Raw genomic sequence first — 69665 nt, forward strand, 5'->3', positions numbered from 1 at the left:
GTTCTTCAGTTCAAGTCTGTGATATTATCACAGTCTTAATTCAAAGGACTTCTAATGCCTGATAAGTAATTCAAGCTTATTATACTACACTGAGTCTCTCAAGCATTGTACCCACGGTTCTCATAGTAGTCAAAAAGCTGCTGAAAATCCAGCTGAATGTCGATGCTCCTTGGAGCTGGGCTGAAACTTGGCCCCAGAAATGGGAGTCCAGCTGAAATGCTGTACAAACTGAATTAGTAGGAGCTTTGCCATTCACTTCAGTAGAGAGATTCTGGCACCAGCTTTAGATTTCACTTCCAGCAATTGTACAATACACTAACTTTCAAGCAAAAACGAGAATAGTCTGCTTCTTTATCTCTTACATATTGTGTGAATCATCTGAGGCCTGAAACTACCCTAATGTGATCAGACATGAAGGTTGCACATCAAGGGGAAAATATGGCAGACATGCAGAAATTGTCTTTGTACTGACAATGTTTCTGAAGAGATCTACATCCTCTTGTTTTCTAGCAGAATTACGACCAGTTGTGGCAACCTATCTCTTGCTTCAGTCTAAGAAGGCTCGTGGCAAGCACATTCCCTTGAGAATTCATCCCAAACAGGACGTGCCAGTACCACACAGTCAGGAAGCCTGGGGGTAAGTTTTAGAGTTCAGCACAAGGTTCTGGTCAAAATGCCTCTGTGTGCTGAAGCTCTGCCCGGGTAAACAGTCTGGTGGCCTAAACATCGGTGAGGGAGCATGTGTGCAACCAGTCTTGGTCATCAAATCTTGTTCTATGATAAGGCCACCGACTCAGTGTATGAAGGAAAAGGATGTAATCTTTCTAGATTTCAGGGAGGCCTTTGATCCTGTCCCTTTGGCTGCATGTTCCCAACCTTCCATCAGGAAGCCAGGAGTACTGTTCTGTGTCATGAAAAGGCAGCCAGTGGTTTGACTATCACATGTTTATGTGTTCTGATGTTTCACAGTGGGTCTTAAGTAAAAGGAACTCAGGTTTTGGTTGCCTGCAGGACAGATGTTCTTTTGGGTTCAATATGTTTGCATAGTGACTTGCAACCATGGGACTGGTGTTCAAGGACCCTCTTGGTTCCTTCAGTTCCTAGGTTCTTTCTTGCCTAGATTTGACACTTTGTTTCAACAGAAGAGCTGATATTCGCTTTGGGAACACTAAGCAGCTGTTTATGTGGCTTAGAGGAAGACTGTCTGTCTTCTACACTGTGGGCATGGAACAGCCACAGTTCCCCCTGGAACAACATCAATGACCCACACCACTAATTGGATTCTCCTTTTTAATGTAGTGGTAGTGAGGTGAAAATGTGGCTGTGGAATATTTTTGACTAAGGAACTTCTATATAGATTTTGTTCATCTTTGCATGCCTCATCACCTGATCTGTGTCAGTGAGCAGAAGCTGAAAGCAGGCATGGGATGTTCTGAAGAGCAGAGAAAGAGATAAGGAGGAAGGTGATTAAGACAATCCTCTCTGCTGCTGTGTGTCCCAGAACTGCCCAGTTCTGTAGCAAAGTGTTGTACAAGATGAATGGCCAAGAGATTGGGAGTAGAATGAATAGAAAATATGCCTTACTTAGGCCATACTCATCGTATTAATACTTCTCAGTTAGTTTTAGAATTCTAGAAGTGAAAGGTAAGGAGGTAGAAGCCTGCAAGTTGTGTCCTTTTTTACAGCTGCTCTTTTCTTATGGGAGGATGAAGTGAAGAAGATTGGTCTATTCTACAAGCTGTTCCAACCTTTACGCTTGAATTGCTGTTGCAGCTGCTGTAGCATCCCCAGCATAGACCAGAAAAGACCTTCTTGCCTCCAGAGATCCAAGTTTGTCCTCTGCTGGCCACTTGAGAGCTCAGGGACTATGATGGGTTCTTTTCTGGTGTTTGCTTTTCACTGTCATCACCCAGTTTCTATCTCTTCCTAAAGCAGTTGGTAGGTTGTGTTCAGAGCCTCAGCTCTTCCTGACTCTGCTAAGCATGTCAGAGCTGATGAGGAGGATGTAGAATGGGGTTTGTGTCCCTTCAGATACCCACACTGGAGAAATCTGCAGCTGGCATGCACCCCACCAGCTCCCTTTGGCTGTTACTGCATGGGAGTGGTTGCTAGCAGGTCATGTCAACAGGTTGAATGTGTCACATTCCCAGATCTCTGATTCCATTGGCTGTGTCTCCAGTGACATGAAATACAACTGTGGCTGCTGGGGTTCTTCCATCTGTACAGATTTTTAATGGTAGTCAGGCAAATTAGACTCTGATGCTAAAAAACAGAACAATAAAAGCAGCAACAAGAGACAATCCCAACCAACCGACAATAGCAGCAAAAAACCACCACACATCTCATTAGGTAGAAGATTAGAGACACTGGAAGGTAGTCTTTAAGTCTCTTTAAGGCGCTGTTCTTACATTGCAGAAGTAGAATGATAATATAATTCCATGCTGATAATATCTCCAGATTTCTATCTTTTGGATTTCTTTCAGCCTGCCATGATCCCCGAGTGTGTCTGTTCATGGGGTTTTTCATTTGGTTTTGTAGAACACGTTTGTTAACTTGTGCATTCTCATAGTTCTTTTCTTTCCTCTGCATCTTAGAAATCCCAGTGAAGTTCACCAAGAAGCTCGAAGCTGTTAATGCTGAGATTGGAGGCAGTGTCACTTTAAGCTGTGAAGTGAGCCATGCCAAAGGGAAGGTGGTGTGGCGCAGGAATGCAGTTGAGATCAAACCCAGCAAACGTTTCCAGATTGATGAGGAAGGGGTCAGAAGAACCCTGACAATAAGAGGGATCCGGGCTGAGGATGAGGGAGAGTACTTGTGTGAGTCCAGAGATGACAAGAGCAGCATTACCATCACCCCCAAAGGTATGTCTCTGGAAATGAAGGCTGACAGTGTGGAAGGATCCTTGGCTTCCCTCATCAGCCATTACAACACTGCAAAGCTGAGTTCATTTGTGTGTTTATGCTGTTCTTTGTGTTAACAACCAAGTACAAAACCTGTCTTTCTCTCTAAATAACTGTGGAACAACTGCTTCTGAAGAGCACAGCTGTTAAGTGGGCAAATCAGCGTTCAAGGCTGGAATTAAGCATCCCAAATGTAAGATGGGATTTATTTTACCCCTTCTTTGCCTCTTTTCTTCTTGCATCTTTGTAGATGCAAGGAGGATCTCCTCTACACGCAGGAGATGTGAGTGTGAGTTATGGTGATCACTTACTGCGAGTCATAAAATCTGATGCTTCCAATGAAATCATTGACTCTGTTGGCTCTTTGAAGGTGCTCATACATAATATGATAGCAGGCTTTGAGTATATAAAAGGCTTTTAGAAAGTGGAAGCAAACAATCTGTTCTCTGTGCAGAAATAAGGGACTTCAATTGCAATGACAAAGATGCAAGTTCTACAACAGAAAAGCTTTTTAATGGTTGGATGACTGGATATGTCATTTGGAGGGGCTTTGAAGCCTTCACGGTGGGATTCAGAAAAGGTTAGTGAAATATCTGTGTCACAAAGAGCTGAGCATGTCCTGGAGCAATGGAGAAGGGCTGGATGATTTTTGTGGGTATTTTCAGCCATAGAATTTTGTGTTCTGGTGGTGTCAGTACATTCTTTTGTACAACATGGACGGGTTGGTTTGTTGCATTGGTTCAGACTTTTGTACTAGGAGCTCAGCAGTGGTTAAAGCTCACACTTCTGCAAAGTAAACAAGCTCCTGCAATTCGTCTCTACTCTGTTTTAGCTGTGGATTAGCTTGACAGTTCCCTTCCATAAGCTTTATGGTTCCCTTCTGTAAGTCTACTTACATAGAGTGAGTTGCTTAACTTTAAGTCTAGCTACAGGATTTTAAGCATATTATTAGCAAAAAATATCACAAATAATTTCACCAACAATTCTCCCCACCCATCTGTAGCTTTCTTTTTTTTCACTGGAAGGTTTTACACTGGCAGATAGGGTGGGCATGTAGAAACAACCCCATTAATTCTGACGAAGCTCTGATGTCTCTGACTGGCCTTTGTTTTGTGATTCTGCATGCATGCCCTGTAGCTAAAGCCTGGATGTCTTCCCCAACACCTTCAGTCTCCCATCCTTACTTAAGTTACTCCATTGTAAATCTCTCTGCTAGTCCAAGAGAGTTTTTATTTTACCCCTTCTGTGAGGCAGCAGCTGGATGGGAAGGATGAGATGAGGACTAGGTTGTTTGGGTGGCTTTTTTTTTTTTTTTGCCTAAGAGCCAACTGGGAATCAAAGATCCCAAAAATTGAAGACAAACTGTGTCATACCGAGCAGGGTTTGTCAAATCACTGGCATGCACTGTTAGGACAACTTCATCATCAACATATTCTGGGCTGACAGTTGTCACAAAATTCTGCTTCTGTGTCCCAAAATGTGCACTTATCACTTCTATTGGCAGTTGCTCATCTTTTCTCCAAACTGAATAGTTGTAGGAAATAAAACAGACAAGCAAACAAACCAAACAACCCGCAGATATTAACTTGCAGCTGATTGTCAGTGCTGATCGTTGGGCCATGTCCATCACTTCACATACTTCTGCGGCCAACAGACATTGGAAAATACAAAGACCTTCAGAGACTACTTGAATTTCTAGATGCACTGAATTACCCTCTAGGGTGTATTTCTGAATATATAAGGAACCACGGGTGACTATGATCCTGATTTATATCTAGGTTCAGGCTTACTGTTTCAGTTAGGTTAGATGAATAATAGTTCCAGAGAAGATAGGGAAATACAGCACTTCATTGATACCACATGTCGGAAGAATGCAGCTCAGTGCTGGGCAGTTTGCTGCTTCATTCCCTCTTACAAGTTGCACCCAAGGCTGGAAAAGACCACTGAGATAGCTGAGCCCAACCCAGCCCACCCTCACTGTACTTACTAACCACGTCCCCAGTGCCACATACCCGTGGCTCTTGAGCACCTCCAGTGACTGCAGTATATCAGCGTGGTTGCTTCAGCTGTGTGAGTTTTCACCACTGGATGTTGTTCTAGCGAGGCAAAAAACCCAAACTGATGGAACAGTGTCTATACAGGAAGCAACTGGCTGTCTGATGGCTGCCAACAGTTTTGCACAAGGTGTGTCATGCAAGCTTGCATGAGTCTGGTTTAAAAACTTGCAGTTCTGATGGAAGGAGAGGATGTTGGTGCAGGATAACTGCGGGATTTGTGCTTTCCCGACATCCAGTTGCAATCCCAGTTTATTGTTGCTATAGAAAACAGCTTCTCTGTAGACAAACTGAGTTAGTACCATTAAGTGGCTGAATCCCTAAGTGATCCAAGGTGAAGCATGATCCAAACTGGAATTTAGCTAATTGTAGTTGGGAATCCAAGCCTTAATGAGCTGAGTTATTTAAAGTATGAGTCTTCCATCTAAAACAGCATTGAACTGTTACCCTGGCTGATGATAGAAATGAGAGTTTAACAGCAGAAGTCTGAAGTTATGCTCCATATTTCTCATCACTCAAGAGAATATTTGAATATGTGAATTCCTTTGGCTATGTTAGAGCTCATAATGAGGTCAGCTGATGTTCTTTAAATGCTCGGAGTCTAGCAATGTGGGGAAGTGGACTGCTATTTGCTGTTGAGCTTTAGGCTAAGAAGCCTGATTTTAGAGGACAGTGGACTTCCCCTTTCCCTTCCCCTCTCCTCCCCTTCTCCCTGGACTGATCCCGCATGGTTTGTGAATGAGTTCAGAGCAAGGTAAATGAGGAATAGCCATGTGAAAACCTGTTGTTTTACTGCACTGTAAAAGACACTTAGTCAAAAGACAAGTGTGTGTTACAAGCTTATGATTGCAGGAGATCCTAGAAACAACCCAGCTACTCAAACCTGTAGTCTGGCTGAATATTTTATTGTCAGTTTTGGTCAGGAGGAGATGCTTGAGTAAGACAAATAAAAGGTCATGGGTAAGTTGGTCCTTCTTGTGATATACTTCTAGGCTTTCGTCAGGGAAAAGCTTAATTAGTCCAAATAATTATAGCAGAAACCACACCAAGAACATGAGAGTGAAATTTCAACTTTCTTGACGTGACGGTAAATTTTACCCCATTCTGCCATTCCCCAAATGTTTGTTTCCTTATGTTGTGGTTTTTCAATTTGGTTGGTGTTGGTATTCCACATCAGAACACCATGCCTAATAATGGGAGTAAAGGGGACAAGTTTTTTTTTTCTCTGTGAACTGCCTCAAATGTTCATGTGGGGTGGGGCACCGGAAGGGAACTGAGGAAGGGGACAGCGTTGCTGGCGCGGCTCCCTGCGAGGAGACAACGTGGTCAGAGCTTCCTGCCTTCCAAAGCTCCACCGGTGAGATTGGGGACTTGGTATTCTCTTTGTTGATACTCTCTTGTTGTTTGTTTAGCATTATTAGGTTATTAAACTGCCATTCGTTCTCAGATCACCTTTTTTTCTCCCTCATTTTTTGTTAGACCTAATCGTAATCTCCCTTCCCTTCCCCGTCTCCCTAAACGCACGTGGCCGGGCCGGGCCGGGCCACGCCGCACTGCCGCTAGAGAAAAGGGGGGGGGGCTTTTGTTCCTGCTGCCCCGGGTTTGTGCCCACTGTCCCGGAGTGAGCTCTAGAGAGAACTCCGTGACACCTACAACAGCAAAAATAACTTCTAGTTCTAATTTTCAATCTTTAAAAGTTGCCTTGGCGTTTATAAAAAGGCATTCCCATTAGCTTTGGACTGTTCACCTGAAAGAAGTGATTGCTTTTTCCTCAATTCAGTCTCAGACTAAATATGTGCTACACTTTTTGGCATTTCTGGGATCGCTTTTGTGAAGGGATCTTGAAAACTATCCTAGTCAGTTACACTCCCTACTGGGTTTGTTTGTGTAAACACACACAAAAAAGCTTTCTCTGTCTGGTGTTCTGCCCTGATGTTGTGTGCTGGGCGCTGCACTGAGATGAGGCAATTGAGCTTTTTCCTATAGACTGAAGCCAAAGGTGTCTGTGATCTCTTTGATATTTCAGATGCTTTAGTTTTTATTTACGCACTTTGTCACTCCGACAGGAAATTCTCCAATGACTCAAACAGTTAAATACCATTAGAAGGATTTACAGCTTTAAACAAAATCTTTCCATCTGACTGGGAGCTAACTCAGGCCCAAGCTACTGAGATTTCAGAATGTTTTTAAATTGTGGCATAATAAATATCCAAAGACATTTCTCATTTCCCAAGATGGTCATGTTTTACAAATGTTCAGATTCATCTTGATTTGCACAGAAATGTTAAGGTCCTAGTTTTTCAATTTTAATTCTGCAGTTTTATAGGGTTTAAGTCTGAAATTCCATTCATTTAAGGAGGGTCCACAAAAGGAAAGATTCAGAATATAATTTTCTACAGGTATTCAGTTGGTTGTTTCCCAGGAAAACACTCAGCTAGCAGAGTGCTGTAGGTAACAGAAGAGTCCTACTATCTTTGTACTTCCATCTTATTCACTCTATATTACCATGTGAATTAATACGTATTTAGCAGTGTTTTGCTTTAGGTGGTGTGGTGCTGTACATGCAGAAAAGGATAAAGGGTATGGCTTACTCTCCTCTTTGTACTTTATGAGAAATATGGCTGCAGGAAAAGCCCACTTAAAGAGGTTAAGTACAGCTTCATGTTCCTTTATGCTGTTACAGAGTGTTTTTGTGTGCAGTTAAGCAGTTGCGATGTCCCACCCCAAGAATCCTACTTCATTTCACTGAATGAAAATTCATCAGGATAACAGAGGCCAGGTCAGGGTAGAAGCACTTAGCTGCACTGGCATACGTGCTGTGCCTTGGAAGTGTTCACCCAAATGTTCACATGCTGTGGACATGACTCTGTATACAAGCCTCAAGACAAAGTCTTGGCTAAATATCAGATATTTTTCTCATTGTGAAGACAGGAAATCCTGGGAACTAAAATCATATTCTCCTATGACATTTGTAAACACAATGGTAATTTTGAAGGTTGGCGTGGATGATTTTCAGCTTTCAGCTCTGGATCATTTCATGCATTTTTGATTTTTTAAGGAGCACTTCATTGCACAGATTCATGGCAGGCATTTGCTGCTTCTTCGCTCTGAAGAAGTTATGACTCTTTAACTAGGAATATAAATGTAGCATAATGCATATTGAGAGACCCAAGTGAAATGTACTGGGAGGAAAAAAAGGGTAACAGCATATTAAATCAAATTTTCCGTCTGTCTTGGGATATTTAGTGGAGAGCAGATTTAAACTGTTTTGACTCTTTTGACCTTTTTACTCTTATACTCAAATAGTACTGTAACTCCCTTTATATTTGTTTTTATATCTTTGTATAGTACACTTGTTTTTTTCAACAGATGTTGATACAGTTTTGAAAGGTGATGCTCAGTGAAGATCCTCGTGTTAAAGTGTAACTCTCTACTTGTGAAGTGTAATTATCTTCTAAAGGGATAGCTGCATATGATTCATTATCTTAGTGCTTTTTATTGAATGAACTACCCACAGGTAGGTGTAGATACTCTGTTCCCTGCCAAACATTTTGCCTTTGATAGTAAAATGGCATAGATCCTAATGGTTGGCTTTAACAGGTCACTATCTGTGATTAAGTCTGACATTTGTTGCTGTTTAAGTCTTGGATATACAAGAAATCTGAAGGAGGAAAAAAGAAAAAGCTGTTTATACCTCCAACTTTCAAGGCAGGTTTACGTTCTGCCATCACTGTGAACATTGGTTGTAGTTTGTAGCTTGGCTGCATTGCAGCGTGCAGGGCCCTCCCTCAGCTGGCAGACTTGCATTCACTTGCAGTTGCATGAGTTCAACTGATTTTAGCACAATTAGAGAAGAAGTGATTTTCGTATGTACGTTAAAAGTTAGCACATTCCTAGGCTCGATGTCAGCGTCACGTTGGATGATGCTGATGCTTTTAGCTTGCTTACAGTGCAGGTATCTCAGGGAAATGCAACAAACTCACACCCTAAAGCATCACACATTTAAACTTACACCGGGGATTTCTTCTGGTTTTGATGTGCCTGTGGGCAGAGCAGTAGGAAAAAATGAAGCCAAGTGAGTAAGAAACTGCAGTGAAAGGCTCAAATGATTTTAAGGTGAAAAGCACAAATAATGTTTTTTTAAAAGCTGAGTGGTAGGTGGAAGTTGTGCCCAGAATGGAACAGCTGGTTTCATAGAGCTTTCAGATGAGCTCTGTGGCAGGATTATGATGCTGTATTTCTAATAATCAGGCAGCTGTCTGAAAATATGAAATAATGACTTTCTGAGCAGACACCTTTTTCATTTTACACTTAAATTGGAATAGTATTTATGTTCTGGATGCACCTACCATCATTTTGTAGATCAAGAAGCCACTTTTATAAATCTCTTAATGCAAAGTACAGCATGACACGTACAAAAAAGAGTTAGAGACCTTATTTATACCTTATTTTGTTTACTCCTGTAAGTCCTGGTGCTTTATGAACCTCAAAGGAAATCATTGCTGACTTGTTTGTGGATTTTGCATTTCTGCAATTTGACGCGTTGCTGTTAATGCAAGCAGCAAGGCCAGGCTTCCAAGGAAGATTTGTAATATGTGAGATTTCTATGTTTTTGATCTACATTTTTGCAGTAGAGCACTGTAATGTGTGCTGTCTGTTGGGCTACCAGAGGGGCCGATCCTTCTGGATTTCCTGGAGCCTGGACAACTCCTGACTGCTGCATCGCAGTGCCAACAGAGCTGAAGGCTCCAACTTCCAGTTGTTTGCCTGAGGACTCTGTGATTTATTTATTTAAGTGCATAAACTGTCCCTGTCAGGAACAGATTGTAGGTTATAGCTGCTCTAAATGTGAAATGTTTTAAGCTGGACAAACTTCTTTTCAGTTTTGAGGAGCTGCAGTCAACGGGGGGTTCTTGCCTGGGATCTCTTGCAGAACAGGGTGTGCTTCCATCCTCCTCTTTCCTTCTGTGACCAGGGAATTGTTGGTTGTTTTTTGCAGCAACATGAACCGTGAAGACCGAAATGTGCTGCGTATGAAAGAAAGGGAAAGGCGAAATCAAGAAATCCAGCAGGGTGAAGAAGCCTTTCCACCCAACTCTCCTCTCTTTGCTGAACCGTACAAAGTTGTGAGTTTCTGCCATTTGTACAAATGTGTTTTTTTATTTTGTAGTGGAAATTGTAGGGAAATATGTGCTACAAATCTGTTTATATCTGAAATCTTTTCAGGTCCCAGTTGTCACCTTAACCAGCATTTAAGCAAGTATTGAAACTAAGGATGGACAGTTAGTTACTAATCATCTCCATAGGCAGATTTATGCTAATACTTATGAAGCAGGGACTATTTTCAAGGGAGGAAAGGGATAATGAGACAAGATAATTTATTTTTTGAAAAAACCTTTTTTCTGCTTCTGCTGCAGTGGTCATTAAGTGGTACCATTGAAGGTTTTCATTATACAGTTCAAAACTCACTTTGAAAACAAAGCCATTCCCTTATCTCTGTTTTGTTTGCGGGAGGTCAAACATTGCAGCTGAAGACTTTTCTCCCTCAGGAGGGAAGTTGTGAGTTTTTTGATTCCTGTCTTCCCTTCTGTTTGCTGTGCCTGATAACTAAAACCTACAAGTATGAAGCTAACTAAAGCTGGTTGGGATACAGTAAAACTGATTTGAAGGGCAAAAAAGAAACAACAGAAAAAACCCCAACTGGTTTTTCAGGAAAGAACCCCTATAACTGTGTTGGCAACAAGTTATTCCAGTATAAATACCAATTAAAAATTACATAACTGAGTGGTGAGGTTGAGCTGATGTTATTTTACTGCTAAGTAAAGCGTTGTCTGACCAATACATTATAGACTTTAAGGTGACAATGTCTACAGTTCTTAAAGTCTTCCATGCAGCTCACCTATACATTCTTTGAAGCACTGGTTAGTGTTTCAACTATTCTTGGTCAATTTAAGTGGTGCTGTACAGAAGTACTACTTAAAATCCCTGTTGAAACTTGGCTGAAGGCCTAGAATTTGGCTGCAGATTAAATAAATCCACTTTCTTTGCCCAGAATGAGAATTGGAATATAAGAAAATAACAGAACTGAGTTGGTGAAGTGATTGATCCATTTATTTGAAGTCAGCTGTAATTCATCTGCCTCTCAGGGGAAAGAGGAAATTTGAGGGAGAAAAAGATGAGCAGAGGGAGGGAAAGAACTGCATTACTGTGGTTGGTTGGGGAGAATTGGGTCACTGTGACTCTTTATAGGGGTTTAAGATACAGGGATCTTCAGGCCATTTAATTAGTATTTTTCACTTGTGTGGCTGCTTGCCTGTTTCCTTCACCTTCTAATGCATGGGACTAAAAACTCTATTGACTGTGTAGATTTTAACAACGGCTTCATTTTTTAGAGAATAAGCATGGATTGGGCATCAATAGACACTTTTCATTTGGCTTTCTTTCTATCAAAATAAGTGTAAACTGTCAAAATAAGTATGAAGTATTGCAAAGTATTTTGGTCTTTTTCCTTCTCTTCTCTGCCTGTAGGGATTTAGTCATTATTTTCTATGAACAGGTGTCTTCTCAGCCTCTGCTAAGACAGTGGTAATCTCCTCTGTATAGGAAATCCTATTTGACGTGCAATCAAGAGGGCAGTTTTAAAGGGGCCTGTATGCAGAAGAACACATAGAAGCGGTTTTTTATTTGCTAATGGCAGTTCTTTCATTCAGCCCTTGGTAGTCTTTGATAAATAGATATGGCTGACATTTTAGTTTGCTTCCTTTCACCTGCCTCCCTAAAAAGCAATGCTTTAAATAATGCTTTTCTTAGAGTTCTGTGTCCTGGGTGTTTTTGTGTCTTCCCAGGCTGAAGGATAAATCTTCTTCACAGATACTTTGTTGGCCATATGAAATAAAATGAGAAAATGATAACTGGGCAAAGTTGCATTTAAATTTGATCAAAGATTTTAATAGAGTTGTTAGTTACTTCTTTGTTTGAAGCACACAGACAGACTACTTTTTAAGTTATCCAGCTTTTCAACATTTAAGAATTCAGAGCAGTGTGTGAATGGAGCTTTCCAAAAGGCTCCGACTACAACTCATGGTTGCTTTTTGGCCAAATGTTCCAGGCTGTGTGTTGGAAGTGCACATCCACCAAAGTGCCACAGGCTGACAGAAGGTTGGATGGTCCTGGTACTGTCACTGCCTGGGTAGCCCAGAGCTATGGGCAGCTTTGGTGTCAGCAGCCTGTGTTGCCTACGTTCTTCTCTCAGTGGCTGTTTGATTCAGGGGGGGAAAGAAAGTGTGCAGAAATACAAAGGCCTTTGTGCTGCAGATAGGAACTGCATAATATTGCACAGCCTTGTTGACGTCTGAACACAAAAGGGAGGCTGTGTTTTTCTTTCTGAATCTGTCAACCTTGGATTCTGTTTCTTCACAAAGTTTGCGAAAAAATTCCATGTATGGCTGCCCTGAGCCTTTCAACTTTCTGCCAGCCTATTTATTTTGTGTGCGTACATCTTAGCCATGGAACTTTGTCAAATTCTCTGTTTCCAAAGTCTGTAATTTCCTCTGCCTTCTCCCCTCTGTCATTCTTGGCAGTGGGATTTCTCCAAATTCCAGCAAGTTAGTGAGCCGTAGGCTTGTACAGCCTAGACCCGGAACAGAATTCAGAAGGCTGAACACAGCGCTGGTTTACTTGAATCAAGCCACACTGTTCTAGAAAATCTTATTCTCCTTAACTTTCTATTTATTTACAAGTTATATGCTGCAGCATCTCACAGCATTTCTCTTGTGTGCAGAAGTCTGGTACACTTTGCCTACATGTAGAAAATGAGGCTCGTTTTGGTGGATGGGTGGATTTTATGTCTAAGATTGCTGGCATAAGATCATTTTCCCTGTGTGCAGCAAGTGTTTGCAGGGACCCAAAATCCTGACTGGGGCCTGTCTGCATTACTATAAATATATCTTATAATTATCAGGAAGTCTTTGAATCAGAAGATAAAACTTCATGAAAATAGGTCATAAAAAGTTTTATGGGTGCTGTGAAAAACAGATTCCTGACTCTTGATAAAAATGTTATCCCATCACCTAACGCTCTGTAATTTCATCCTGTGTAAGTCTTTAAAGCCAGGGGTTCACAGTCAAAAAATGCAGAGCAGGAGGACTGGTGTGTTTGTAAAATATATTCAGAAATGCAGCTGTTTCTTATTGGATGGAATCTTTCCATCATAGAACAGGGAGTGTGATGTCACTGACAGCTGTTCTGTCTGTGTACCTGAGCGGTGACCTGCAGACATCTCTGAAGAGGTGCACTGGTCTCTGGGTTTGCTCAGTGTCCCGTGCTGTAGTAGTTGTGAAGGCAGCAGTCAGTTGCGTCGATCCCTTGTGATCCAGAAACTTTATTCTGAGAATTAAAAGTGAGGTCTGACCTGGGTTGTCAGATATTAAATGGAAATGGATCCTATTCACCACAGCCAAACCAAAAATGGACAGGTAAGAATTATGTACCTGACTACCATTCTAATCACCATTTTGTGTCAGAGTCCAAGCAATGGTTTCTTACCTGTTGAAGTGTCTTCCACTTAACTTCAGCAATCTGCTGTGCTTTTGTGAAAAGCATTTCCATCCTTCAAAATGTTCTTAATTTCTTCTTTCTCAAGAAATTGGACTTGAAAAAATATATATTTCTGTTTATTTCTTTATTAATCTTTGAGTTTCTGAGAGACGTGTATTCAGAGGCAAAATAGATGGTGAGTTATTTGGAAGAAGTTGCACATTTAAGCATAACACCTCGTTAAAGTGCCCTTAACTGGAATACTGCCTTAGAAATAGGAAGCTGGCTGAGGTAAGCACTGAGGCAGACACTTTCTGTAGAATTTATGGTATGTACATTGATGAGAACAGTCCCAGTTACTCATCTTGTGCTCAGCACAGCGCAGTCGTTCTGCATATGTGGTATTTTGATTACTGTAGGGTCTTTTTTTTGGTTTTACCTACATTTTATCAGGTACTTTTATCAAGTATTTACCTACTTGTCTTAGTTGACAGGAAAAAGGAAACTGAGGAATCATGCTTGTACTCATTGAACCTGTGTGAAAGATAAGAATCAGTTTGTATTCTGAAGAGAGTACGGCTTTTGCTCTCTGTTGAAGTAAGAAGACTTCTGCAACTTGATCTTGACTTTGCAGTTTAACCATAGGTTGATTTTAATGTCTCTTCTTTCAGTCAGTAAAGATGAAGGGCATTGGGAACATCTTAAAGTTCCCTAAGAGGTTTTGTTTTTGAGAAAATTGCACTCTTTCTCCATTCCACTGACAATACTCATTCAAGTCATGATTTCAACTGCTGCCACTTTTGAAATAAAAATGTTAAAGGAAGTCAGATATATGTAAGTATGCCTTGCCATGTAGAGCTTTTGTGTGTTTATGAAGTTACAATTGGAAACTGCATTTATAAATTGCATCACGTCACTGAGCTGGCTGTTTGTGAAGACTGCTGTACAGCTGTGCCCCAAACCCCTGCAATTCACTGTCACAGAGTACATCTATCAGCTTGGTGAATTGACTCAAACATTCTCTGTTTTTATGCGTAAGGTCAGCAGTTGTCCTCATTTTAAAAGGAGGTCAGGAAGGTCCTATTTTAAAATGGCACACTAGCTTAGAAGTAGGTTTTCAGTAACACAATACTCTCTGATTATTTGTTTATTTATTTATTTTTTAACATTTCAAGTGTTTGATAACGTACTGTGTTTCAGGAGGCAGAATTGGGTTTTCTGGAACAGGAATACAGAGATCTTACCAGTGCTAGAATTGGCGAGGCTCTGTCTTTCAAGGCTAGTTTCATAGACAGCAAATCCACTGTATATCGAGGCAGGTATTTATCACTGTCTGTTGGCTTTTATACAGCCAGGTTGCTCAGTTGCATGAGGATTTGGATGAAGGTGAGAAAGGGAAGATAGGGTTTGCAGAAGTTGCACAGTTTCTGGAGATTCAGGTACTGTGTATGACAACTGCACGTGGCCCATCTTCCAAGCAAGCAAGCAGGGACAGATGGGTCAGTGGGACAGATGAGCTAAGGATGCTCTTCCCATGTACTCGCTGCTCTGTCACTGCTGGGGAAGGCAGCTTGGGCCCAGGAAAGGGCTCCCTGTTTCTGTTTGGTTGTTACCACTGGGTTTTGTTTTTAGCATGTTGGTTTTCTTTGGGAGTAGGTGTTGGTTTTGTTTTGTTGTTGTTTTTTAAAGGATATGTGCCATCCTTTAAAGTCAGAACAATAGCTTGATTATGGCATGATTTTTGAGATGTTAAAATTCCCTTTGAAAAAACTCCTGTGATCTTTTGTTCCCTTAGGAGTCTCAACAGTCCAGTTTTGGCACTGGAGAACAGAGTAAGTACATTAAACTTCCTTTCCGATGTGCAGTGTTTTTGTTACAACTGAGTATTCTTAGTACCCCTTAAGAAGTCAGGCCATTAGATCATGAGACCTCTCCAGGCTGGTAATGGAATGGGTTGCACGTAAAAATTGTCCGTATTTTCTCAAGACTTATGAAATAAACACTTGATTTTATTTGTGGCTTCTTGCTGAGAACTGGAAAGTTAATAACTGTTGTGTAACTCACTCATAACTTCTAGAAAAGGGGAAAAAAATAAAATTGTTTCTTTAAATTGTTGTTATTTTTTTAATTCTCGAAAAATAGGCTTCCTTGGTTGATATGATTGAAAATAGCTGAGTGTGAAAACACCCACAGAGAAAACCCCTGGGTATGCTGGAAAGCAACGAAGTTCATATTTTAATAGAAAAAGCACAATGCATTTTCTTCCTTTTTCTTGTCCACTTTCGCATTATGGATATGAAAATTGAAGAGAACTGCTCAAGAATTGTTAATATTCTTGAGTGTATTATCCCAGAATGTATTTCCAAAGTCTAGACAAATGCACCTTTTATTCCTATTTGACTGTGTCTTCATTTTGAATATTACTGAAATGAAGCATTTAACCAGGTAACATATCTGGCAAAAATGAATTAGATTTGTGCTGTTGCCTTCCAACAGTCTTACCAGTCCCTGTCAAAGTGATTAAACAGATTAAATAGTAAAAGCGGAATGGTTTATTCTTAGGTATTCACAAGCAGCTTAATCTAAACTCCTAATACAGTGGGGAATTAAGGAAACAAATTAAAACTTAATTCCATAAGGCTAGCCAATAGGTTACATTCTGGAAACAGCTGATCTTCAGGTATGTCATCAGGGAGGCCAAATAGATAAAAACACAGAACCATTTCTCAGCTCCATTTTCAGTTTTCTGTGACACTTCCAACAACCTCAGATATTGTTTCTGTTGTGCTATGTTTAGTAATTTACTAGAACTAAAGAACAGGGAAGGAAAAAGAAGACAAACCAAAAAGCAGATTATATCACAGTGTTCTAACTGTAGGGTTTGGTTTATGAGTTTGCTTTTTGGATTTAAAGACTTTTCATTCACTAAAAAGCTGCGTAGGAATGCTGAAACAGATTAAAAACTTGATTTAATTGATCTCCTCAGCATGTAGAGGGTAATAGAATAATTTTCATGGGAGGGTTTGGGCTCTAAGGTCCCTTAGATGCCATCCAGTTCCAAGCTTCCCCCCAGACCAAGCTGCCCAGGTCCCACCCAGCCTGGCTTCAGGGATGGAGCACCCACAGCTCTCTGGCAGCAGTGCCAGGGCTTCCCCACACTCTGACTAAAGAATTTCTTCCTAATATCTAAGCTAGACCTATCCTCTTTTACTTAAGGATTGTCACTTGTATCCTACCTTGATAGAAGCAGAAGTTTTTCACACCTTCAGAAACATATTAAGTGTGTGTTGGTTTAGACAGCAACAATTTAAAAAAGCCTTCTAGATTTTCTTGATTAAGGTCATTGCTTCTCTTGGCAGTCTGTCTCTGCTCCTCTCTCACTTGGTCAATGTGTGAGAGGCTGCACCTGACGTCAGCTGGTCCCTCTTTCTCCTGTTCACTCCGCCATTCTTGAGTTTGTTTGGCTAAGCCTGTTTAGTTCTGTCCACTTTGCAGTGACTGTTTTGCTGTCTGTGTTCAAAAGAGTACAGCGTTATTTCTTTTTCCTTCTAGAACGATATAATCCTTCATCAAAAACATCCAATGGCCATCAATCCAAATCGTAAGTAGCAGTTGAGAAAACATTTCTCACGTAACAGTCAACTTTTAAAAGATTCTGGAAGTAGCTGTTTCTTTACCAGAATGTGTCAGTTCTTGCACACTCTTTGTCATGCTTTACACTTACCTGACAGGAGAGGGAAAAAAAAGTTGATTTCAACCTATTTTCAGGAACAGTAGGGCAAATAATGGCACACCGGTGTAACAGGTGCGCTGTGCCTTCCTTCCATCCCCCTGCTTTCTTCTCAGCTGTAGGATACTGAGCAGGAGTTTGGCCCTAGGAATTGGCTGGTGAGCTGGAAGTGTATCAGTGTGTGAGAATGGGCACGATGGGACAGGATTTACTAAACGTGCATTGCTAAGCTGTCAGCTGGAATCAGCTTGTTGCAGTTGCACAAATAGGATGAGGAACTGTTCTGTTATTAGAGGAGACAGTAAATTAAGTTTGAGATCTAGTTAAGTTTGTACGAGTAGTTACTCATTCTCTTAAGTGACTGATAGGCATTTTTATTAGTTGCGTACACAGACCTAACATTATGCTTCATTAATCAGACATCAGAAAGAAAAAATAAAAAAGCAGCAGGAAGAATCTAACTGTCTTTAGCCCTATTCATACCTGAAAATTGATTACATTCTGTTTAAATACAATTTCCAAACAAAAAATGCCCATTCCACCTGATGGAATGTTTACTGAAAGCAACTGCAGATTCTGAAGGTATTCTAAGTTAGTATTTGCTGTGATGCAGTTACGAAATGAAGTTTAGTTTTTCTGTTTACATTTTTAGTATTAATAAGATTAAAAAACAAATCAACTGTGAGAAAGAAATGGGAAATAATTGAAGAGTGGCTTGTTCATTTATTTATTTATTATAGACTATGTCAGTTCCTTAAAACATGAGGTTTCAGATGTTTATACACAGCCACTTCAATAAGTGGTAGCAGTAGGAGTTCATCATTTGGCTTTTCTTTTGTTATAGCAGTGTAGTCCTTTATGAAAGGGCTGTGCTGGTTCCAGAATGGGAGGGTGTAGGAAGGTGCAAGAACCGGAGTTAGCACTTCACATTAGTTAAAGTGAGGTGCATGGGAAGAGGGGTGAGGAGATGTTTGCTGTGTCAATAGAATTTCCGATAAAGCGATTGTGCTCTGTTAAGAAAGCGTTAAAAAGTGAGATAAATGCATCTTTTGATAAGGGTAGCAGCTGAAAATAGATGTCTAAGTAGATTCTCGAGGTTGCTGTTTCTTTTCAGATTATAAGTAGAACAGCTGTACTGTGAAATTGGGAAGTATTCTAATCCTTTCTTATCTTCTTTCTCCAGATGTGAATCGAACCAGACAGAGTAAGACGTTTTATTTTTGTAACGAAGGTGTTTTTAAATAAGCACAAATACCCCACTATGTTTTCTTTGTGTTCCTGTACTTTCAGTGTCATGAAATAGTATGTGTATGTATGACTACCCTAAATAGGAGCAATTATACCTTTGAAGAATAGTAGAAAATTTATGATGTCGAACAGTTGGGATTTTGCCACTAGACATGAAGCAATCACATTTCTTAATTCAATGGGAAACAGTATTCTTGTCCGTGGTGTGTAAGAGGTTGAACGCAGATGTTTTAGCTCCACCTGCATTAGTAAAACGTGTCAGAATTCCTTTCTAAACTTTAAAGAACGAACAAAGGAATCAAAGCACTACAGCCCGTAGTTTTCTTTAAAGAATGACTTAACTTGCCATTCTTAGACATTAAATGTTTTAAATGGTAACTTGTGGATTTCACCCACACACCCAGCTCTGTAGCATAAACAGTAACTTGTTGGAATATAGAAGAGTGCTTTGAATGTAATTAAATTACATGGAAAAACTTGTCTCACTTTCTCCCTTTTACTTACTTAGTATGTTGAAAGATGACTTAAAACTTAGCAGTAGCGAAGACAGCGATGGAGAGCAGGTATGTTCACAAGATACCAAAGATTCAGTAGAATAAACCAAGTGTATTGATGGTTTGTTACATCAGCAATGTTCAGTAGTCCAACAGCAAACTGAACAGCTGAAGGAGAATTTGCAATTGAGGTACGAAAAACAATTAGCAAGTTTTCAAACAAACTTCAGGTACTCTAAAATGCAAATGTGAGGAAAATGATCTGGTTTTGTGAGAACAGTACTTTTTTTTTTTACCTAGGGACTCATGCTTTGATGATTTCAAATGGGCTTTCTCTAAATGTGGAATGGAAACAGAGTCAGTTTCCTAACACACACAATGGGCTGCCACCTAAGGGAGAGCCCCTCATGTTCTGTGCTGGCTAAAGAGTGCATGGCACACAGATGTCCATGCAGCAACTGTTCGGGATAAGAGCTGCTGTGTGTGTCTTTTACTCCCAGGTTGTTTCTGTAACTATAAGTCTAGCAGCTCCTTTATTTTTATCGTATCTTTTGCTCCTTGGCAATATTAACTCTGTGCATCTCCAGCCAGAGATGGTGTTCAGCCTGCTGAATTAAACATACCTCTTGAGTCTGTGCTACCCAGCAGAAGTCCATGCTGCTTTTTTTGCTGTTCTCAGTTCCGCTGTTTGTTATTTTTTCACATGGAAAACTTGAAGATGGTGCATTTAGTTGTTTAATTACTGGGGCATGGAACATTTCTGGAATAGCACAGTAAAAATTTGTATCATCTGGTTCTAAAACATGGCATGGGGGAGTGGAGAAAATAGGAAATCTCAGAACTACTGTCAGAATATGGAGGGTTCTGAGATGACACGTTTGTGGTAAAAGCTTGGATAAAAGAACTGTGATTTATTTTTCCTTTTGTACAAGCCAAAGGCAGGCAAATTTAAACCTCTGTATTTCTGAATTAGAGCACTCTTCAGGCTAAGTATTTAGAATCTTTAAGACTTGATATCAATACTTTGCAATGTAATTGCATATGCTTCTAGAAGCCTCATGCTCTTCTTCTTAATTGCAGGACTGTGATAAAACAGTTCCAAGGAGCACACCTGGAAGGTAGGCATTCCTTTACTTTCTATGCTGCAATCCAATGGTAGTGATGTTTGGTCCAGTCAGCGCTTCTGGCTTGATCTCGTTTCTAAAATCAGTCTTAGTTGTTTGTCTTTGATTAGACCAGAAGGTGATTAGAGTTTAATCAGTGGCCAACACATATTCTGCAAATATTATACTGACAACATTGTGAAGGGGGGAGGGGAACAAGGTGAATTGTGCTCAGTTGAACTCTTTAGCAAATGTTAGTTAAAATATTACATTTTATTCTTCCTAATGGAAGAACTTCCAGGATGCCTTTGCACTGAGTAATGTTTGTTTATTTTTCTTCCTTTTTGTTTTCAGTAGTTCTGAACCTTCACAACATAACAGTGAAGGAGCAGATAATTCAAGGGATGACTCAAGCAGCCACAGTGGGTCTGAAAGCAGTTCAGGATCTGACTCTGAAAGTGAAAGCAGTTCCAGTGATAGTGAAGCTAATGAACCATCACAGAGTGCATCCCCTGAGGTAGGATTTGTCACGCATTTGGGCTGTCATCAGGCATTAATCCTGAGTTTTAAAAGCAGAAAAAAATGAACATGTTCTCGGTCTCTTTTTTTTTTTAACAAAAACTTGTCAAGTGTAGAATTATTTCCACATATTTCCACATATTCTTTTGCTAAAGTACCTGTAATTTGACATGATAACTATATTTTCTATAAGCACACATTTGCTATTTGAGGTGATTTTTACCATAGTTATCTGTTGGAGTGCAGAAGACATGGGAACAGTAGCTTAAAAACCAGTAGCTTTTAGTCTGGAATGCCATGGCAGCAAGTGCTTCCTGTGGACTGCAGTTCTTCTGATTGAAGGAAAAAGCAGACCTGCTATCTGTAGTTATATGCATTTTTCATTAGTTACTGACCTCAGATGCTCGAGTGCACCGCTTGCTTTGGCTTGCAGCACAGTAGGGCTGCAGAAAAGATGGAAGCCACGTGAAACACTGTATCTAACAGTGCTTTATTGAAATTTGTTTTTAGCCGGAGCCACCGCCAACAAACAAGTGGCAACTGGATAACTGGTTGAACAAAGTTAATTCACATAAAGTGTCACCAGCTTCTTCTGTGGACAGCAACATCCCATCCTCACAAGGCTACAAAAAAGAGGGACGGGATCAGGGAACAGGAAGTGGGTACGCTGATCAAAGCGGATCCAAGGACTTGATTTCTTCAACACCAGGGCGAGATTCCAAACCCACCCAAAAGGGCTCAGAGAGCAGTCGTGGCACGCAGAAATCACCTGCCCAGAGTGACAGCTCAACACAGAGGAGGACCGTGGGTAAAAAGCAGCCCAAGAAAGCAGAAAAGACATCTGTTGAAAAGCCTAGAGGAGGTCTTAAAATAGAAAGTGAAACCCCAGTAGACATGGCAACAAACATACCTTCAAACAGGCATAAGGCAGCCACTAAAGGTTCCAGAAAACCTAATATAAAGAAAGAGCCCAAATCTTCCCCTCGGCCTACAACAGAGAAAAAGAAATACAAGGCTTCAAGCAAATCTGCCCAGAAATCCAGGGAATTCATAGAAACAGATACCTCATCCTCTGATTCAGATGAAAATGAAAGCCTGCCTCCTTCATCACAAACACCCAAATACTCCGAGAGCAATAGGACTCCTGTTAAATCTTCCATGGAGGAGGATGACAGCTTTTTTCGGCAAAGAATGTTCTCTCCTATGGAAGAGAAAGAGCTTCTTTCACCACTCAGCGATCCTGATGAAAGGTACCCACTTATTGTGAAGTGGGTACCTTCACAAAATGGATACCTGAGCCTCTTATCAAGAATACCAGGGAAGCCTTACAAGGATGCTGATGTGCCCAAAGTGGAAAAGAAAAATGTGCCAGAGAAGCATGCAAGAGAATCTCAGAAGCAGCCTTCTGATAAGAGTTCCACAAAAGGCAAAAGGAAACATAAACAGGTAACAGTATCGTAAATAAAATCTTGCCTGTTATCTTAGCCTTTTAGTATCTTGCTAAAGGGGTTAAGCATATGGCCCAGTAACCAATGTCATACCTCACTGCAGTGGCTCAGTAATTTAGGAGATTACTTTGCCTACCTATTCTATGTAGAATAAATTGATCCTTCCTGTGCCGTTGTAATAGGGAATATTGGAGTTTTCATTCATGAAAGGCAGAGGGTTGTACCTTTAGATGTGTTAGCACTGTAGCTTGCATTCCTGGAGGTAGCACAGATTGTGTATCCTCTTAAACTCTTCAACTTTAGGATTAGGTTTATATAAAAATCTGGTCTTCGACATCTCTTACAGACTCCATGGGTTTTACAGTTCCTGGCATTCATAAGACACCTGTGTTTGACTCCCCAGCATAAAATCTGATTTCGTACCAAAGCCTTTGGCAGATTTTTGTTATTTCATAGTGATATGCGTGTTATAAAATGAACAACTTGAGACTGCCACTTTTCAAATATATGATACAAGGTAGTTGCTTCAGGGGATGTTTCTGTAGCCTGTACAGGTATTATTCTGTACGCTGCAAGACGCCCACTGAATTAAATCCGTTAAATGTGAAAAATTACTGTCTTCGTGAAGCTGTAAATGTAGACATTTATCTGGATATGTTTCTTGTTTGCTGTATTCAGAATGAGGATGAAAACAGAGCCAGTGAAAGCAAGAAAACAAAACTGGAAGAAAAAGCTCCATCAGGACACAAGACTTCTAGCAGTAGGGAGTGAGTATCTTGCCTGTCTTTTCAGCACTGAAGGCTCAGAGTGATCAAGGAGAAGACTCATGCCTGTATCCATCTCTCCCTTACCTTCTTCTCCTTCCTCCACAACAAAATGTCTCCTTACTAATCAGTGGGTAATATTTCATGGTTTCTGATTCTTCAGTTTGAAGTTTCCATTAGTTGTTGGTGGAAATTCATATCCATAACTGAAAATATTGACTAGGTAAACCCTACTATGAAGGGTTCACCTTTTTCAGATCAAACAACAGACAGCTGATATAATTATATCATGGAAAAAAAATTCTCTACAGCGAATATTTGTTGAATTACTGATGTGTGAGAAGCTGCAGCTTCTGCCTACAGATGCTAGAAGTCTTTCTGAGTTAAATGCCTTCTTTGTTTCTGTTAAGAAATGTAGAAAAAATGGATGCTCGTCTGTCATGTTTTTTTTCCTTTAGTCCTGATATTTTGTTTTGTTGCTGGTGTGATTTTCTGAAGGGCACTTGGTTAAATGCAACAAGATGGTTTTTCAAAAACTTCATGTAAGTAGTTATTTTGTGTACTGTTCTCTGTGAAAAGGGATGCCAGAATTAGCAACTGGAATCCTCAGCAGCCAAGGTAAGACTGTACCAAAAGGCCAATGGCGTCTAGAGAACAGTTATCTGGGCCATCTTTTTTCTGAGCTGTTAGGCTGACTTGTCTGCAATAGACAGACTGGCGCTAATGCTGGCATTCATTTCTAACATTACAAGTGTTTAGGGTGTTTTTAAGAACTGTTGAGGGATGTGGTTTTATGGTTAGAACTTGCCTTCTGCGTTTTCAGGTCAGAACAGATAAAGTGGTGAAAACTAGTTTAATCAGGCTTCGTAACGTTTAGTTACTGTGGTGATAATTTGCTTCCTCTGAATCTGTCTTGCTATGTTTAACATTAAAAATCTTGTTTTATTATTTTTTTTTGGGGGGTGGGAAAGGAGAGGGAAAAGGCTTAAATGGGGGAAGGGTGTGGAGAGAAAAAAAGAAGTGATGCTGGATTTTTGTTTTATTTCTATTTTGAAAAGTAAAAAACAAAACTGAATGTATTCATTTTGTCCAGGTCTTTAAAACCAAGTGCTGTTAAAGAGAAGGATTTACTGCCATCTCCTGCTGCCCCAGTCCTTCAGAAGGATTCCAAACAAGAGCACGGGTCCCGGAAGAGGACAGCCAGTCCGTCATCATCCTTGAAGTCCAGCAGCAATGTTAGTAAGGACAGCAGCAGTGGCAGTAAAAGCTGCTCATCTTCTAAACAGAGGAAGATAGAGGGAAAAGGTTCTGGCAGTGCTAAAGAAACAAAGGTAAAGGGCTTGTTCTGTGAATGCCTTGAACTTATTTCTTGGCTTTGCATTTTGACGTGCAGTGTCATCTAAATAATTTGCAGTTGTTGAAATGTAATTAGTTTCAGATTTGCCTTGTTTCGTACCGTGGTGCTTAGACTCTAAATTGGAAAATAACTTAGGAGAGATTGTCGAATGCTAATGTTTATTCCTACCAAATATTTATGTTAATTACTAAAGTGCATTTAGTCATCTTTTGATGACAGATGCTGCGTATTTGCTGTTTAATTTGTTAATGAGAAATATCACTACAGATCTGCTCACACTGAATGAATAATGAGGTTACTCTTATGTCGCTGGAGCAAGTACAGATCTTGTCCTCGTTTTAAGGAGAACAGGAGCTGGGTCCGTGCACAGTGCTGAGATACAAAGCTGTGGCTCTCATTTTTCACCCTAGGATTCTAGAAAGGTTCATCTGATTCCAGATCAGGATGGTACAGAGCTCTCTGTGGTTAGAGTAGAGAAAACACTGTGGAAAAGGTGATGCAGAAAGTGTTTTTTAAGCAACTTAGATTAAGAACATATGTAGTTGAAGGGTTTCAAAAACATTATAAGATGATGATAGTGTAAGGTCATGATATGTAATGTGCTTTTTCATTAGTATATAAATGTGTATTACTGGACAGGAGTAAACTTGTGAGCACATCTGGGTATCTTCATAGAGTAATTTCTGTTGTATAACCAGATTTGAGTGTAATATGTTCAAGTTGGAGGGATTTCACCTTTATCTTTGGGATTCCAAATGTACCATTTCTCCTTGATTGCTCTGAAGTGTTCAGGAAGGGTAATTGATTTGGGGAGGAGTGAAGCAGCAAATTGCCATCGGCAGTGGCAGAAAGTAGCGTAGTCATTAGGGTGGAGTCCATGCAATATTTAAACTGGGAGACCTGCTGGATTAATTTACATGCCATTACTGTGAAATTTTAGAAACCTGGGAAGGTTGTGTGCATCGGTGTCTGCACTTACAGGAAGCCTGTAGATAGCAGATTTGCATCATAGACTGCTGCTCTGGCCTTTCCTTATTCATCAGCATAGAACTGTCCCTAAACCAGCTGTTAACTTGTTTGATGTTTTTCTTTTCATACTTTGGAAATGCTGCATTTCCCTGCATGTTTTGGTGGTGTTTTATGTTACACTGGTAGTTAGGGCATTGCTGTGCAAGTGCAGTGCCTCGCAACTTTGAGATCCTTCTAATTAGCAAGGATCTGATAAAGGCAGGTTATTAAATACTCTGTGTAATTGGCCTTTGGTCACGATGACTCCAAAGAACTGAAAGCACACTGAAGCTGGGAAATTGCCTTATGCTGTTGATCTAGTGAGAAGAGATTCACTTAGAATTCACAAGATGTTTTGATGTCCCTTCTTTAGCCTGAAGTGTCACATTGAGCCATGTAAAATTAAGGGGAGCAAGGGCAGCATGTTGTGAAGACAGCTGTTATTTCTCCTTGAAGTTGGTGTTTCTGAAATACTAATCTTTTCTACCCAGAGACATTCAGTAGTTTATTGTTGAAAGACATGAGAAGTCATAGAAGTATATATAGCCTCTTTGTTCAGAGTGGAAAATCATGATTTAGCAATAAGGGAGATCTCCTAGTGTAGTAGGGCTCAGCTGAATTATAGCCTCTGTGTCATCCCCTGTGCCAGCATGAGATGAAAGCCTCAGGGAAACTGTGTTATTGTATGGTGAATGGCAGCTAAAGCAGCTACTAAACTGAACTTACTGCTTACAGAGTGTGAAATCATGGGAAAAATGTGTACAGTAAATTCCTCTTTGTCTTTGAGAATATAAAAATAAAAAAAAGTCTTGACATGATTCGGTGACCATTTTCCTTTCAGGAGAAGATTCTGAACAATTCATCGAACTGCCCTCCTGTTTCTGCTCCATCTACAGAGAGCTCAAAGTCCAGAAGAGCAAAACTTGTTTTTGATGACAGGTAAGAAAAGCAGAGGGTGCCTTTCCCTTTTTGGGGGTGCTAATCTTGCAGCACAGTGAGCTCTTCTGTGGAGAAGGGTTGTCCTGTTTGCTTCACAAAAGATGCTGAATACTAGTTCATGCTCTGGAGATCTGCATGCTGTTCTGCAGCAACGTGCTTCTCTGCCTGCTTTGTGCACCAAATATTTGGCAGATGGTGCACTCCTTGAGGAGAAACTCTAGTCTGCCCTGTGTGTTCCAGAGCGTGGATGGACCAAACAGTAGATCTAAACAGTCCAGGGTTGTCCTGTTTTTAAGTGTTGATGTATCCATCACACACTTTCAGGATATCACTGCTGCCTGTTCTCTTTTAACAGAGTCTGCTTTGCCCATGGTGAGCAATTGTTGTCTTTGGTAGCAAAGAGGAGCCTTCATTTTTTGAACCCAAATGGGATTGTGATGCAGTACCTCCTGTTATTGTAACTTGAGTTAGAGGGGGATGAAGTGAAAGCTGTAACATTAACAAACTTTTGTCATAAAAGGAAGTACAGAGTAGGTGGTCTGACTCCTTAAATGTGTCTTCTATTGTAGGACTTACTCAGCTGATCATTATTTACAGCAAGCAAAGAAGTTAAAACATAATGCAGATGCATTGGTAAGCAAATCTACAATGTTTATCCAGTATTTGCACATTATGCTGGGGTTTGTTTACTGCTTGTGCTGTGTTGCTGCCTGTCTGTACTAGAACTTTCTGGTATTTCCTCTCAATATTTTCCTTATTTTTTTTTATCCAATCTTCTCAGTCTGACAGGTTTGAGAAGGCTGTGTACTACCTAGATGCAGTGGTGTCATTCATTGAGTGTGGGAATGCATTGGAGAAAAATGCTCAGGAATCCAAGTCCCCGTTCACTATGTATTCAGAAACTGTGGAATTAATCAAGTAAGCGCTGTAAAGCACACACAGAACTCAGATGGTTGGGGAAGAGGGCTGGAAATCAAAGCTTCTGCATTTTACTCATGTTCTGCCACTAACTTTTGGAGTCCCTTGCTCTGCACTAAGAACGGATCACTAGCCACTTTGTTCCAGTTACTGAAGCTTCAAGTGTGTTCTTGAGGGCCGAGATCCTTTATTCCAAAGTTTGTGATGTCTTAACAATTTGTGACATGTGCAGAGCAGAACTATTCCAATTATTGCCTAGCCACGTTCTGTTTAGGGTCTGAGGGAAAGACCTGAAACAGTGAAGGAGTTGAAAGTTGAATTTCATAAGAACTTGGTGGCTGATAAATGATTGTATAATGTTTCATTTACTTGATAGTTTTCTTGTTGGTGATTTGTTTATAGGTACACTATGAAACTGAAGAATTACTTGGCACCAGATGCTACGGCTGCAGACAAAAGGCTAGCAGTGCTTTGGTACGTGTATCCTGAACTTTATATTACACACTGATTAATTACACACACAGATTTCAGTCTGTGAAATGCTGTCTTACACTGAGTTTTCAGGTGTTTTGAACCAAATAGGAGTTTTCTGTTTGACTGTTCAGTACCATTGATGCTATAGATCGATTACTGTAAGGGCTTGTTAACAACAGCAAAGTCTTTCAGCTATTAAGAAAATGACTGACTGACTTCAACTTTGACTTCCATAATGTTCTGTCAGTTACTGCTTTTATTTTAGAACGTGATGTCATTGGTAACTTGTCGCATGCAATGGAATTGTTAATATGGCTAAAAATGATAGAGGTGCCTTTGTGAATTTCATTATCCTTAGTGTTTTGATAAAGTTACTGTTGATGAACTGAGCTCTTCATTTGCTCTCTTTGTAAATTATAGTGTTCCAAAATAACAGACTACTGTTGAGTTGGTTGCACGGTCAGCTGATGTTGGGCTGTGACCTAAATGCTTCGGGAAACTTTGAGATTACATTAACAAGCAAACTGTTGTCTGGTCTTGGCTTTAATTTTAGTAAAATAACATAATCAGAGCACACTGCTTTACTCATTTGAATGAATTTCCAGTTCTGTTTTGAAACTTTCTTGGAAAGGAAATTATCTATTGGATTTGGGAGGAGTAGCAGAAGGAGGGTTTGGGGTCTTTGCTGTGTGTTCACACAGTGATATGGCAAAACTTGAAATGGCTGTTAAGAATTGTCATTTGCCTTCTGGACTAATTAAATGGCTGCAGCAAGCAGTTGAACAAAGCTGACTGTGTCAGGTGGAAAAGGGAGGGGGGACTATAGCAGCATGCACCAGATTCAGTGTGTCCTGACATGAGAAAAAAGTGAAGGCTGTATCAGTAAAGTCACTGCAACCTAGTTTCAGCTTAAGGCACAAAACTGTTCTTTACTTTCTTGAGAAGTAAAGGTGGTGTGGGACTTTGTCTAGTTACAGTTTGACAGTTGGCTGTTTAGTGTTGGGAGAGAAAAGCTTTTAAAAACATGGGTACTCCATTTTTGACTTTTGGTATGTTGTGATAAGCTTGACTTTAACTGGAAATGTTTTGTTGTTCTGTCTTTGGTTAGTCTTCGGTGCCAATCTCTACTATACCTAAGGCTTTTCAAACTGAAAAAGGAAAGTGCATTGAAATATTCTAAAACTCTGACTGAACATCTGAAGGTAATTGGATATATATTTTCTTCAAATATTAAAAAACTAATCAAATTGAAGCTCTACATTACTTAAAATTCCTCTGCCTGGTATTCAGATTGCTGCACGTGAACTTCCAGTATGCCCTAATTTAGGAATGGACCTTGAAAGTACATTCAAGCTGAGCTGTTTAAAGCTGGGAGGATACAGCATGACTATGATGTCATCAACCCATTGGTCCTAATGATAGCTTCCTATTAATATTTTGGTGCAGCTTTTAGTAAATTTAGTTGGCTTCAAAGAGAATTTTAATTTTGTTGTTGATATAACAAAGTTAAAACTTTGCTGATTTGTGTCTTAGTCATCAGTGAAATGGATGCTTTTCCCAATTTTGAAAGTACTTTGATATTATTTAGGATATTTTGATATTATTATATGCTTAAAAGAAAAGCCATGAGAACTCATGTTCAGAAATGAGCAATTAAACAACCAGATAAAATATAATTAGCTGAGGTATAAACATACGTTTACTTTTTCCCAACAGAATTCCTATAATAATTCTCAAGCACCGTCACCTGGTATGGGAAGGTAGGTAGTAAAAGTTTACCTGTATTTCTATGTTTATAGCTCATTCTCCACATAAACTGTGAGTTTGAGGTGCTCAAAGAGCAGCTTTTACTTTCTTGAGCTTCTGTTGTTTTTGTTCTAATTTCTAATTGTTCTAAGGTCTAGATTTTGATCCCTTTGTTCAGGTAAGTGTTCTGATAAGAGGTTGAGAAATGTGCTTTACAGAGATATTCTCAGGCAACTCCTTGTTGGGAGGAATGAACAAAAAACTTCTCAGTGTGTCCTTAACACACAGGTCACTTGTCTCAGTGGTTTGTTGTTTTATGTAATGCTTTTGCTCTCAAAACAATAGCTTTATTAGTGCTGCAGTGATGCACTTGTAGCCCAGATGGCTACAAGTGCTTTCACAGTAAGCTCTTCCATGGTACAGCAGTTTACTTCTGTTCTTGAAACCTGACAACAGACTTTTTATAGATTACTCTATCAAAACAAAACAAAAACCAGAATTTTAGGAGGGCATTTCAGATATGCATCATGTTATTTGAAAATACAACAGCAGTATAATTGCCTTGCTTTAATTTTTTCATTATTACTATGTGAGGTTCAATTTATTTAAACAACAGATTTGATTGAAAGATGCTGCATGTTGATTTGGCTGTGAGGCTAAAATACAGGAGCTGGAGGAACATGAGAGGTTTTCAAAAGCTCACTTGTTTTAGGGCCAGTCCTGAGTTCTCAGTGTGTGAAGTAGGAGTGCCTTAGCATCCCATGTTCTGAGCTGTAGGAAGACATTTGCATGACACACCTGACATATCTGTGTGCGTGTTTTACAATGTAATGTTTTCCTTTGGATAAGCAGCAAGCCTGTTGGTATGCCGTCTCCAGTCTCTCCAAAGCTGTCTCCAGGGAATTCAGGAAATTACTCCTCTGGGGCAGCCAACCCTTCAGGGAGTGGGTCTTCGGTGACGATCCCCCAGAGGATCCATCAGATGGCAGCCAGCTACGTCCAAGTTACATCCAACTTCCTCTATGCCACTGAAATTTGGGACCAAGCTGAACAGCTGTCTAAAGAACAGAAAGGTAAGGGTAGGCAAAGGCAAGTTGTAACCTAAGATGTATACATTGTGTTAAATTCTAACAGGTTTTCAATTTTAGAGTTAACAGTGCATAATGATAAATAATTGGGTCCTTTGTAAAAGAAAGATGGAAAGTAATTCCTTTGGTGACAGCGATGCTCTGGGCTGGCTGTCCTGGTTGTCAGGTGGTGTTGGAGATCTAACATTTCCTACCAGCTATGCTTAAAATAAATAAATAAGTCTTGCATTTCCTGCAAGTTTTTCTCTTTAGGAAGTAGAACTTGGTGCATTTCCTTTTCTGAAATCCTGGAGTGAATATACACATTCGAGGGAGAAGGCCAAGAATGCTTTGTAACAGTTAGGCCACAGTGTAATTATGCTTACCTTCTACAAAACAGTAAAGAAATGGGCTTAGAAAGGATCTCTTTCTCTTTCTTCTGCCATCTTCAGCCGTCTTTCATTTCTTTTGCCTTGATCTGCAATGTTTGTGCTGAGGTGGTGTTCTTTTAGGGAGAGCAATATTTCACTTACGGCAGCCAATGAGAACGACTGTGCCTAATTTGTGTTTCTGTTGTTTTAGAGTTCTTTGCCGAACTGGATAAAGCTATGGGCCCTCTGGTTTTTAACTCGAGCATCATGACAGACCTAGTGCGTTACACCTGTCAGGGACTACACTGGTTGCGCCTGGATGCCAAGTGATACTTCGAACTGAAGGAATGGAAAATTGAACACATTTTTCTTGCTGCCTCTGATTTATCTCCACAACACTGTGTCATGTCAATAAGGAAGACTGCCATAACACATTGCTTAGTTGACACTAAAAACAAAGAATGCTTTCACATGTCTCCCATCTTGATTTGTGTTTTGTGTTTTAACCCAAAACGATCTTGTTAATGAACTCCTTCAGTATTCCCTTTTAAAGTTATTTAAATATTTTTAAATTTGCGACATATAAAGGTGTAGCTTGGCTAATCTATCATGGATGGATCAGTCATTGGAATTCCCGTCACAATACGTAAATAGTCGGTTTAAATCCTATTTATTTTAATTTTTTTAATTTTAATTTTGAAAAGCCCAGTTTTTGGGTAGTTTTTAGCTGTTTCTTCCCTAAATTTTACCCTTCCAAGTACTTAGGAAAAATTAAACATAGACACTTTATTTAAGTACTCTGTGAGCTTTGTTACTCTGTAATGTCTTGTGGTGGTAGAACCTGTAAAAGGAATTAGGATTGATAGGTTCTAACGTGTAGAAACACCATACTTTTCATGCCTAATGCCTATGATCAACTAATAAATGACAGCTAGAGTTTTATTATTGCAGAATTTGTACTAAATAGAAAAAATTCCAGATATTCTTCTACGTATTAAAATACTTCATTTAAATGAATTTTAAAGAAATTTATATGGACAAAAAATTTAGCTGGTTCTGACTTGGGTTGCTTTCAAGGCAGTTTCAAACCATTGGTTAACACTATAGCAAATCATGAAACAATTTGAATGTAATATCAGAGTAATGGTGTAGGAATGAACTTCGGTCTGATAGGAAAGGCATATAGGAAAGGTTTCTGAAATGGACAATCTTGTGCTTTTTTTTTAATCTCTCTTCATTTAAAACGCATTTTGTTTGTCATTTTTTGACGCTTGCAAAATCAGCAGTTTTGTGGTGAAAAAAACCAACAGTAGTTAAATTCCTACCAGAACTGCCATTTGCAACTTTCTCATTGACTGGAAAATCAGGAATCTTAAGTAGAGACGGAGGTCCATTTTTTTTTCTGCCTGAAAAAATGTCTGGTGGTTAATGGACACTACAGCATAACAGTGCAACAGCCATTGTGGGGTGGGGGAGCACACCTGCTATTACAGGGAAGTTGTCTAATCGTTTTGATGCAGAATGGATTTAAAACTTGTATTTACCCCATGTTAATGAAGGTCCCATTCGTGTTTGATGCATTTGATGGAGCAGAATATTCATTTGAGAGGGAAGCGAGTTGGTGTAACAGAAACAGTTTGTGGAGTTGCAGTCGACTGCTCTCAAAACCAAAGTACCTTTCCACATGAGGTGCTTGTCTGAGTCAAAGGTTTAAAATGCTACTGCTTTCAGTATTGCTTAGTGCCCCTAACATGTCTGGTGTGCCTTATGCCTTACTTTTAGATGAAGATTTTATGAACTGTTTACAAGATGTTTTACAGCAGGACCAGGTGTACTGTATGCAGTGGTCTTCTGCAGTACTTGGGTAAAATTCCATTTCTTTTTCAAAAGTACCAGTGTCTGTCATGCAAACTGACTTCTCATTGCAGTGGTCTTCTAAAGAGTCAAGCTCTGAATACTTTAGAGTGCGATTGTGGAATGCTGCTTTGTTTTATCTCCCATTTAACCCTTAGTTCTGTACCAGAGATGAACGTGCACGTTCAGGAAAAAATATTGCACTAAAGTTTTGTGTCGTCATGGTTAAGTGCCAAAATCATGGCAACCTCGAAAGAAGGAATAGAATTCTACGCTACTTAGTACTGCAGTATGTCCTATGGGCTTTAAGAGTTTAGAAGTTTTGAAATGAGTAACCTACTAAAAGGTAGCTGCATATTCGTAGAGCTTCCTTTGTGTTCCAGCGTGTTTTGTACTTCCAGAAGAGCTTTGCTACATACGAACCAACATGTGTTTGGTTAGCGGACCTGTGACTTTTCCCGTTAGAGCTGAATCACTGATCAGGTCTGTTGGTTGGAGCATCCTTTTTATTAAATCACTGTGCAAGATTGCATTCTTTTCGTGTTTGCTGTTAGAGACAAAACTCTGTACCCTCAGACTCTGCATCCTGGTTAATAGGACACTGTCAACTAATTTTTCCTTTAATACTCTAAAGTGCCTAGCACTCTTTTGACGCTATATAAAAAATACCTTTGTAGGAGTTGCATTCATAGTTGGTTTTTTTTGTGTAGTGCTGCACCGGCCGGTGCGGCTGCTTCCAGCTTGCTCCTTTGTGCACCGTGACCATGACTGTAAGCAGGAATGGTCTCATCTCTGGGAATTTATTTTCTCTTTTTATTTCCTTAGAGTCCCACAAATACCTTTTAGTGTTACACGCAGTTGTCTCTTACAAAAATGTTTTGCTTGTCCCCAGGTCAGTGGGTCTTTGGGTAACTGAAAGACTTCTTACATTGTGTTAAAATGTGGACCTGGAATGGCTGACAGAATCCGTCACAGGGAAACATTCCCTGGAGTGCTGCCCAGGTTTTCTGTCTGTATGGGAGATACACAGTGGTCTTGTTATTTGAAAAATGCCTTACTCATCTGTGGCTATTTCAATCAGAGACACTTAAATTTCACGCTTCCAAAAGCATATCTGATTTGGGCTTTACCATTGTTTCTAAGACAGAAGTTGTGTACTTTGTCAGATTTCATAGCAATTAAAAAAATGCAAATACTGAATATGCTTCCATCCCGGTGCCACGATGCAGACTAACAGTCCAACTCTGTCCTTTTGTTAACCTCTACACAACAGCAGTGGAAATGCAGACAGCGTCAGCACTAAGGCAGGCTGCGCTGGTGGCTGAGGAGGGGATCCCTCACTCCCAGCTTCCTCAACGATTCCCTAGATGATTGGATCTTAAGCACATATCAACACTGAGATCTTAATTCCCTTACCGAACGTGGTCCCAGTTGGTGAATCTTAAAAATGGCTTAATCAGACTAGGCTTGCTCAGATATCACTATTATTTGGATTTGCTGTGAAACTTGCAGGTTCCTAGATGGTAAGGTGCAACCATTTATACTTATAAACAAATCTTCAGGACACCAGAGTAAAACAGCCCGATACTTTTATTTTGATTTGAAACTATTAGCCATAAAGTAGAGCGTGTGAATGGCTCTTCTTGGCTTTTGATGGCAGTATGCAATTTGTATTGTATGTGTCTTTTAACATATATGTATATATATATGAAATCAGTCTGTCCAAAGTATATGTTATACTTGTTTTTAGATTATGGTGCAACTGACTATATTGATATATTATTTATTGAGTGCTGAGTCACCATCTTACTGGTGATAAATCTTGCATATTATACAGGAGTGCAATGTATATTCCTTTAGATTGCTGAGGCTTGATTGCTGTGATAACAAAGGAAAAGAAGAAGAAAAAAAAAAGCCCTGAAATGTATTTATGAATGGCCCCAACATACAGAGTCAGTACTTTATGGGAATGATGTGCTTGCCCGGGGCAAGTAAAATAAAGCCGTAGGCAGATAATGATGTAGTTTTCCAGAATGGGAAACTATTGGAAAAAGAGACTACCTTTGCTGTATTTAATATTTCAGTTACCTAACAGATATTTACTGTCACCGCAGCGTTTATGTTAAGGGCCTGAGCAAGTCAAATTTGAATTACCCATTGGGGAGTAAGCAACTTCCAAATTTCTAGATTTCTGACAAAAATTTTGGTCAGGGTTTAAATTATTCCATCTAATGAAACAGTGTTATGGAAACCTGTATGTTAATGCTGGATATCTTGAAGTGTGAAGACTAGCCAAAGCTTTTGGTGGCCAACTCAGACAAATACAGAGCTGTTCCAGGAGGCAAATCTCCACAGTGTGAAAGTTACCTAAAAGCAATCAATCAATCAGGGAATCGCGATGTATGTCAAACTCCATTACTTTTCAAGGAATTGGTTTCTGATGCCACAATGCCATTTGAAAGCAGCGGTATTGGGGGTGGGGGGAGGCAGGGAGGGAGGGCTTAGCGATGTAATAAGTACATTTTTCTCTCAATACGAGCTCTGGTCGTTGCTAGATCAGCTATCGACAGCATTAGTTCTTTGCTCTCTGCCGATCTCAGCTGAGTTTCAATCGAATACACTATACTGAACAATTTGAAACGCTGTGTTACAGCGTTAGGGTTTATATAGGCCATCTTTATGTAAAAGTTTTAATTTCATCTGGAAACTTAATGGAAACGTACCTACTCCTGTCATACCTCTCTGCGTTTGCTATTGGAGGTGATACGGGCAAATCGGAATGCAGTGTTCCCCGACTTGGTTTTTATATGCAGCCCGGGGAATCGGTGCTGTTGGGTGCACAGTACTTCTGCAGCGCTTCTTTTCGGCTGCATTGATGTTACACATCTGAAAACTCAACTCTAAGGACCAGGCGTGACTTTTGCAAGCACAGTTCCTGACATTTGTATCTGGTCCCCCTTTTAAATTGTTTTAAGAAATTTTGTATATGGAGGATAAAGTGCTTATATATTTATTAAAAATCCTTTATCTTAATTGAAATTATTATTTGATGAAGAAGGGTTTTTTGGGGGGAGGGTTTGTGGGTGAGGGAAGGTAACTTTTCACCTGTCTCTTATAAATGAAGCCCTTGTGAATCATACAGAAAGGTACTGCTAGTAACTAATGGGATGTCTCTGTTTCACACTTTGTACATGACAAGTCCATGTGTTACGTTTTGTTTCTATGGGAATATTTAGGCGTCCGTCTTCAAACAAAACCTAAAGAAACACACCAACTGTGATTTTATTTGTTGCAATACATTTGAAATTTCAAAGGGTACTTTGGGGCTCAAATTAGGATTTCTAAGTCAGTATGTGCATTTCACGTAATAAAGCTGTTAATGGTGAGCAAAGTATTATATACTAACTAGATTTTTTCCACATCTGTATAGTATATTCTATGTATTTTGTGGTATTGAGATTATAGAAAGTTTAGTGTCTGAAACATGCGTTTAATGTGTATTTTTAAACAAATTTATGGCAATTAAAATATTTGGAGAAAAGGGTATCACATTTCAATTTGTAAAGATCTTTTTAACTACTGTGTCATTAAAATGCTTTGTACAATGCAAAACTGTAACTGGAGAAACTAAGTTTAATAAATATCAAATAGATTTTCTGTATTAAACTTCAAAGTGGTCCTGTCTGTTGAAAGGGCTGCGTGCTCCCTGCTGCTGTATTTTTAAGCAGAGGTTTCTTTTTTGACCCCAGCACTCTGCATAACAAGGGAAGATACCGTCCAGTATGTGAGGTATGTTGAAATAATGGGATTATTCAGACGGGGAGGTCAGCTTGGGACGTAGGCAATTTTGATTAGAAATAATTTAAAAGTAAATACTTCTTCCAGTTATCACCAGATATATTTAGTATATTGAATCTGCTAGCACTATTATTATCAGTTTGTTTGCTCTCTCTTCTAACAGGCTTTTATTTGAAGTCCGGCTAAGAGTTCAGCTATTGAGACTGAAATGAGACAGAAGCGTGATCAACTTTACACACTTGCCAGGTTGAACGATAAATGTCTAAAGTCCACTGTGAAATAAGCACTTCTGCTTGAAGTGCCTGATGTGCCGTCAGCAGACACTGTGGTCACCGGATGCAAGGGGAAACCCAGGTAGTTTGCGGAATATAAACTTTTAATACGCACCTTAAAATAAATATATATATATGAACAATTACAAACAAAACAAACATGAGATGCAGAGTCCTTTTATTGAGCTTGGCCATCCTCAGTGCGTGCTGCAGAGGTACAACCCCGGTGAGCGAATGCTCTCCATCTTTTTGAAGTCCTTTTACCAGTTCCTGTGGCAGGAAAGTCGAATGTACTTGTTGCTGATTTGCTGTCGTAGCTTCTGAGTGGTCAATAAATACGTCACAAGTAGAGCTGAGCCGTGGCAGCAGTAACAGCAGTGGGTGTTCTTAGAGGCAGGTCACTCGGAGGCAGTTCTAAGGAAGCAGCGGTTCTTCCTGGAGGACAAAACATCATCAGGCACTGACAGCTCAGACTGGCGGCCATGTAGGGCTTACACAAGTCTATCCAGCCCTAGCGGTGCTCATCTTACTCAGCCATTGCAGCGGTGCTGCTGTTATCTCACTGACTTAATTCAGTTTGACTTTATTCGTTTTACATTCTTTGCTTCTCATGGTAACTGCAAAGAACAGCTTACCCAGGTCTGACCCAGTAGTCAGATAGTGGCGTACAAGTTACCCATAAGAGACACCTTTCTGTCTATTTATCTTCCTGTAGCTGCTGTTACAGTTCATCCATACTAGTTGGTAGAACCACAAGAAGCATTTCAAATGCATGCAAAAGAGGAGCCTGACTACCATTTCCTGTAGCATTTGCATCTAGATGATGTATATGTTCTGCTCTTCTTCCATTTGCTTTCTGGCAGTACAGTAGGTGCCACAAAATCAGCTTTCAGTCACCAAGTAACTTCAACATCACTTTTTATATGGATTTGGACAATTTACTCATACTTCGTGTGCATGGCAACTGAGGAATTTTTGCTTTAGTATTTTAGCTCTCTTCAAAATGAGAGCTGAACTAGTCCCTTTTAATTAATATATGCTTTAAAGTGAATTATTTTGGCCTTAAGGATTAATTTTTAAGGCCTCAGTACCTAAATTCAGTCTCTAACTCTGTGTTCTTTTTTCTCTTTCTAAGATGACTTTTCTGGGGTTGCACTGCAATGGCTCAGGCCTGTCATCAAGGGCACTTGGACTCTGTTCTGTTTGTACTGCCAACAGAAGAGGTCTCAATCTATTGCTCCATCCTTATTCCTGGCATCTTTTTCTTTTATGCACAGAGTTAATCTCATATCTTAATTGACTGAGAAGAAGTAGGAACTTCCTCCACATAACACAGTATCAAACGTCTCCAAGCCATGATGTTGATTAGGGTTAGTACCTGCATAGCATTGTAATGCATTCACTGTTATCCCTACATGAGGCTCCAACGGGTCTCAGTGAGACTCCTCTCCAGAAAGGTGTCATCCGCTTCTGTCTCTGGAGGGGCTGTGGTTGGTGCAGGGAAGCAGAGTGTGCCTGGAACAGAGCAGCCAACTGTCAGCAACATACAGCAGCAGTGGGCAGAGGGTCATTTTGATGCTCAGGTCAATCATCTTAAGCATTACTAAGTGAAGGACTTTAAATCTTCCTTGTTTTCAGACATTGCTCTCTTAAAGCATAATTGTTTGTATCCGAGTCCTAAAGAAATAGTTATTAAAAATCAGCATTTTAGTTACTTTGGGAGGGAAGGCACAATTACTCTGAAAAGTAACTGAGCAAGTGACCCATCTTCACTAGGCAGACACTCTGCTTCTTTGGGATGCTGAGTCCCCCAAAAGAGCTCTACCCACACTGCTGACTCCTGCCAGTTCCTCTCGTTCATGCACGTCTTTGCTGTCTGACGTCTGAACTAGCACTTCAAACAGTAATCTGTGCTTACCTGACTGAGCAGCAGTGAGAAGAATAAAAGGAATGCCATGCTTTTCCAACAGTGCATCTTCACAGGATGAGCTGCCACTTCAACTGTAGGAGCAGCTGTGGGTGGAGGAGGTTGGAAGAGCCCCGAATAGAACTTCCCAAGCTACAGCCAGATTTTTATAGGCTTCATTCTCTTATCATTGCATCAGCTGTCAGTCATTACAGGAACAAAGTTCATTTAGGAGCAAGAGGGAATTACAAAGTTAGCATCTACTGAAGCGATCTGGTTCAAGGCCTATCTATCTAGCTAATGATTTACTCTCCTTCCACTTGTACTTTGTCTGGTCAGCTTACCAGATTTGCCAACTGTTCTTTCTTTAACACCTATCTAGCATGTTACCAGAACTCCCTTGTGTGCCTGCAAGTAGAAGTGTGGGTGGCCAACAGTCTCATGGTGAAGATCAAAAAGCCATAACCTTATTTGACTTCTGTGACATTCACAGCATGCACAGCTCTGAGTTTGCCAGCTGGGAGGTAAATACTGCTCTCCTGAGAGTATTTTGAGCAGAGAATCAAACTTTCGACTCTGCTTCTCATTCTTGGTGTGTGAAAGAATCACAAGCAAATAATTTAACCTTTATTCCCACAAAGCAGTACTTGAGAATCAGATATAATATTTTCCATGTGGGGTTTGGAATGTCAAAATAATGTTATTACTTGGTAGGTAAATCACAGATCTGTCCTTTCAAGGATCCTCATGTGCAGTTAATCTCTAGATAGCTAAGCAAAAAAGTAGAAGGGATGGCTGCAAGGATTTTATGGAGGTGAGTTGCTCTATGTAGCAAGACTGGTTTATGGAGATGAATGCTCTCTGCTGTACTCTGCCTCTGTATCTCATAGTCTACCTCACGATTCATCTTCTGAAAGGTGCCTACAAAACTCCCACTGATGTGGACAGGCAGACTGTAATTAAGGGAAATCTTAAACTCTTCTGTGGTGATAGAAGATTGCCAACAGCCCAGAGAAAATAATGTTTAAAAAGCACTACATACTGCTTCCCATTTCTTCCAAAATATCAAAGTTGAAACATGCTTCCCCCACTTGTCTCCCACTGAGACAAGTAGGAGTAGGTGTGTGTCTAAGATTACTACTCTGTAAATGCACCTTGTCACTATTTACTCCTTTTTGGCTGTGATGCTTCATGCACCCAGCTACCACGTATGTCCAGGTTTGCTGTATCTGTCAAGGAAATGACTTTTTTCAGTTGCAGAGTAGCAGAACACCAGTATAGCTGTGTCAAGCTCTGCACGTAGATTTGGAAGCAGTCTGTTTAAAAACAAATATTTCAGGTACTGTACAAAATAATTGTGCTTCAGCTACATTATAAATCCAAATGTGAATGCAGTAGGCTACAGTTTTCTGTGATTGCCCAATATGGAGGCATAAGTGCCAGCGTGGAAGGCAAGTTACATAGATTAAGATAATGCCTGCTTGGTTGTCAGGTTCCAGCCTACAAATGATTACTGCAAAGCCCAAATTTCACTGGGATTAAATGAAAGCCCTTTGCAGCATATTGCCTCCAACCCACTGCAGGAAGATTTGCTCCTTTCCTGGCGTTCCTCTTACATTTTCCCACTTCCCCTTATTTGTCTTGCTTCCCTGTGAGGAGGAATCAAAACTGGTCTTTATTTTGCATTCTTGGGTCTCACATAATCACTGCAGATCAAATAGCTGAACTTCAGTGTTGGTTGGTTGTTTTTTTTACATTTTGCTGTGAATTTCTCAACTGTTTCTTCTACTGAATCCTTTCTTTACATACAACTGAGTTTTAATTACTGCCTTCACCTGTGGAGCACAGGTTTGAATGGCATCTCAACTCTAAGAGCAGTGCCTCCAGCATGTCATTGTTTCTCAGCATTTTTTGCTAGCTAAAACTAGTCGTGTGATGATACATCAAAATTGTTGTGTATTATAAGTTCTTTATAGTGTCTTTGTAGTTGCAGATCCCTTCTGGGCTGCATCTGTTTCATCTGTGCAAGAAAAAAAAGGGACTGATTGTTTCCATGTGTGCAAATGCAGTGCAGTCCAGATGTCTGTTGCAGGCCAGTAGATAGCCACTGCAATTGTTTAAACAATTGAAAAGAATGTAAAACATTGCTGTGTTGCCACTTTTAGCATTTAGTGAAGGAACATCAGAAATAAATGAGGGGACAGATTGATTTTCAGCTGCATTGTTCAGACTCTGAAATGCTGCTCAGCTGAGCTCCCACGTACCACCTGGCAGGTGGGAGCCATCACTGCAGCAGCATGTCAATGTGCCAGGTTTGCTTCTTGCTCCCTGCTGCACGGCTGGGCCCGCAGGCAACTGCAGAGATGAGAACAGCTCAGCGGGATTGCAGCAGGTGCTGCCAGCAGCAGGAACAGACAGGGAGCAGCTCCAGCCCAGCTGCTGACCCTGCAGCATGAAGGTTAAAAGCCAGGGCCTGGCAGCGGTGCTGTCGCTTGAAGCTCACGGGGCTGCTGGGTTGTAGGTAAACTCAGCAGTGGCAGCTGAACTTGCCACCTGTTTACAGCAGTCTAGCAGCTGGTCTGGACATAGTTCAGCTGTCTGTGAATGGGAGCAGAGACCTCACGAGAGGCTGGGCTCTGTTCTGAGCTGCTCATGCTCAACAGAACTGCTGAGAGGTACCAAAAAGGAAGTATTGACTCAAACTCCCACAGTACAAAACCTTAGATGTCCTGTTATTCAGGCTACGAATCAACTCCTGTTGCTGTTTGAGGGTAAGTAAATAAGACCCAAACAAGAGTTCTGAATGAAGTATGGCTGCCGACATGTTTGGCTGCTCAGAATTGGAGAACCCAGTTTATTCTTCCCTTGCTTAAGTAGAAATAGAACTGAAATAGATTATTTTTAGCAGAACTTACAGCACTGAGTAGCTTGCTTTGCTTGTTTCTGCCAACCTCAGACTGCACTTGGGAGTACAGAACAAGAAAGCCTGCAGCTATTGGAAGTGTATATCCACAGCTTGCTGAAGTGAGAGACTGAGCATCTTTGACTTCCAGACAGCTCAGCCCTTAACCCACAAAGGATCTATCACAGAAGAACGTCACACTCTCCAGATTAGATAAATTTTCAGTACCAGCTACAGGAATAGCGTGACAGGGAGATAAAGGTGTTACTTTGCTTGAATTTGAGGCAGACAGCTCAACACTAAGAAAAATAAAAGATAAAGGAATGGGCCAAATGTTCTGGACTTTGCAGAGGGAAACGTGTCATACATGTAAGAGCCCCGGGGTGAATTTTGTAGTCATGCATTTGAAAATTTAATGGTAGTAATAGAGTTCCTTAAATCATCTTTGGGTGTTAAAATAATCCTTTTACTTCCTTGTAGTTCCCTAGGAACTGCTTTTAATTCAGCCAGTTAACGCTAACCAAACATCAGAATTGCAGTTTATCATCTGATTATTATTAATAAATATGATAACCTGGTAACTGTATAAAGGATCAAAGCTCATATTCAATTCTGAACCATCAGTCAGGCTGGGCAATTTTTGTCAGTATCATATCAGACTGTTCTTCACAGGTACACAGACTGGAATATGTTCTAATTCAAGCAAAAAGTGGCCAGTGAGAGGAGGATAAAAGGATCAAATTGCTCACCAATGCTCTGCTATTTCTCATCACCTGTACTGTAGCCAGGGCTGCCTTCAACTGAATACACTGAGAAATGTATCTAGAAAATAGAGTCAGAGAGAAATGTGAAATAAAGCAATTTGAGCTTAGAGGATTTTAGTACTGTTATCTCTGTATGGCATTCACCTGACAGATAACGGGGTATAATTCACCTTAAACAATGTAAGACACAGACTTCATATAAAGATACAGGCCAAAGTTAAAGTTTATTAGGCATTATTATGTATTATCTCCCCGTCCCTCTGGTTCCGTGAATGAGCAATGGAACAAGTAACGCAGAGCGGTGACACTGAGCGGTGCAGTCACTGGTCGTTCTCATAGTCAGCAGGATTCTTCCTCTTCAGCCTCTCAAACTCTTGCATGCCCCACGAGTACAGCAGGTAGGTGCCCAGGAAGGCTGGAAACGGAAAGGAAACACTGACACAGGGCACGGCACAGAGCAGCACGGGCTGCCCGCTGTGCTTCTACGGCAACACAGCCATGACACCTCGCTATAAAGCCCCATTGCCACCATAAAGCCCCACTGCCACCGTAAGGCCCCATTGCCACCGTAAGGCTCCATTGCCACTATAAGACCCCACTGCCACAATAAAGCCTCATTGCCACTATAAGACCCCACTGCCACTACAAAGCCCCATTGCCACCATAAGACCCCATTGCTCACTGTGCCCCCCCGAGCTCCATCAGGCCCCCGCTCAGCCCCGCTCCTACTCACGGGGCGCCACCTTGAAGACCTGCGAGCTGAAGCGCCGCCACACATTGGGCAGCCCGTCCGAGAAGACGTTGGGGATGGCGCGCTGCTCGAAGGGCGACAGGCTGTACGTGATGATGTGCCGCACCTGGGCCAGGTTCCCGAAGTGGATGCCCATGGCCGGACCGTGTCACCTTGTCACACCGCCCCGCTGCAGCGCGACTCAGAACGGAACCTCACATGCTGCTTCTGCTTCCTGGCGGCGAGGCGGCCCTTGGTCGCCATTGGTTGCAATGGGTGCGTTATCACTGCGCAGAGGATGCGCCCTCGGATCCATCACGTTTCTGATATGAGGTGATACGTTTCTGTAGCTGCCCCCATTACAGCTTCCACAGCCTGAATGCTTTGTCCTCCATTGACTTTTCCACACTCGTGATAAAGAGCGAATAACTTCACATCTCCGTGTTCGCTTCTGCTGAACCAGCTGCAGGGTGCGCAGCATCTTTAATCCCCTAAAAACGCCAAAACGCCCTAAAAACGGTGAGAAAAGGCACCATAGGGCGCTGCCAGGATCTGTCACTGCTGAAAGAGCCGCAGCCACAATGTGAAAGGAGGCGGCTTCAAATACACACACGTTTGGCAGAGCTCAGCTCCCATCGTTTGGAATGGATCGGTGGGAGTGGCGTACATTCAGCAAGCAACCCTTTTTAAAGCCAATCAGACACAGCACCAAGCTGAGGCAGGACTTTGTTTGACGTGGAACCATTTCGCCTGGAGCCCTTGGTGAGATGAACCTCACACAGCGCCAAAGTCAGCACTATTTTTAGTTCAGCAGCTTCAGGCCAACGCAATGGGGAGAGCTGGGCTGTGTCAGGCAGCACCGCAGCTCCAGGCTCATGCCGAGGGACTAAAGCACGTCTGCTGCCCTGCCAGTGCCCTGTGAGCCATGTACAGTCCTTGGGCTCCGTGCTGTCCCCACCAGGCTGTGCTCCCAGCCTAAGCCCCACGGAGCCGTGTGAGTCATGATCTAATGTTAAGGGCTGGTAGAGAACGGGAGTTTACGCAACAACATGCTCACAAATTGTTTTAAAAGCTATTCTTCGCAACTAAAAAAACCCCCACACTCAAAACAGCACCATATTCTATTAAAAAATCCCTACCAAAAGCAGCCCCCTTTGTGTGAGCTGCAGCCAAAGCTCTCTTAGCTTGAGTTGTTCTCATCCTGAAACAAGCATTTTCTGCAACATTCCTACTACAAGAAAAACACTGGGGGGGGGGGGGGGGCTGGAAATTTGGAAAGGAAAAAGAATGAAATACTGAGAATAATTTTAACATGAGCCTTTCCTCTTATCCAGAAGCTTAACAGAAGTGCCATTACAAAGGATTTCTTTATATAAAGTAAGACTAGCAGACACTGAATTCAAGTGATATGTGTGATAGGCACTCATTTTATTTATTATTAAATCTGTACCAAAACAGCTTAAAATAGGCACCTGGTAGTTGAAACCACTTCTGTTCAAATGCAACATTATTCCAATAAAAAGATATTTACATTTATTTCCACATTCTAGAAAGCCCGAGTGGCTACAAAAACAGTGCTATTATATAAACACCCACTAATTAACTCCATGCTCCTATTCAGTTTGAAAGAGCCGTCAGAATTACACAAACACCACAAATATTCTGAGATTACAAAACACCTAAAGCAAGTGTGAAGCAGGTTAAGGTGCACCCCCTACCGACAAGTGCATTTAGTAGCTATCATGTCCTCGTATTCTTTGTAGACTATGGAGCCATCAGGCTCTATGGTCAGGACGCTCAGAGGGCTGTATTCAGCAGGAACACAGGAGGGCCTGGGAACAGAGGAGTCCAGTTTCTCATATATGAGGTTCTGCACCATTGTATGTACAGGTGAGCCATAACGGTGCCCAACCACCCTTGGACAGTCACCCTTGCAGTACTGAGGGCTGTATCTATGCGGTGCTATGATCCATTTGTCCCATTTTAACCGGCTGAAGCTTAAACGGAAGCTGTGAAGCTCGCACTCGTTTTGAGGAAACAGAAATTGTTTGAAATATTCACTCAGGTTTTGAGGCGGAGTTGCTGGAGCTTCCTTCAGATTCTCTTCCCTTCGATGCCTGGATGCCCTTTTAACCTGCGTGTTCTCTCTTCCTTTGTCACCTGTCACATCAGCAAACAGGCTGTTCCTCTGCCTGGGCCGCGCTGGGCTTTTCCTTCTGTGTCTAAGTGAGTTCCACCTGTGATAAGCTTGCTCGCTGGTATCGTTTAGGTAAAGAAGAGAAGGGGGGACCAGAGCCATATTAATGAGATTATCCTGGTTAGTGTTATGTTGTGGGTTACCCATCAGACAAGTGAAGTTCACAGCCATATGAATATTCCTCCTGTTAGTAGCAATGAGAGGCTGCAGAAAAGAAGTCACATCAACCTCAATCCACTTGCGCTTTCTAACTTCAAAGTGCAGGCTAAAAGCTACAGAGTGTGAAATGCTCGGACATTCTTGGCTAGAAGAATCATGCTCCTTAACAGCCAAATGGCACGTGCACGTAAAGGAAGAAGTGGGAACTGAGGTGTCAAATGAGTAGAGCAAGACAGACTTGAGTAAGTGCTCGAGAGCAGTAACACGGTCCAGGTTGAAGAGCAGATCCACTGAGTGAAGGTCTCCTGAAAAGAGAAACAAAGATCTTGCACAGTTAATGCATCTTGATTTGCCACCGGTACATAAATGCTCTGACATAGTGGATCACCAGAAATTGGTAAGCAGCAGAAGAAACCAATTTAGATGCCCATATTTTTATTATATGGAATGTCTACTTCAGTCAGAACCAAAACTTATCAACAAAACCAAGAAGGCCCAAGGTTTCTAAGAGGCACTGAGTGCAGTTAAGGAACAGCACACAAAGTTGGCAGTTCCAATGGGGAAAAAGGAACCAGAGCCTTTGGACTGTGCAGGAAACCATGAAATGATGTAAGTTCTAACGGGTGTGCTGCCATGTTCCCTTTAAAACTTTAGATTTTTAGCATTAGCTGCAGTTATTGTTCCTACTCACACATTCCTGACCAACAGCTGCCAGTGATGCTGACTAACAGCAAAGCAGAAAGTCATTTCTGTCAGTTTGCTTCTCTCTCATGAAACAGAATGACAGCTTCCAAGCTATTCTGAATGCATATTTCTGTCTCATTTGTCCCTACTGTAGTACACGCTGTTTGTTGTCATTTCCCATGATGTTATTTGTATTTACTGCAATTTCTGTCTCATTCTGAGGCTGATGAAGCCCCGTGCTGGCCTTCTCTCCAGGTGTAGAGCTGAATGCTCAGCACGCTGCTTCTCTTACTGCTCAGCACTGCTGCTTCTCTTACTGCTCAGCACTGCTGCTTTCCTGAGTTAGAGATTGTTCTTTGGTAGACACAAGTGCATTAAGTGATCTTCAAACACAGAGAAGCAAAGGGTTAAGAGTCAGATGTGGTCTCTGTGGATCTTAATAAACTTCCAACTTTATGTTAATGATTTTTTTTTATCTAAAGTTATGAATTTCAACAGCAGCCTCCAAATTTGCTCCAAGTTGATTTGGATTCAGACCACTGCTTTAACTGCTGCTGTATTTAGGAGACATTGGCATGAGGCTGCCTGTTAAAAACCAAAACGCCTCCAGCAGCCTGTGCTGTAAATCACCTACCTGATCACCTACCTGTAATCAGGTCCCTGTGGCAGTGCTGGCACTCAGAACACGGGGTGAAAAGTCGAACAGTGTTATAGAGGTGGCTCTTGTGGGCCTTTGGGATTCCCTCCTTGGTGGCGTACATCTTATACAGCCTCTTCATGTACCGCAGGGCTCGGGAGTCCAGCTGGAGCCTGGGGGTCCCACGTTCCCAGCTCTGCCATCCCTGGTCGGACAGCACTTTGAGCAGGGGGGGCAGGAGAGCACAGCCTTGGCTCGCTCCCTTGGGCAGCCGCAGCAGCGGGTAGAGCTCGCGGAGCTCAGGAGCTCTCATAAGCCCAGAGCCCTTGTCTGGAGCTGCGCGACCCCTGGAGCGGGGGGAGCACTGGATGCTGAAAGGAAACCAGTGAATGCAGCAATAGAAACAAACGCAGACCCTCCAGGTACCCTCCATGCTCTTCAGAGCTGCAGCCTAACAACGCCTCCCCCAAAATATTCAAGAAAAAACGAACGCACACGAGTGCGAGCCCTTATATATGCTTCAGCTGTGACTCTAAAGGGAGGTTTCTTTGTGATTAGAAACCAAAGGGGAAGATCCGCAGCTGGCTGTGGAATCCACGTGCGTGTGTGTGCGGCCGGGCTGAGTCTCTGCACGTGGAAGCGTCTCACCAACAAACGCTGCTTCTCAGGGTTAAACTTCTCCACCTGGTGAAAACTGCAGTGCACCATGTTCGTGGATCAGCCCCCAGGGGGAGCCGGAAGCCCAAGTGATGCCGCCGGTCCGGCTGAGTGAGCGCGATCTGCCGGCACTCCGGTATCAGGGTGTTAGCTGTTAAAGGAAGTTCAGCAACAGCACCAGTTATCATTGCTAAATATATATAAGATGCTAAATATTGTTGCTCCTAAAGATTCCATCTGGAGTAGTAGTGAGTGCTTGGTGTGTTTAGAAACTCATTGCATGATGTAAGGAAAGGGGTGGAGTTTTGTTTTACTTAGTAAGGAAAACGTGTTTTCATGCCAGATGGTTTTAATTAGAGCTGTGCTATCGGTAATCTAGTGAAGTGTCACCTGTAATCTGGCTTTTGCATCTTAGGGCTTCTAAATAAGGTGTGCTTGTTCAGAGAATGCTTAATTAACTTACAGAATTCTTTCATTTGGAATGGAAGGTTTAATTCAGATACCAATTTTGGAGTGTTATTGACAGCTAGTTAGCTGAGAAGGGTCATAAACACAGTGCAGCTAAACAAGCAGCTGTACCACCTGCAAGGACAGCAAGAGCAACAGGATGCCCTGTGATGGTGAGAAACTAGCCATGGTTTTGTGAACTCAGCAAGGGAGTAACTATCAGGATGATAACTCCAAGTTGCAAAGATACTTGGGGATGGTATGTAATTGGGAACCAATGATGAGCTCCGCTTTTGCACTATGTATGAGCTAATTATCTGTATTATAAATGTACACGCAGCCAAGCAATAAATGAGATTAGCTGATCATATGTCAATGACAGGTGTGGTCGTTTGCTTTTCTCCCTCCATCTCCAACAACCAATCTCTAATGTGAAACAACATAACCTTTTTGCTTAGATCTCTTAGAGCTGTTCTGACTGTGATGAGATAAGGGGATGCCATCAGGTCGAAGGCCATCTGTGTAACAGCGCTTTGGATGAGGTCGGTACTTCTGTTTGTTTTAGAAATGCATCCTTCAGTGACACCTGAAGAGCTGATCTGCTGCTCTCCTGTGCATGTAAACCATTCCCTCCCTGTGTTAACGTCAGACAAACATGATGTGTGCCCCGGTGGCGCAGTGGTTAAGGATGCCGCCTTGCAACGCTGGGGCCCAGAGTTCGAATCCCCCCTGTGGCGCAAGTGGTAGAAGTGCCGCTCTGCTACACAGAGGCTCGAATCCCGGGGGCTGGACTCAATGATCTCTAAGGTCCCTTCCAACCCGCACGAGACTATGATGATGATGATGGTTTCTGCTGTTTCATGACTATTAAAGCTGCTCTCCAATATCTTTTCTTTCTTCTTCCTTGGGAAACACCAAGTACCTCATTTGTACTATCACAAACTAATGGCAATCTTTGAATTTCTATGAAGCAGAGAAGACTTGGTGCTTTGCCCTGTAGCAAGATAATGACATTTGTTTGTTTCCATGAGAGAGCGGAAGCATCAATTGCAGGTGCAGCTGTTCTGCCCCAACCAAGTGCTTTACTTGGGCTTGTTGGGCTGATTCAGAGTACTGTGAAATACAAGAAGCAACAGGTGCTCTCTGTAAGGTCCCTTGATAATGCTGTAGGTCTGTAGCTAACTACTTCTACACTGTAACTGTGAGCTCAGTGCCTGCTGTGGAGCTGTGTCCTGCTCTGAGTATGAAGCTTGCTGCACGCAGTGCTGTGATGAGCTGTGTTCTCCATGCCAGGAGCAAGGCACACTGCATAGGTGCACTGTTGCTCCTTTGGATGCATTACCAGCAGGAAGCTGAGCATGTAGCACAGCATTGAGAGACTGGGCAGTTTGTACCACTGGAATTAATAACTGTTCTTGGCAGGGTAGTCAGTCAGTTGGTTCATTTAGTAGAGTTCAGTGACTGAATAGGCAGCAATGTCAGAAAAGCTGTACTTCACCCTTGGTGAAAACAACTGCCTGGCACAGCACGGCCCTGCTTTGGCCACTGGAATGGAGCCTGGCCCTCCTCTGCTCATGGGCTGCTGGGGCTGCTTGGCTTCATCCAGTCCCTTCAGTCCTGCTGCAGTGAAGGTATGTGCTTGTGGAGTGCTCACTTAGAGCTCTTCTGTACTGAAATCTTGGTTTACAACTCATCCACTCATTGCTTCCCATCAGCCATGTTATGTGAGGTGATAAATGTTGATACGTAGTGTTCAAACATGGCACTCACATCCTCACCCGTTCAGCCTATACTGCGTAGAAGCTGGTGGGTCTCTCCTTGTTGTAATCAGGTGTTCATTAAAAAAGAACGATGAGAGCTCATTCCTTGGCTGCTCAATCCAACCAGGGCCATGGGGCAGCTCAGGCTGTGCCCTTTGTTAAGGAGGAAGGCAGGAGGTGAGGTGGTGGCTCTGCAGTGCTGCTGTTAGCGTGGATTCTTTGTAGGGCGATACCATGCTGTGCTGTCATCAGCTGCATGGTCTGGGGAAAAGCACATGTGGTTAGAGTGTGCTGGTTGGTCATTAAGAACAACCAAAGCACTCGTAATATATGCAGAGACAGGTTGGCAGAAGACCTTCACCCTTTTCTATTTTACTTTTTCTATATAAAGGGGAAGGACAAAAACCCAAATGAACCCCCTCCTGACAAGCCAGGAGGTGGGTGCTGATGCTTGGCTTTCTTCCTCCTGTTTTTGTGCTGCTACAGAGCTGAGATCTGCCATGTCCTCACGTTGGAAGGTACCTACAAGCAGCAGCACGGCACTGATGCTGCCGCTGTCACCTGGCGCAGGGCAGCTGATGGGGTAGGTAAATAACAGTACCCACGTGTGACGTTTTTCGGATGTTTTAAAATAGTTTTTAAATAAAATAGCAATTCCAGCCGTTCTGGCAGCCACCGGCTGGTAGGAAAACAAGGAATCGTTCGTTTTGTTGTGCTGCCGTGCATGTCCTTGTGTGACCCTCAGCCATAAAAGCACTGGGCTGTGAAGCAGCCCCTCGTGGCCGCTCCGAACTCCACGGACCGGAGCCCACGCCGTTGCTCCGCCCGGCGCTGCCCGTTCCTGCGACTTCGGGGCGGCCGCTTCGCCCTTTCCCCATGTCCGTGGGGGGTTCTCCTCCTCCTTTCTCCCCAGCAGCTCCGCTCCAGCCTCACGTGTCTCCCTGTGACCCCACCTCCGTGCCTCCCCGGGGCCGGGCCGGCAGAGCGCAGCGCTGCGGGGATTGGGCCGAGCGGGGTCGGCTCCGCTCCATGAGTTGCGCCGCTCGGGTCCAATAGCTGAGAGTGCGTGTACCCATCTGGAAGCGATTTGGGACTGACGGAGGTAGACGGATTTGGGAAGGGCGGAGGGGGAGGGATCGCTTATGCAGCGATTTGAGGGGCCGGTGAAACCCTGCAGTGCTTGGGGAAGTTCCGAAGTTGTGCTCTCGGGAGCTGCCGTGCGGGTGTTACTGCGCTGATTCCTGCCTGAAGCGGTCCCGGCTGGAAACGGACTCTCGGAAATCCCTCCCAGGGATGCTGCTCTCATCTGTACAGCGCTAAAGGTACAGCGTCCTGTTGTCTGCTCAAAATGGTCCTGACGATGATTGTGTCTCATGTGATGTTATCTCCGCGGTGAAAAGAGCCCTGCTGTAGATTGAATAAGTGGCGTTATGTGGCTAAGGTGGCTCTGCCGTGCATCGACATGCCATTCTCTGGGCTTTAAAATCTGTGTGGTCGCAGTCTGAGCCGCATCGCTAATTCCTGCGGTCACTGCGGGGTCTCCTCTGAGCAGCAAAGGTCTGAGCGCCAGGACGGGGCAGGGAGCGAATACACTGCGCTGCTGAGATCTGAGCACTTAGTTGTGTTGTGAGATGTTCGGATGTGTTGTGTTTAAGAAGTGTCTCTTAGCAGTGTGTGTGTGTGTGCTTCGGTGTGAAAGTCCAGGAGAAAACGTTAAAACTCATGAAACGATTTGAGCATGCAGCTGGAAAACAGGAATCCAAAGTGAATGAATCGGGCAGAGGTGTGGCTGGGAAGGAAAGGTGTTTGCAGGGGAGGGGGAGAAAATCCCAGCAGACTTTCCAGTGATTTGGGAGAGCAGATGCAAATGATTTACTTATGAATCTGCCTGGGAGGTTTCGTGTGCTCTGATGCTGCCTCTTGACTGCTGTGTTTGGTGCTGAGCTGCGAGTCTGAGCACGCGTAGGGCCGGGGATGTGGGAGTGCTGCCGTGCTTCTGAGCCACCTCTGTGCTTTGGAGTTGAACTCTCCTGTTCAACTTTGAACAGTGAAGTCAGCTTTGGAGTTGAACTCGCTCGCTGCCTTGTCCTGACTTTGCTGGAGTTTGTTTCAGCTGATAATTTGCACTCTGGTTGTTTACTCGGTCTGGGTTTTTGGGGCAAAGTTAGCAGAACAAACCCTGTGTCCCTAACGATGATCTTAGGGGATCAAATGCTGTCTTCCCTATTTTCAGTAGTTCTGAGCTGTCACTGAGCAGCTGCGTTTCCCATGATTTGGAGAAAGGAACTAATTTTTGTTTTGCATGGATTTGCATTAGGGATGCACCTTTTGTTCTTCCCTCTGAAGATCCTCCCAAGTCTGGCCAATTAATAATCAACAGAAAATGCACTCGCTTTGATTTTCATACCTTAAATGTCTGAAGATTGTCCTTATCCTACTGGAATCTCCAGGAGCTCCCAGCCATGGCTGGGCTGACTCTGGGCTCATCCCAAGAGATAAATGACCCGGCTGCCTCCAACCCGTGCCTTCAGGTGCAGAGCCCGACTGTCACTGTGGGCTCCTGGTGGGCATTGGCCACACTGGAACTGGGGGTTCTGACACTGTGCCCCAGGACCTGGCAGAGCTGAGCAGGTGGGAATGGGGCTGGGAGGGGTGGGGTGAACACAAATGGAGTAGGAGTTCTGTGAATGTTCTTTAAACATAATTATAGACGTGTATAATTTCCATACAGACAGCTGAAAGCAATGAGAAGGGGGGAAAAAAGAGCTAATCACAGTTAGTTCCTTTTTGTTTGTGATGTTTTCTTAACCTTAGTTATTAAAATGAAGCTTTAATTTCTTTGAAAGTTATCTGCAAAGGAAAGACTGTGCTAGAAATATGGTTGGTGCCAAGTCTCAAACACACTCCAGTTTCTATCACCTTCCTCTTCATCATCTGCTCTTGTGACATCAGCTCGCCATTACTGCAGGTGTATGGCAGACCTGGAGATCCACCTGAACTTAATGCTCCTCTGGAACTTAATTTTGTACATTTTCAAAAGTGATCAAATGTGTTTAAATATTTCATGACCTGACAGGAACGTTTCCTGATAGTCTTTGCTGTCAGAAGGGTGATGATTCTGTGGGTGAGGATTCAGGCACTGAATACTGGAGGGTGCTGAGGTGTCAGTGAATGGGCTGAGCTGGGGGTGAAGTTGGTCACAGCGCTCCTGGGGGTGTCCCGCTCTGGTAAGTTCAGGTTCCTCTGGCTGTACAGTGCACACCAAGCTGGAGTGGAGGGTGGGTAACGAGAAAATTATGCCCAAATACAGTCCTGTGTGTTGCCACAAATGATGCAGGATTTACATTTTTCGTTCTGTGCGTATGTATGAGCATAGGCTTTATGTTTGAGAATGAGATATTTGTGACTTTTTGATGTGCAGATGGTCACAGTGCCTGTACTCATTGTCAGGGGTGTGCAGTGTTACGGCAGCGCTTGAGCTTTGAGGCTCTTCATGAGGCGAATGAAAAACAGGATAAACATAAAGTGAATGAATGTAAATAATCAGAGTAAACAGCAACTATAAGTCACTACAACTATTAACAACTACGGACTTGTCAATAATAGATGTGGTCACTTTCTTAGTTCCAAGTGCTGATCTCTTTGCTTCCAAGGGGAATTCCAGGGATGGCCTTGGGAGCTGTGGATGGTCAGTATGTAAAGCTCAATGTTATGTCTGTAGTGATGTAATGTGATGTCTGTTTGGAGACCTCTGATACTCTTTAGAGTTTGGTTGGTAGAATAATAGAACTTTTACTTCTGGAAATGTGCTCGAGCTGCCTTGCATGATGGCTGGGTTTTCTTCAGAAGCCATGTCCAAGGGCCATTGGTTCCACTCCTACTGGGTTCATGTACTCATCCATTCCAGTGCAGTAAATTAAAGCATAATAACAATAAATACATGTTATCAGACGTCATCCAGTGCTAAACGGTACTTAATACCCAAGAATCTTCATGTTGTGTCTCTCTATGCACCCTGGGCACTTTTTGCCCTAAAGAACAGCAAGCTGCCAGCTCACACGGCTGTTTGTTTACCTGTGAGGGTGGCGGAGCTGCCCCAGCCAACATTTGGAACTTAATCAGGTAATGCTCCTTTTCTTTATGTCATCTGCTAGCTGCATTATTTATTTAGCCTCCCCACAACAAAGACACCATTGTTTTTGAGTGTTGCAAGAGAAAGCAGCATGCCTGCCACTGTCTGTGACCATACTGACACCCCTGAGCCCCTCATTTCTTCATTTCTCTAATGCAGGGGAGGAGCGTGTCCTGATGGCAGAACAGGCAGCAGCTGGGGGGCTGTTCTATGGGGATCCTGTCCCAGAGGGACTCTGGTGTCCTTCTCTGTTTACTTCTCTCACATTCTGTGGTGCCTGTGAGAGAAACAAATGGGCCACAATTGCCTGGGAGCGATGGAGCAGCATCCTGCACTGCTCCTCAGTGCTGCCACTGTGCAATCCCCAAGTGTTTCTTTAAATGTAGTGACAAGCTTCGTTTACATTCCGGCTCAGTAATTACCTGTGAAAAAAGAAAGCACAGAAGTTGTGAGCAGCAATGCTTTTGTTGGACAGAATGTCCCATGAGCTCCTTATCCATTGCTTCTCTGCACAAATAAGATATTGAGGTATTTGCACGGGATGAGCTGTGTTAAAAAGGGTACAACAAAAGGGTAAAACATATACAGATTATTCAATAGATGTATACCGTGTTCAGCATAATCTTATTAAAATGAGGTTTAGACATTAGGAAGAGGTCATAAATGTAGCGAAAAACTGAATGTGTTTTACTTTAGGGGATGTTAATTACTATCTTCTTCAATCCAGCCCCTGACAGCAGCGAGGTGTCTGCTATTTCCATTGGTATGGTTTGCACTTCAGTGACTGGAGCTGCTTCCAGGCTGTGGCTCAGGGGTCTCTCGTGGTGTGTGACAGCTGTACCCAAGGAAGTCCACTTAATTTAATAAAATATTAAACGGTATCATTGAGCCCATTGTATGCCTATCCAGGCTGCTGCAGCCCTTTGGTTAAGACACTAAACTGTCCCTGTTTGGGGTGATACAATGTTTGGTGCTCCCCAAGAATTCTTCTCCATAGGTTCAAAGAGATTGGGCACTGGATGTGTAGCATTTAAACATGCTTACAACTTGCTTTCAATTGGGAAACTTGTTCAGCTAAACGTTGTTGTAATGAGTCCTTCAAATATGATTTGATTGTTCTGACCTAAAGACCCACAATTACATATTTACTGGGAAGAAATCCCATAACCTGACCCAGTCAAAGCCCACAGCGGAGGTTTCTGTGGCTGTAAGTGTGGCTGTGCTTTCACAACACAAATCTTTGGCCTCAATACCGACATTTCAGGTAACTGGTATTGGTGCTCACTCTTCCCTGGCACACAGCTGTTTGCTTCTGCTCCACACTGCGGCTGGAAGCCCTGTGTGCTGTAACTGCCTGTACTGCTGGAATAGGGAAACCATCCCCATGGGAACGAGGGCAGGGGAAGCCTGGCTGCAGAATGTGTTGTATGAAACTGGGGTCTGGAGGAGTGCAGGAGCATTGGTCTTTGATCCGGGGCACTTCTGTATGAATTAGAGCAGTGGTAGTGCCCTTTGTATTGCTTTTTGTGCATAACCAACCTGCTAACAAAAAAATTAACTATGTCTTAGGAAATTCTGGAGAGCTACTGATTATGTTTGCTGGAAGGTTACGCAGCAGGATTAACTCCTATAGGAATTACTGGGCAATGGTAAAAGGTACTGAGTGCGCAGCTGCAGCTGCACGGTCCTCTGCCCCTCTCACTGCTCTGATCGCTCAGCAGTGCAGCTGCCAGGCCTGGGGTTAATGAGGACTCTCAGTGAAATCATCTTCTCTGTTAGGCTGCTGTTATTTGGATGGTTTGGGTTCGTAAAGCCCAGGATCGTTATGTTTCCTTCCTCTTTCTGATACCATTGACCTAGTTTTTGAAGCTGGTAACTCTGAGCAGCCATCTGTAACCCAGCTGATACCAAGTAATGAAAATAACAGAGAGGTAACAGCCCGCTGGGTGGATTGCAGCTTTATGGGGAGCATTTGCTGTTTGTATTTCCACTGCTCCCCCTCTGAGTTTTGCTTTCTGACCTGTGGTGTGAGGCAGAGGGGGGGTCCAGGAGCAGCATGGGCTTACAGCAGCACTGCTGCTTTGGTGGTGTTAGTACTGCATGGTTTGTGCTAAAAGAGAACAACAGAGCATGAGGTGCTGGTCAGGTGAGCTGGCAGCAGCCACCTTTGTTGGCTGTTGCTGTTTTGTGCATTTTAACCAGAAATACAGCTCAGTGTCCTCAGGAGCTGCGTGCACGCACGGATTAATCCATGGCAAATTGTTGGCCTGTGCTTCCACCCCTGGGGTAAACGGTTCCAGGTATACTGAATACCTCTCCAGGTAAAAGCAAACTGTGGCCTACATTTTGCAGCCAATGGGATGGAAAAGAAGGCATTAGCAATATCAGTGGTGGCATACCACCTAGCTTCTTTTGACTCCAATTCATACTGGAGTTCTAGCATGTCTGGTACAGCAGCACTTAATGGAGGTGTAACTTCATTCAGGCCACGGTAATCTACCGTCAGCCTCCATTCCCCACTGGTTTTACGCACTGGCCATATGGGGCTGTTAAAAGGCGAGTGCGTTTTGCTAATCACTCCCTGATTTTCTAATTGGCGAATTAGCTTGTGAATGGGGAGCAATGAGTCCCTATTGGTGCGGTAATGCCGTCTGTGAACCACTTTGGTGGCAATTGGTACCTCTTGGTCTTTTACCTGGAGCAACCCCACAGCAGAAGGATCTGACAGACCAGGTAAAGCTGACAGCTGCTTAACACCGTTTGTGTTAACAGCAGCTATCCCAAAGGCCCATCGATACCCCTTGGGATCCTTAAAATATCCCATCCTAAGGTAATCGATTCCCAGTATACATGGAGCCTCTGGACCAGTGACAATAGGGTGTCTCTGCCAGTTTTTACCAGTGAGGCTTATTTCGGCCTCCAATATAGTCAATTCTTGGGAACCCCCAGTCACTCCATGGATATATATTGGTTGTGTCCCTTGGTGACTTGAGGGCATTAAGGTGCATTGTGCACCAGTGTCCACCAAGGCTTTATATTTCTGTGGTTGAGATGTGCCAGGCCACTTAATCCACACAGTCCAGTATACTCTATTGTCCCTTTCCCCCCCCTGGCTGGGGGCAGGGCCCCTCTATTGTTTACCTCGTTGACTTGCAGCAACTGGAACTCTCCCCTTCTTGGAAGAGTTCACCTTGGTAGTTGTTTCACCTTGTAATTCTTTCACTCGTGCCTGAAGTGCAGAGGTGGATGAATTACACCACTTCTTCATGTCCTCCCCATGACTACAGAGGAAACGCAACAAGGCAAGACGTGTAGTCCTATCGTCTTTTGCTTGAATACGAGGTGTCTTATCATTGTCATTTGCTTGAATACGAGGACGTCTCTTTTTAATGGTTGAGATTTTCGATGATACAAGTCGAGAGGAACTCATGTTGTTTAGCTTCCTCAATAGGCGATTGTGGAAATCCTGGTTTCCATCATCTTGTACCACCGTGGATTCATCTACATCAGGCACATTAGCCAATTTGTCAATAATATCATTTTGTGTTCCCTCCACTTCGTTTAACCTTTCCACAATTTTGACAATGGCTGAAGTATACAGATTAACTTCTGTGGCGCTTATAAATAATTCAAGTTCCTGAAGTCTGCCAATTAGTTCATTCACAAAGGGTTTCCTGTCCCCTTTGCCATATACTAATGCAAGTGCACTGGCATGCTTTTCTAGAGCTGCTTTTGTAAAGTCACGCCACATTTGTCGTGGAACGCGGACTGCTTCAGGATCATGTAATTGGTCTGGATCATTACGATTGAACTCGCGGCTGTATAGCATTTCCACCAGAGCATTTTCTCTCAAAAATTGGATACCTTTCTCAATATCAGTCCATTTCTTTCTCTCAGGCTCCAAGTCCCGTTTAAAGGGGAATCTATCTCTTACCGCTATCAACATCCGCTTCCAGAGGGTGTAGGACCGATTTTGGCATGTGCCAATACCTCTGTCCACACGTGAGTCCCTGGAAATGCTACCCAGTTGGCGAGCTTCACTGCCATCGAGCCACGCACTGTTGGCACCATTGTCCCAGCAGCGAAGTAACCAAGTGACCATATTTTCTTTTGGCTGACGTGTGTAAGCCTTTCTTAGATCTCGAATTTCACTCAGTTTAAAAGATCGATCAATAATGGTCGTAATACTTTGCTTACCTTTTGCTCTATCAAGAGTCCCAGGTGTTGATGGTGGCAACTGTGTTGATGAGGCTGCCCCATCTATAAGTTTGGACTTGAGAAATTCTCGTAAAGAAAAACTAGCTTTTGGCTCCTCTTCTGACTCTGACCCTGACGCTTGTGTTATTTCCTCCAGGTAACCCTCCTTCTTTTTCCTCTCTCCTAACTTTCTCTGCTCCTCTAACTTCTTCTGCTCCTCAAACTTCTTCTGCTCCTCAAACTTCTTCTTATACCCCTCTAACATCCTCTGCTCCTCCAACTTCTTCTGGTCTTCTGACTCCCCCTGCTCTCCCGAGTCACCTGAGTCTCCTGAGTCCTGCTCTCCTAACTCCCTCCGCTCTTCTAACTCCTTCTGCATTTTCTCTAACTGAGTTGAAACTTGTTTTGTCTTTCACCCTCTTACAGGGGCAACCAACATTGTATCTGGTGTCCCCGATGGTTGGTCCAATTGGACTACATGTGCCCCCGGTGGCTGGTCAGATTGGACTACATGCGCCCCCAGTGGCTGGCCCAATTGGACTACATGTGCCCCTGGTAGTTGGTTAAATACATTCAACTCACCCTGGAGGGCATATAGCTGGTCTCGGAAAGCGTTCCGCTCAAACTGGACGGCACCAAGCTCAGTCTGGAGGCTGTTGTAGTTGGACTGGAGAGTGTTGTACCCGAACCGGAGGACGTTAGGCTCGGCCTGGAGGGCAGTGTGCTCAGTCTGGAGAGTGTTGAGCTCGGTCCGGAGGGCATTGTGCTCAGTCTGAAGAGCGTTGTGCTCGGACTGGAGGGCATTATGCTCGGACTGAAGAGTGTTGTGCTCGGTCTGGAGGGTGTCACAATTGGGTTGAAGGGCATCGTGCTTAGGCTGGAGGGTGCCGCACTCAGACTGGAGGGCGTCATACTTGGACTGGAGAGTATTGTACCCGGACCGGAGAGCGTTGTGCTCAATCTGGAGAGTATTGTGCTCGGTCCAGAGGGCATTGTGCTCAGTCTGAAGAGCGTTATGCTCGGACCGGAGGGCATTATGCACAGACTGAAGAGTGTTGTGCTCGGACCGGAGGGCATCGCAGTTGGGTTGGAAGGCATCGTGCTTGGCCTGGAGGGTGCCGCACTCAGACTGGAGGGCGTCATACTTGGACTGGAGAGTATTGTGCTCGGTCTGGAGGGCATTGTGCTCGGTCAGGAGGGCATCGCGCTCAGTCTGGAGAGTGTTGTACTCGGACCGGAGGGCGCTGTGCTCGGACTGGAGAGTGTCGTGCTCGGACCAGAGGGCGCTGTGCTCGGACTGGAGAGTGTTGAGTTGGGATTGCAGGGAGCTTTTCTCATCCCAAAGTTTTTCTGCGTCAGCTCTAAGATTCTCTTTCTCGTACCAGATTGAGTCTCGTTGGTACAGGAGATCTTTTCTCGCAGCTTCAAAAGCTTTTTCTCTCTCTACCTTCTCAGTCCAAAGTTTTTCTGCCTCAGCTCTAAGACTCTCCTTCTCGGCCCTGAGACTCTCTCTCTCAGCTTCAAAAACTTCCCTCTCAGGAATGGTATTGAATAAGGCCCGATAAGCATTAGCTAGGCCCAAAATCATTTGTGCCTCCTGAGATCTGCCTGAGCCACAACATTCCTGCCTCAAATATGCAATCAAACTCTCAGGATTCTTCAAGTGTTCAGGAGTGAAGCTCCATAACACTGAAGATGTCTGTCCTTTGAGAATCTCTTCAAAGCCTCTCCACACTCCCTGCCACTCAGTATTCTCTGGTTCTAGGGAAGACTTCCTCCGGATGTTATAAATCCAGATACTGAGTGAGATTATTATAATAATCAACAGTAAGATCAGGGAGATTAAGAGTGTGGCCCACTGATCATTCAAAAACTGCATAAAGGATTCATAGAAAGAAAGAGGAGCACGCTTAAAAATCACCATTTCTGTATAATTAGTTGCATTAGTTGCTCCCTCTGAAGCTGTACGCAGATACGAAGTGAGCATTGCTAACTATGCTTTCAATCCATTATACAATTGTATAGCTCCATAAGAAAAAGTGGCTAGCTTAAACATGACCCAATATGTTCGGAGCGTCTCAAAAAAGGAACCAATGGCACACAGTCCCTGGTAAAAAAAATTTAGTAGAGAAAACATTTTTTTTTCCTTTTTTTTTCTTCAATAGAGAGGAAAAAAAGTAAAAGAAAACAAAGCTCAGCAGTGTTTATAAAATATACCGGAGTATTTGCAGTCCACCTGGACTTTCAAGGTCAAGCTCGCAGGTGCAGAATCGCAAACCTGAGATAGCTCCTTAACAGGGAAAAAAACTCGTAGCTCTGTTAAAAGCTAAAAGAGCAACAGAAGAAAACACAGAAAAACAGCAACTCAAATTGCCCGCATTCAAAAGGGGAGAGAGCGTCAAGGATGGGGAAGCGTCAACAGCTGTGCCGTTATCAATACCAACACCCCGTTCTCTCATGAAATTCTTTCATTCCTACGAGCCAACTTGTAATGTTTTGCATGCCATCTGACACTCCAGTTCTTCAGGCATTGTTGCCTGTAGGTAATATGAGAAGTAGTGGTTGTTGGTTGTTGAATTGTTTCATTTTTTAATGAATTCTGATGGCAAACAAGCAGCGTTCCCTTTGATGAGACTGTACACCAGGCTGTGACAGCTTGTGTTGTGATGTGAGGTGGAATTAGATGGAAGAACATTAGCAGGGGGAAGATTGAGTGAGGGACTGAGTGAGTGTTGGAGCTCAGTATGCTTCATAGGGAGCATGGGAATGATGGTGGAGTTCTTTATTCCGTAGTGAGGCTGGAGAACTTTCTGTTCACCAGCTGTGCAGTAAACCAAGGGTACGTACTACCATGTTTAAGAACCAGCTGTGTTGTCTTAGGAACGTGGTGTGAATAGGCACGGAAAGATTTTTGTCTGGTTTTGTCTTCTGTAGAGACATTTCAAATGCCTGCAAAGAAGGAAGTGTATAGGTCCCTACTTAAGAGCGGTTGTACAGGGATGGGCTGCGGATCTGGAGTGGTAGAACCGAATGGTCCACTCGTAATGGGAAGAAGCGTGTTGTTATCCCCTGTGCTGGGTAGCCCAGCTGCGGTCCCAGCGCTCCAGCTGTGACCTCCTCAGGGCTGAGCAGAGGGCGGGATAACCACCCTTCACCCATGGGTGGCACCTGGCCTCACGCAGCCCAGGAAAGCGTTCGGCAAGGCAGCCCGGGTGGGTTCCTTGCAGGTTCAGCCTGGTGTCCAGCAGGACTGGTGGTTCTGCTCCAGCTGGCTGACCCCAGCTGTAGCACGGCCTGTGGATGTTGGTCCAAAGGAGCAGAGGTTTGCCATTGCCCTCTCTGAAGCCCGTGGGGTTCGTGTCTGGAATGCAACAGTGGCAGCAGTTGCACGGCAGTAGGAAAAAGGGGAGAGAGCGTCAAGGATGGGGAAGCGTCAACAGCTGTGCCGATGTCAATACCAACACTCAATACCAACACTTTGTTTTTCAATTGTTTTCAATGTTAATTTATTGTTTGCAGTCTTTCTGTTTTCTATTTGAGGTTGAATTGGACGGTGATGACAAGGGTCCGTTGGGGCCAGTGTGTGTCCCAGGTGCTGCCTGGCCCCCGCCTCCTCAGCTGCCCCATGGGCTCTTCTATTGCTGCCGGCGGGGTGGCCTCTTCTTTGATGGTGCTGAGGCCTTAAGAAGGGTTTTTAGCAAGACTAAAAGTTAAAAGCAAGACTAAAAGGGAAAAGCAAGACTAAAAGGGAAAACCAGCAGTGAAAGGGAAAAGCAAGACTAAAAGGGAAAAGCAGCAGGGAAAGTGAAAAGCAGCAGTGAAAGGGAAAAGCAAGAATAAAAGGGAAAAGCAAGACTAAAAGGGAAAAGCAGCAGGGAAAGGGAAAAGCAAGACTAATAGGGAAAAGCAAAACTAAAAGGGAAAAGCAAGACTAAAAGGGAAAAGTAAGACTAAAAGGGAAAAGCAGCAGTGAAAGGGAATAGCAAGACTAAAAGGGAAAAGCAAGACTAAAAGGGAAAAGCAAGACTAAAAAGGAAAAGCAGCAGTGAAAGGGAAAAGACTAAAAGGGAAAAGCAGCAGTGAAAGGGAAAAGCTAGACTAAAAGGGAAAAGCAGCAGTGAAAGTGAAAAGAGTAAAAGGGAAAAGCAGCAGTGAAAGGGAAAAGCAAGAATAAAAGGGAAAAGCAAGACTAAAAGGGAAAAGCAGCAGGGAAAGGGAAAAGCAAGACTAATAGGGAAAAGCAAAACTAAAAGGGAAAAGCAAGACTAAAAGGGAAAAGTAAGACTAAAAGGGAAAAGCAGCAGTGAAAGGGAATAGCAAGACTAAAAGGGAAAAGCAAGACTAAAAGGGAAAAGCAAGACTAAAAAGGAAAAGCAGCAGTGAAAGGGAAAAGACTAAAAGGGAAAAGCAGCAGTGAAAGGGAAAAGCTAGACTAAAAGGGAAAAGCAGCAGTGAAAGTGAAAAGAGTAAAAGGGAAAAGCAGCAGTGAAAGGGAAAAGCAAGACTAAAAGGGAAAAGCAGCAGTGAAAGGGAAAAGACTAAAAGGGAAAAGCAGCAGTGAAAGGGAAATGCAAGACTAATAGGTGTCACGGGTTACTTAGATCTACCTATGCCCGTGACACGGGAAGCCACCCCGTGGGCCCCCCCCGGGGCCTGGTAAGTAGGGGGAAAAGGCGAGTGGGATAAAACAGCAACAATCTAAGGAGGAAAAACTTATTTTACTAAATATGATATCGAAATACTAGATAACACAATATAATATAACTGAGGCTAACAAATCGAACGAAACAGAGAGAGAGAGTCCCCGAAAACTGAGAGTCCTACTATGAACTCTAGGCGACACGGCTGGAATGCATCCCACTCTCCGAGAAGTTCGAGAGAAGAAGGAGGGCACTCCAGCCTGGAAACGAGATTATATAGAGTCCTGGTCCCGTAACTTATTGTTACTCCTGTTGCTCTCTGGGATATGTAGTCTTCTTCTGTGGACTGCACATTCAAGAGAAGTATCCATACTTGACATTATGTTATGATGTGGAATACTGATAGCAAAATTACAAAATTACAAGACCATGATAGGGAAAAGCAGCAGTGAAAGGGAAAAGCAAGACTAAAAGGGAAAAGCAGCAGTGAAAGGGAAAAGCAAGACTAAACGGGAAAAGCAGGACTAAAAGGGAAAAGCAAGAATAAAAGGGAAAAGCAGCAGTGAAAGGGAAAAGCAAGACTAAAAGTGAAAACAAGCAGTGAAAGGGAAAAGCAAGACTAAAAAAGAAAAGCAAGACTAAAAGGGAAAAGCAAGACTAAAAGGGAAAAGCAGCAGTGAAAGGGAAAACCAAGACTAAAAGGGAAAAGCAAGACTAAAAGGGAAAAGCAGCAGTGAAAGGGAAAAGCAAGACACAAAAGGGAAAAGCAGCAGTGAAAGGGACAATCAAGACTAAAAGGGAAAAGCAAGACTAAAAGGGAAAAGCAAGACTAAAAGGGAAAAGGAAGAATAAAACAGAAAAGAAAGACTAAAAGGGAAAAGCACCAGTGAAAGGGAATAGGAAGACTAAAATGGAAAAGCAGGAGTTAAAGGGAAAAGCAGCAGTGAAAGGGAAAAGCAAGACTAAAAAAGAAAAGCAGCAGTGAAAGGGAAAAGCAAGACTAAAAGGGAAAAGCAAGACTAAAAGGGAAAAGCAAGACTAAAAGGGAAAAGAAGCAGGGAAAGGGAAAAGCAAGACTAAAATGGAAAAGCAGCAGGGAAAGGGAAAAGCAAGACTAAAAGGGAAAAGCAAAACTAAAAGTGAAAAGCAAGACTAAAAGGGAAAAGCAGGACAAAAAAGGACAAGCAAGACTAAAACGGAAAAGCAGCAGTTTAAGGGAAAAGCAAGACTAAAAGGGAAAAGCAAGACTGAAAGGGAAAAGCAGCAGTGAAAGGGAGAAGCAGCAGTGAAAGGGAAAAGGAGCAGTGAAAAGGAAAAGCAGCAGTGAAAGAGAAAAACAAGACTAAAAAAGAAAAGCATCAGTGAAAGGGAAAATCAGCAGTGAAAGGGAAAAGGAAGAATAAAAGGGAAAAGCAGCAGTGAAAAAGAAAATCAGAAGTGACAGGGAAAAGCAAGACTAAAAGGGAAAAGAAGCAGGGAAAGGGAAAAGCAGAAGTGAAAGGGAAAATCAAGACTAAAAGGGAAAAGCAAGACTAACAGGGAAAAGCAAGAATAAAAGGGAAAAGCAAGACTAAAAGGGAAAAGCAAGACTAAAAGGGAAAAGCAGCAGGGAAAGGGAAAAGCAAGACTAAAAGGAAAAGCAGCAGTGAATGGGAAAAGCAGCAGAGAAAGGGAAATGCAGCAGTGAAAGGGAAAAGCAAGACTAAAAGGGAAAAGGAACACTAAAAGGGAAAAGCAGCATTGAAAGGTAAAAGCAAGACTAAAAGGGAAAAGCAGCAGTGAAAGGGAAAAGCAAGACTAAAATGGAAAAGCAGCAGTGAAAGGGAAAAGCAGCAGTGAAAGGGAAAAGCAAGAATAAAAGGGAAAAGCAAGACTGAAAGGAAAAAGAAAGACAAAAAAGGAAATCAGCAAGATTAAAAGGGAAAAGCAGCAGTGAAAGGGAAAAGCAGCAGTGAAAGGGAAAAGCAGCAGTGAAAGGGAAAAGCAGCAGTGAAAGGGAAAAGTAGCAGTGAAAGGGAAAAGGAAGACTAAAAGGGAAAAGCAGCAGTGAAAGGGAAAAGCAGCAGTGAAAGGGAAAAGCAAGAATAAAATGGAAAAGCAGCAGTGAAAGGGAAAAGCAAGACTAAAAGGGAAAAGCAAGACTAAAAGGGAAAAGCAGCAGTGAAAGGGAAAAGCAGCAGTGAAAGGGAAAAGCAAGACTAAGAGGGAAAAGCAAGAATAAAAGGGAAAAGCAAGACTGAAAGGAAAAAGAAAGACAAAAAAGGAAATCAGCAAGATTAAAAGGGAAAAGCAGCAGTGAAAGGGAAAAGCAGCAGTGAAAGGGAAAAGCAGCAGTGAAAGGGAAAAGCAGCAGTGAAAGGGAAAAGTAGCAGTGAAAGGGAAAAGGAAGACTAAAAGGGAAAAGCAGCAGTGAAAGGGAAAAGCAGCAGTGAAAGGGAAAAGCAAGAATAAAATGGAAAAGCAGCAGTGAAAGGGAAAAGCAAGACTAAAAGGGAAAAGCAAGACTAAAAGGGAAAAGCAGCAGTGAAAGGGAAAAGCAGCAGTGAAAGGGAAAAGCAAGACTAAGAGGGAAAAGCAAGATTAAAAGGGAAAAGCAAATATAAAAGGGAAAAGCAAATATAAAAGGGAAAAGCAAGACTAAAAGGGAAAAGCAAGACTAAAAGGGAAAAGCAGCACTGAAAGGGAAAAGCAAGACTAAAAGGGAAAAGCAGCAGTGAAAGGGAAAAGCAAGACACAAAAGGGAAAAGCAGCAGTGAAAGGGACAATCAAGACTAAAAGGGAAAAGCAAGACTAAAAAGGAAAAGCAAGACTAAAAGGGAAAATCAAGACTAAAAGGGAAAAACAAGACTAAAATGGAAAAGCAGCAGTGAAAGGGAAAAGCAGCAGTGAAAGGGAAAAGCAAGACTAAAAGGGAAAAGCAAGACTAAAAGGGAAAAGCAAGAATAAAAGGGAAAAGCAAGACTAAAAGGTAAAAGCAAGACTAAGAGGGAAAAGCAGCAGTGAAAGGGAAAAGCAAGACTAAAATGGAAAAGCAAGCCTATAAGAGAAAAGCAGGACTAAAAGGGAAAAGCAGTAGTGAAAGGGAAAAGCAGCAGTGAAAGGGAAAAGCAGCAGTGAAAGGGAAAAGCAAGAATAAAAGGGAAAAGCAAGACTAAAAGGGAAAAGCAAGACAAAAAAGGACAAGCAAGATTAAAAGGGAAAAGCAGTAGTGAAAGGGAAAAGCAGCAGTGAAAGGGAAAAGCAGCAGTGAAAGGGGATAGGAAGACTAAAACGGAAAAGCAGCAGTGAAAGGGAAAAGCAGCAGTGAAAGGGTAAAGCAAGAATAAAATGGAAAAGCAGCAGTGAAATGGAAAAGGAAGACTAAAAAGGAAATCAGCAGTGAAAGGGAAAAGCAGCAGTGAAAGGAAAAAGCAAGAATAAAATGGAAAAGCAGCAGTGAAAGGGAAAATCAGCAGTGGAAGGGAAAAGCAAGACTAACAGGGAAAAGCAAGAATAAAAGGGAAAAGCAAGACTAAAAGGGAAAAGCAAGACTAAAAGGGAAAAGCAAGACTAAAAGGGAAAAGCAAGACTAAAAGGGAAAAGCAGCACTGAAAGGGAAAAGCAAGACTAAAAGGGAAAAGCAAGACTGAAAGTGAAAAGCAGAACTCAAAGGGAAAAGCAAGACTAAAAGGGATAAGCAAGACTAAAAGGGAAAAGCAAGACTAAAAGGGAAAAGCAAGACTAAAAGGGAAAAGCAAGACTAAAAGGGAAAAGCAGCAGTGAAATGGAAAAGCAAGACTAAAAGGGAAAAGCAGCAGTGAAAGGGAAATGTAGCAGTGAAAGGGAAAACCAAGACTAAAAGGGAAAGCAGTAGTGACAGGGAAAAGCAGCAGAGAAAGGGAAAAGCAAGACTAAAAGGGAAAAGCAGCAGTGAATGGGAAAAGCAGCAGAGAAAGGGAAACGTAGCAGTGAATGGGAAAAGCAAGACTAAAAGGGAAAAGCAAGACTAAAAGGGAAAAGCAAGACTAAAAAGGAAAAGGAAGACTAAAAGGGAAAAGCAGCAGTGAAATGTAAAAGCAAGACTAAAAGGGAAAAGAAGCAGTGACAGGGAAACGTAGCAGTGAAAGGGAAAAGCAAGACTAAAAGGGAAAAGCAAGAATAAAGGGGAAAAGCAAGAATAAAAGGGAAAAGCAAGACTAAAAGGGAAAAGCAAGACTAAAAGGGAAAAGCAGCAGTGAAAGGTAAAAGCAGGACTAAAAGGGAAAAGCAGCAGTGAAAGGGAAAAGCAAGACTAAAATGGAAAAGCAGCAGTGAATGGGAAAAGCAGCAGAGAAAGGGAAATGCAGCAGTGAAAGGGAAAAGCAAGACTAAAAGGAAAAAGCAAGGATAAAAGGGAAAAGCAAGACTAAAAGGGAAAATCAAGACTAAAAGGTGAAAACAAGACTAAAATGGAAAAGCAGCAGTGAAAGGGAAAAGCAGCAGTGAAAGGGAAAAGCAAGACTAAAAGGGAAAAGGAAGACTAAAAGGGAAAAGCAAGAATAAAAGGGAAAAGCAAGACTAAAAGGTAAAACCAAGACTAAGAGGGAAAAGCAGCAGTGAAAGGGAAAAGCAAGACTAAAAGGGAAAAGCAAGACTATAAGAGAAAAGCAGGACTAAAAGGGAAAAGCAGTAGTGAAAGGGAAAAGCAGCAGTGAAAGGGAAAAGCAGCAGTGAAAGGGAAAAGCAAGAATAAAAGGGAAAAGCAAGACTAAAAGGGAAAAGCAAGACAAAAAAGGACAAGCAAGATTAAAAGGGAAAAGCAGTAGTGAAAGGGAAAAGCAGCAGTGAAAGGGAAAAGCAGCAGTGAAAGGGGATAGGAAGACTAAAACGGAAAAGGAGCAGTGAAAGGGAAAAGCAGCAGTGAAAGGGAAAAGCAAGAATAAAATGGAAAAGCAGCAGTGAAAGGGGAAAGGAAGACTAAAATGGAAAAGCAGCAGTGAAAGGGAAAAGCAGCAGTGAAAGAGAAAAGCAAGACTAACAGGGAAAAGCAAGAATAAAAGGGAAAAGCAAATATAAAAGGGAAAAGCAAGACTAAAAGGGAAAAGCAAGACTAAAAGGGAAAAGCAGCAGTGAAAGGGAAAAGCAGCAGTGAAAGGGAAAATCAAGAATAAAAGGGAAAAGCAAGACTAAAAGGGAAAAGCAAGACTAAAAAGGAAAAGCAAGACTAAAAGAGAAAAGGAAGAATGAAAAGGAAAAGCAGCAGTGAAAGGGAAAAGCAGCAGTGAAATGGAAAAGCAGCAATGAAAGAGAAATGCAGCAGTGAAAGTGAGAAGCAGCCTTGAAAGGGAAAAGGAAGACTAAATGGGAAAAGCAGCAGTGAAAGTGAAAAGCAAGACTAAAAGGGAAAAGCAGCAGTGAAAGGGAAAAGGAGCAGTGAAAGGGAAAAGCAAGACTAAAAGGGAAAAGCAAGACTAAAAGGGAAAATCAGCAGTGAAAGGGAAAAGCAGCAGTGAAACTGAAAAGCAAGACTAAAAGGGAAAAGCAAGATTAAAAGCGAAAAGCAGCAGTGAAAGTGAAAAGCAAGACAAAAAGTGAAAAGCAGCAGTGAAAGGGAAAAGCAGCAGTGAAAAGGGAAAAGCAACAGTTAATGGGAAAAGCAGCAGTGAAAAGAAAAAAGCAGCAGTGAAAGGGAAAAGCAGCAGTGAAAGGGAAAAGCAGCAGTGAAAGGGAAAAGCAGAAGTGAAAGGGAAAAGAAGCAGTGAAAGGGAAAAGCAAGAATAAAAAGGAAAAGCAGTAGTGAAAGGGAAAAGCAGCCGTGAAAGGGAAAAGCAAAAGTGAAAGGGAAAAGAAGCAGGGAAAGGGAAAATCAAGACTAAAAGGCAAAAATAGCAGTGAAAGTGAAAATCAGCAGTGAAAAGGAAAAGCAAGACTAAAAGGGAAAAGCAGCAGTGAAAGGGAAAAACAGCAGTGAAAGGGAAAAACATAAAATAAAAGGGAAAAGCAAGACTAAAAGGGAATAGCAAGACGAAAATGGAAAAGGAAGACTAAAAGGGAAAAGCAAGACAAAAAGGGAAAAGGAGCAGTGAAAGGGAAAATCAGCAGTGAAGAGGAAAAGCAGCAGTGAAAGGGAAAAGCAGCAGTGAAAGGGAAAACCAGCAGTGAAAGGGAAAAGCAGCATTGAAAGGGAAAAGCAAGACTAAAAGGGAAAAGCAGCAGTGAACGGGTAAAGCAGCTGTGAAAGGGAGAAGCAGCAGTGAAAGGGAAAAGCAGCACTAAAAGGGAAAAGCAGCAGTGAAAGGGTAAAGCAAGAGTAAAAGGGAAAAGCAGCAGAGAAAGGGAAAAGCAGGACTAAAAGGGAAAAGCAGCAGTGAAAGGGAAAAGCAAAAGTGAATGGGAAAAGCAGCAGTGAAAGGGAAAAGCAGCAGTGAAAGGGAAAAGCAGCAGTGAAAGGGAAAAGCAGCTGTGAAAGGGAAAAGCTAGAATAAAAAGGAAAAGCAGCAGTGAAAGGGAAAAGCAAGACTAAAAGGGAAAATCAAGAGTGAAAGGGGAAAGCAGCAGTGAAAGGGAATAGCAAGACTAAAAGGGAAAAACAGCAGTGAAAGGGAAAAGCAGCAGTGAAAGGGAAGAGCAGCAATGAAAGGGAAGAGCAGCAGTGAAAGGGAAAAGCAGCTGTGAAAGGGAATAGCAGCTGTGAAAGGGAAAAGCTAGAATAAAAAGGAAAAGCAGCAGTGAAAGGGAAAAGCAAGACTAAAAGGGAAAATCAAGAGTGAAAGGGGAAAGCAGCAGTGAAAGGGAATAGCAAGACTAAAAGGGAAAATCAAGAGTGAAAGGGGAAAGCAGCAGTGAAAAGGAATAGCAAGACTAAAAGGGAAAAACAGCAGTGAAAGGGAAAAGCAGCAATGAAAGGGAAGAGCAGCAGTGAAAGGGAAGAGCAGTTGTGAAAGGGAAGAGGAGCAGTGAAAGGGAAGAGCAGCAGTAAAGGGGAAGAGGAGCAGTGAATGGGAAAAGCAGCAGTGAAAGGGAAAAGCAAGACTAAAAGGGAAAAGCAGCAGTGAATGGGAAAAGCAGCAGAGAAAGGGAAACGTAGCAGTGAATGGGAAAAGCAAGACTAAAAGGGAAAAGCAAGACTAAAAGGGAAAAGCAAGACTAAAAAGGAAAAGGAAGACTAAAAGGGAAAAGCAGCAGTGAAATGTAAAAGCAAGACTAAAAGGGAAAAGAAGCAGTGACAGGGAAACGTAGCAGTGAAAGGGAAAAGCAAGACTAAAAGGGAAAAGCAAGAATAAAGGGGAAAAGCAA

The 69665-nt window shown here is 42.4% G+C and overlaps 3 protein-coding genes across 5 annotated transcripts; 1 reads left to right on the forward strand and 2 right to left on the reverse strand.

The window, feature by feature from the left end:
• Positions 1-547: 547 nt before the first annotated feature.
• Positions 548-36195, forward strand: LOC146759608 (AF4/FMR2 family member 4-like). Of its 3 annotated transcripts, none has more exons than XM_085510773.1 (20): positions 548-637; positions 2595-2861; positions 9954-10080; positions 15285-15321; positions 17042-17090; positions 18403-18423; positions 18976-19030; positions 20042-20079; positions 20422-20581; positions 21094-22029; positions 22710-22798; positions 23889-24126; positions 26002-26099; positions 26669-26732; positions 26881-27017; positions 27420-27491; positions 28600-28693; positions 29208-29251; positions 30090-30310; positions 30887-36195. In XM_085510773.1, the coding sequence occupies exons 3-20, from the start codon at positions 9958-9960 to the stop codon at positions 31003-31005; spliced, it is 2595 nt and encodes an 864-aa protein (XP_085366899.1). In that variant the 5' UTR covers positions 548-637; positions 2595-2861; positions 9954-9957; the 3' UTR covers positions 31006-36195. The 3 variants fall into 3 exon arrangements, with proteins under 3 accessions (XP_085366899.1, XP_085366898.1, XP_085366900.1); XM_085510772.1 differs by having other exon boundaries at positions 551-637; positions 20419-20581; XM_085510774.1 differs by lacking the exons at positions 548-637; positions 2595-2861; positions 9954-10080 and adding an exon at positions 13216-13428 and having other exon boundaries at positions 20419-20581.
• Positions 36196-36760: 565 nt separating this feature from the next.
• On the reverse strand, positions 36761-38668 carry LOC146759609 (liver-expressed antimicrobial peptide 2-like). Its single transcript, XM_085510778.1, has 3 exons — positions 38518-38668; positions 37978-38114; positions 36761-37034 (listed from the first exon to the last, which is right to left on the reverse strand). The coding sequence occupies exons 1-3, from the start codon at positions 38572-38574 to the stop codon at positions 36998-37000; spliced, it is 231 nt and encodes a 76-aa protein (XP_085366904.1). The 5' UTR covers positions 38575-38668; the 3' UTR covers positions 36761-36997.
• Positions 38669-44173: 5505 nt separating this feature from the next.
• Positions 44174-47257, reverse strand: LOC146759610 (growth/differentiation factor 9-like). Its single transcript, XM_085510777.1, has 2 exons — positions 46588-47257; positions 44174-45562 (listed from the first exon to the last, which is right to left on the reverse strand). The coding sequence occupies exons 1-2, from the start codon at positions 47009-47011 to the stop codon at positions 44616-44618; spliced, it is 1371 nt and encodes a 456-aa protein (XP_085366903.1). The 5' UTR covers positions 47012-47257; the 3' UTR covers positions 44174-44615.
• Positions 47258-69665: the final 22408 nt, after the last annotated feature.

Source organism: Coturnix japonica, chromosome 10, assembly GCF_054131305.1.
Source record: "Coturnix japonica strain WE chromosome 10, WE-NBRP24, whole genome shotgun sequence".
Classification (NCBI taxonomy): domain Eukaryota; kingdom Metazoa; phylum Chordata; class Aves; order Galliformes; family Phasianidae; genus Coturnix; species Coturnix japonica.

Coding starts and splice junctions, on each gene's coding strand:
- LOC146759609 (XM_085510778.1), bottom strand. CDS start 38,574: ATGCACTGTTGGAAAAGCATGGCATTCCTTTTATTCTTCTCACTGCTG. Junction 38,115..38,517: donor TCTCACTGCTGCTCAGTCAG/GTAAGCACAGAT, acceptor GCTCTGTTCCAG/GCACACTCTGCTTCCCTGCA. Junction 37,035..37,977: donor TGCATTACAATGCTATGCAG/GTACTAACCCTA, acceptor TTTGTCCTCCAG/GAAGAACCGCTGCTTCCTTA.
- LOC146759610 (XM_085510777.1), bottom strand. CDS start 47,011: ATGGAGGGTACCTGGAGGGTCTGCGTTTGTTTCTATTGCTGCATTCAC. Junction 45,563..46,587: donor CCACAGGGACCTGATTACAG/GTAGGTGATCAG, acceptor TTCTCTTTTCAG/GAGACCTTCACTCAGTGGAT.
- LOC146759608 (XM_085510772.1), top strand. CDS start 9,958: ATGAACCGTGAAGACCGAAATGTGCTGCGTATGAAAGAAAGGGAAAGG. Junction 17,091..18,402: donor AATGGCCATCAATCCAAATC/GTAAGTAGCAGT, acceptor TTCTTTCTCCAG/ATGTGAATCGAACCAGACAG. Junction 28,694..29,207: donor CTCTGACTGAACATCTGAAG/GTAATTGGATAT, acceptor TTTTCCCAACAG/AATTCCTATAATAATTCTCA.